The sequence below is a fragment of the Nicotiana tomentosiformis genome, chromosome 6 (genome assembly GCF_000390325.3).
Source record: "Nicotiana tomentosiformis chromosome 6, ASM39032v3, whole genome shotgun sequence".
NCBI classification, from domain to species: Eukaryota; Viridiplantae; Streptophyta; class Magnoliopsida; order Solanales; family Solanaceae; genus Nicotiana; species Nicotiana tomentosiformis.
This window is the reverse complement of record NC_090817.1, coordinates 65387175-65459263: the sequence shown is the minus strand read 5'-3', so window position 1 is coordinate 65459263 and position 72089 is coordinate 65387175. Positions and strand designations below refer to the sequence as shown.

Here is a 72089-nt window from a genome sequence, read left to right as displayed (position 1 = left end):
GTCAGGTGAGGTCACCATGTAGTTTTTGTTTTTTAGTTTTTTCTAGAACAGCGCAAGTTTGTAATATCATGATGACCATTCATTTCCTTTTCCCCCAATTCTCAGGGCGTCTCCAGAGCATTAGTTGAGAACTCACGAACCTTAAGATTGCCCATACATCTACATGAAAGACTGAGTTTGATCCGTAATGCAAAAATCAAGCTTAAAGAGAATGGAATAACTCCATCAATCGAGGTAAGTTCTGTCAAAATGAATTGATCAGCATCATATTCTGAATGTTGCTTACAAAGTTAATTGTAAAATATTACACTTTCTTCTAATTTGCTTGTGCTACTCCGGAACTATCAGAAAATAGCTGAGTGCCTTAACATGTCCCAGAAGAAAGTCAGGAATGCAACTGAGGTATGATTATCCTATAGTAGCTTTTAACATTTCCAGTTCATGTTGTATAAAATTGCTTCTAAAATGTTTCTTCTTCTAGGCAAGCAGCAAGGTGTTTTCACTTGATAGGGAAGCATTTCCCTCTTTAAATGGACTTCCTGGAGAAACACTTCACAGCGTAAGTTCAAACCCAAATCTTTGCGAAATGTCTAGATTTGAGTTTGACAGCTTCTGGATTTACTAAATAATCCAAGACTGCTGGCATCCCCAAATTGTACATATTAACTTTCTTACAGATATTTTGATTTGATAACTAAGGACATTGGCTATTACAAATTTAAGATTCAACTTCCATAGATTTAAGATAAACTATTACCGTAAAATTATTAGTTACTACTTAGCAGAGAGATATACAATGTTGACAACACTATAAGTATATTTTGTGGCATCACCCAGAGTAGGGGAAGACTTAAGTACTATCAATCTACTGGAAATATTTGAACCCAAACCCCCCCCCTCCCCCCCTCCCCCCAAAATCACGGGAGGTGAAAGCCTGGGTGGATGAATTTATGGGGAGAAAAAACCAATACCTTAAGGTTTTAGGCCTTTTTTTAGCCATTTCTTCATCACTGACTAATGTTTCATAGCTTTCTTTCTTCTGCAGTACATTGCTGATAATCGCCTGGAGAACATCCCGTGGCATGGAGTTGATGAATGGATGCTCAAGGTACATTTTATCATAACAATCCTCAGAATTTATTATTAAATATTGAATATATGAATGGTATTTAGTAAGATACTTGTGATCATAAATCTATGAATTTTAACAAAATCAAACTTCTGAGGTATTTGTTTCCTGTTATCCCCTCCCTCAAATTACGGATGAATTAGTATTGGTTGCGCCCTGGTAGATGCATGCCTGAAAGATTCGTAGTGGCAATTAGCTCTAGTATTGTAGCATTATCTCCCTGAGATGAGTCTTTCCTCCTTGAGTCAAAATAAGGTTCAATATCAATACATCAAGTCATAATGATGGTTAATTTCCGAATCATAATTTCGTGCAGGAAGTATGATCTTGGCACATATTCCTTGTACCTTTAGATCATTATATTTGATAGTGGCGCTACAATGAAATCTTGTTCTCTTGAAGTCCCTTCTTTCTGTGTTGCTGTGTTTTTTCTCTTCTAGAACAACTATAACTGTGGTTCAATCCCAAATTAGTTAGGGTCATGTTTATGAATTGTCGTTAACCCTATCACTTCATTTAGATCCATAGTAATCCAATATTTGAAGATTTCTCTACATTTAATCCATAGTAATCCAATGTAGCGCCAGAAGTTCTCTACATTTTCTGTTCTCATACAAATCTCTAACATGACTAATGGAATCCTAGTAAACTAAACCTGAATCACAACTAAACGTATAGTTTATAAGGATCTTTTTCTTCCATTGTGCATCGTTTTGTGCTAAGTTTGCATGATTCCAAGACAATGTAGGTCTTGCTAGACAACTTCCTTCCATGTTTTTTCCTGGTTTTTCTCTTCTCATCTCAGGGAAAGAAGGCTTGATATATTTTAATGCTCTATTAATTTCGCAAGGCATGTACATTACTACACAATGGTAGTAAGGATAACACACCAACTTATAGGTCAAATTTGGGTCAAAGGGTAAGATGATTCATGTGAGTCTCTATCGTGCTTTGACCTACCTACCTACCTATGCTTTCCATTGAATGGGCGTCCGCTGGTCTTACCTCTTTCTATGCTGCATTTTTTTCCTCTCTTATTATTTATCAAGATGTGAACTTGAAATGTCTCAGAGAGTAAACGGCTTAATGTGTCAGAGTTCTCTATGAGTTATGCAAAGCATGAGTGTAACTATGAATTAATGGCAATGAATATGTTTCGACTATGGTCAAAATTGTTCAGAGGACAAAATTGTACCTTTTGGAATATATTCATCATGTGCTTCTATATACTCATGTAAAAATGCAAGAGAACACTTCTGAGGTTCATTTGTGTATAACTTCTGGCTTCTTCTGAATTCATAGACAGCTGGTGAAGAAATCATTACTGATTTTATATGTTTTACAGGATGAAGTAAACAACCTCATCTCTTCAACTCTTAGAGAACGCGAGAGAGAGATTGTCCGACTGTATTATGGTCTAGACAACGAGTGTCTTACCTGGGAGGATATTAGTAGAAGGTAAGAGTCATAATAACATTGGTTGTTTACTACTTTCCAGTGGATATTACTTTTCACATCAAGACTATGGCCTCATACAGCAGGTTATGTTGATCGAGAACCTATTTTTGAACAGAGTTCTAGTTAACATGATTCTTTAGAATGCTTATCGCACATATTCTTAGTAGCTCGTTTTCATGGGGTATCTGTATTTTAGAAGTGTGTTGCTTCATTCTTCTTTTATCTCTTGGAAGATAAAAAAAGAATATCATCAGATTGGCATAATCAACCATGTTAATTCTGAGAATGAATTTAGTCAGTAGTTAGCTAAGGATAAAGAAAAAATGTACATGTCTAAATTTGTAAGAAGCATCAATTTAAACGTGATCTGAAAATTTTATAGCAGTGAAGTTTCTTATTATGTAGACATTTTGTCGACTGATATATCTATATGTTGAACAGTTGTTCTAAATGCTATTTTTCGTTCTTTACAGGATAGGTTTGTCCAGAGAAAGGGTCAGGCAGGTTGGATTAGTTGCACTTGAGAAATTAAAACATGCTGCCAGGAAAAGACGATTAGACGCAATGTTGGTTAAACATTGAGTACGCTTGCTTAAGACCAAACTACAAATGAAGTGTACATAAAATGAAAGGAAACTTGCATCTCCAATTATTTTCCTGATGACGAGAACAGATAAAGATCTAAGGGACCTTCTTCACCATCAGACGAGTCAGAAAGATGTAGTGAAGATTTTTGTGCATCATCCTTAATTAAAAAAAAAAAAAAATACTTTAGGATGTGTCTCTGTTTATTGAGATAGGAGATAGTGTAAAGCAGATACTGTATATATGTTCTTTGTATTGACTTCTTTCATACACTTGATGTGATAATGTCCATTGACTTCTTCTATGTTAATTTTACTTTGTACATTATATTAGTAAAAAAATTTGGTAGAGAATATTTTACATCAAAGTGAAAACGTGAAAAGTTAAATGAATTTGAAATCTTGAAAAAACATTAGTGAAATTGGGTCAACATTTTGAATATAAATGGGACAGAGCAGTTCCGAGTATGTTCCTATTTGCACAAAGTAGCATTTAGTATGCACGTGTTGCCACTTGATACAAAGATGTCTTCTATTCAGATCAAAACTTTGAGCTGTTGGCATGAGTTGCCACTTGATAAAATCCAGAGGGATAGCCGACTAATTTCCTCGGAGATATTGATTTGGGGTTTGCTGTAGATAATACTCCATTAAGCATTGCCCCTTGCAAAGGAAAGTTATTAGGATACTTTCAATTACTTTACCCTAACCAGTCCCAGATATAATTTAAAAAAGAAAAATAGAGTACCCTTCCAACAAGAGTAAAGAAGACGATCAAATCATTTCATTTGCATTCTTAAATTCTACAAATATCAAATTTATGTATTTCGTAACCATATTTCCCTCCAGCTTCATTCAAAGCTCTTCAAATTTGTTTCTCCTCTACGACCCATAGCTACACAAGCAACACTTGTATACATTTTAAAACCGTCCCGTTTATCTAATTTTACAAGCTACACAAGCAAAACCTGTATACATTTTAAGTTATCTGCCCCTAAAGGAAGTTACAGTTTATACTTTGCATTCTACAAGGTTCCGTGGCGTGGTGAAAATCTCAAAAAAAAAATATAGAGATCGTAGTCCTTATTCTTACAAACAAGTTGACTATAGTACATGGCAGAGATTACACATTGGCTCACAAGCAGTAATCTAGCTTGTAGCTCTAAAACAACATGATTAGGCATGTCCTAAATTAGGTTTAAAGGAAGAAAAGAAAAACTTGGTCAAATTCCTCTGGATGCCTATTGGCTGAAAGCAAACATTTGCTATTCAGTATCTTGGTAAACAGATTAGTAGTTAACTATGATGACTCCTTCATTCAATGTCATCAATCCAGTCACCATATATTTTACTAATCTTATCGGGGCCTTTCCATTTTTGAAAGAACCTTTGGCCAGGCCTCTCAACTATGCTACTCGGCCTTTGTACCTGAACACCCTGCCCTAGATGATAAACATCCGTGTGGAGCGCTGAAATGGTTGAGGGCACTGTACTTTCCGTTGTCTTAAATGAACTTCCTGCCTGCTTTAAATCTGGAGGAACAAAAAGAGAATCTTTGCCTTCTGTTTCAACAGGTCCTCCACCAAATCTGTTCAGTTCTGTCACAAAATAGCAAGAGTTAGTATTTTGCACACGATCAACGGAACATCCAACATAATTTTGTCGTCTAGTCCAATGAAACCCAACAGCTTTAGCTAAGGTAAAAGAAGACATCCAAATAATTAACTGAAAGATTGCCAAACAATTAGATATTTAAAAGCTAAGTTGCTCCGACTCGGCAGTTTAGGCGCCGCACCCGTGTCAACACGACACTAGTATGGGTGTGGGTATGAGATCCGTACCGGATTTGGTCAAACAATTTTGGGTACTTTGACCATGAGAAACGAAAAAATTCGAGACAAGATACAATTTAATTCCTGAAATCAGAACAAAAACTAGAATAAATTTGAAGAAAATAGCATATCTTATCTAGGAAAGCAATCATTTACTTATCTACAACTTGAGAATAAAAAAGAATTCACACTTCACAAGCTATGCGTAAGTATTCCACAAAATTTCTCATAATTTAGAGAGTTTTTTATTTTTTTATTTTTTTGAATTATTTTTAGCCGGATCCCCACACCTGTATCCGTACTAGGATCTGTATCCCCGAATCTTAGAATTTACATCACGATCGATCCGACCTCTATATCCGCACCCGTGTCAGACACCCGCACCCGTGTACGAGCAACTTAGTTTAAAAGCCCTAGCATATAGGTTTCAATTGTGCAGAATCCCTTTACCCTAAATCGCATTCATCACAAAAAAAAAAGGAATCCCTTAACCCTAAAACATAATATCTCATGCAGGTCTCTCCACTACAAAACCAAAGTCAGTTCTAATTTCTAATAGTACCGACTTTAAATCAGCATTCAACTGCTTCACTGACGCTTCGTATGGTTCTTTTAATAGTACAATCCAACCATGATTATGTCTGCATTTTAGCGAAATTTATGATGTTGATACCAAAAAGCTCTTCCTGTTACACAGTTGTCAGTACAAAAACATTGGCATTAAACATACACCATCAAGTTCCAGTACATTTCTGTTTTCTTCTTCCTTTTTTTGAGGAAAAAAAAATAATTGGTATTTAGTTCCTTCACCTGGAAAACAGTAATCTATAATGCTTAACTTGCTGTCCAGAATAATCTAATTTCTAAGATATTTCACAATTCCTGCTGAAGCTGCTAGATTCTTACACATCCAAGGTCTTATGACTCTTTGCAAACTTCCAATTAACCTTTCTGTCCAACTCCTTCTACTGACCTTATTCTTCAAAATCTTCATTTAGAAATTCATTCATGTCCTTGCAGCTGATCTACCAAATAACATGATTTAGAAATTCAATTTCATCCACTTTATCTTTCTTTTTTGGGGATATAATAAGCTCCACTCCCCAACCGAGGAGCACACAATGCCTTTTTCCCACTTTGCTCCCTAAACTCGTATCCAAAATCGTGGTTGGGTGTTGAGAACTCTTTCCACTAGGTTATCACTCCTTTTTATCAATTTCATCTAACTTATACAAAAGGAAGAAAAACTTGATTTCATTCTGAATTAACCTATATACAACAAAATGCATCAATGGAGAATAATGAATACCATACCATTTGGAGTTACTATTCCTTTCCCTTGTTTTTGGATAAGTACATGTTCAACCATCATTTCTCTTTTTTTCTTTGATAAACTAATATCTCATTGATGTTGTGGCGAAGCACCCCGTAAACAAGACGTATACCAAAAATTAGAAAAGCTACAAAATGATATGTTTCTCTAATCATTTAAACACATAGGGAACTCATGGGTGCACCGTAAATTAATAAATAATAAGAGGAATGCCCTAATCTGAGATAAGTTGTATATTATCCCTTTGACACAGGTATTTATTAAAGCCTTAGAGCCCGTTTGGCCAAGCTGCCAAAATCTGCTTATTTTGAAAAGTACTTTTTTTCAGAAGTACTTTTTTTAGTACTTTTGAAAAAAAAACTGTTTGTGTTTGGCCAAATTCATTTAAGAAGTATTTTTTGCAACATTTGGTAAACAAATTGTATTTGGCCAATCTTTTTAAAAAGTACTTTTGAGTGTCAAATTACCAAAAAGGATAGTACCAAGGTCTTATAATTCTTTTAAATAGAAAAATGAACTTACATATCTATCATAAGAGACTTTTATTATTATTTTATTTTATTTTATTAAAATATAAAATATAAAGTAAACAAACATATTACAGATTTAAATCAATTTTACATATATAGTTATACCAAAGCATATGATATTATCTAGTATAATTATTATTGTTATATAATGATTTGAATAATTAAAATACATCATTCAGTATAAATTAGAAGTCTATCCACAAATTACTATATATTGATAATCCATCATGAGATAATAAGTAAAGTCACTCACACATGATAATATTTCTCAACAATTTCATCTCTACTTCTATCACACAACGCCTCCATAGTAGTAGAAGACTTGCCTCGCATTTCTAAAGGAATATCAGAAGGCTCATCTCCTTCATCAATCTCTGCAGTAATTTCTTCATTAGCATAATAGTTGAATTCTTTATCGGTAGAAGAATGTCGTCGGATGAAATTATGTATAGCCATGGTAGTTGTAACTAGATAATTCTGAGTGTCAAACTTGAAAGATGGTATTGAGCATAAAATAGAAATAATTTTAAATATATAAAATAAATCATAAAATAAATAGTTAAGTATGTTTAAACTAATTCAAAAGGAGTAACTAATTATTAACAACACATAATGTATAATTTATTTATTTTTAAAATTTAAATTTAAAAAGAAACTAATTATTACCTAACCTTACTAACTTTGTCATAAATTGCCAATTGGCCTATTGTGAGGCTGTCACTTGACTTAATGTGGATACATTTTCTTCTTCTTTTAATAATATATAGATAGATTATGCAATGCAATTGTAAATTTATTACCTATTTGTAGGTCATTTTCACAAATTAGATTTGATAACTGTTTTAAAGATTCGGGAACTAATAGCATATAATAGAAGAAATTATAAATGATTATTTGTAGGAAGAGAATTGATAATCCAAAGAAGGATGTAGATAATTTGCTTTAGTGTGAAAAAAGAAGAAGATAATTTGGAAAGTTACAAGACATTACACAAAGAAAAAATCAAAAATAAGAAAAGTCAATATAGAATTTGGAAAGTTACAATATGATTCATATATATAATATCTTTAATTTTAATAGAATGGTAAAAACTAAAAACAAAAATAAAAAGAAAAAACTTAAATTAGTAAGGGATAATTTGAAAAATATAAATTTATGATAAGGATAGTTTTGTCATGAATAAATTAATTTTCTACTTCTGATTCTGCTTCTTGGAAGAAGCTAAAATTTTCTGCTTCTGCTACTGGCCAAAAGTACTTCTCTGTATTGGCCAAACAACTCAAATTTTTTAAAAAGTACTTTTTTGGGGAAAAAAAGTACTTTTGGCCTCCCAGAAACTTGACCAAACAGGCTCTTTAGTCTATGTAAAGTCGTACATGTTCACCCAATATTCTATCCACATCAATAAAAATGCAATGAGTTTGGTGGGAAGGCATTCAACAGATGGCCTCATCTATAGAAATATTGATAAAAGACAAAGACAAGTTTAGTTATTAACCAAACTAGTCGAGAGCAAGAAAATTCAGGTTATTTTGAGAAGTGCTTTTTTTTCAAAAGTACTTTTGGTGAGAAGCATTTTGTGTTTGGCTAATTCACTTGAAAAGCACTTCTAAGCAGCAATTAGCGTTTGGCCAAGCTTTTAAAAAATGCTTCTAAGTATATTTCTTTCAAAAGTGCTTTTCAAAAAAGCACTTTTGGAGAGAAACTACTTTTTTCTACTTCTCCAAAACTACTGCTGCTTCAACTCAAAAATACTTTTTTTTCTTCTAAAAGCTTGGCCAAACACTTCAACTTTTGAAAAAAGTTGCTTTTGGTTTTGGAGAAGCTTGGCCAAACAGGCTACTAGAATGGAACCCCCAACAATCATACCCATCAAATGACTAATCTTCTATCTATCCAACAACTGGATTGTAGAAAAGCGTGTTCCCTGATTTCCTTTTCCCACCAAATTTCACAACATTCTCTGATTATTGCTTCATAGGTTGTAAGACTCCCGTAGGTGTAGCAGAGAGGTTACAAGAGAGGTAAATGCTTCCCTTGTTGTCATCAAAGTTTAAAAGGGTTTGCTAGTTTGTGGCTTCAATAAAAGAGGAGACAGAGTTGCTGGGGAAGTGGTGGTGAGCATAACATAAGAGAAAAAGAGATTCTAAAGTTGTAGGAACTGATTGAAAGATAGATCAAATTAGAGCAACATTACTATTGTGCTTTCACTTTTTTTTATTGATAACCGGAGAAATTGCAGAGGACTAGTGGCGCACAGTTTGAAATTCGATGGATAATGGGCTCACCCCTTACAATTCTCCACTTAAATACCAAGCTTTGTCTACAGCAAGGTTCAAAACCCGTGATGTGCGCCAAACCTACACATCAACATGTTGCACTCCTACCACTAAATTAAAACCCAAGGGACTACTACTACTACTGTGCTTTCACAAAAAATTCGTTGTTAAAGTTCCTCGCCAGATACTCAAGTTTGGATCATTTCACAGATAACTACAGAAGGGCAAATATAAAATTCCCATTTTCCATGAAAATGAACATAGAAATTGACAAAATCTTCTCAAAGTGAACATACTACAAATCTCTTCAGTATTGCACTCTTCTTCAAAGTTCTACCTTTTTATTTTATTTTATTTTTATATGAAGTACTCTTCTTGTAATCTTCTTTCAGGGTGCTGCCTTTGAGTTATTTCAAAATAAATTACTTCCAATATATTTTACACCACCTCATCATTTACACAAACCGAATGCTACACGAAAAAGCTAATAAGCATGTCACTTAAAGTTAGTTCTCCCTTTTATACAGGGGCAAAGGTCAAAGACTCTAGAGCCTTATCCCCAAATAAAAAAGGTCAGAGACTCGAGAAATTTGATCAATCTTCTCAGTTATACCAATCTTAATATGGATAGTTGTGTTATAACATGTGGCATCACAGAGTACTAAGAGACTGGTTTACCTGAACCAAACTGGTGGAAGTCTGGTCCCATCTACTAAAACGGTATATGAAATCCTTAAACTATTGATAAGTTCAGCTACTTCATAAGTATCGAAGTCATTCAATATTGAACACAGGAAATTCAGTCTCTTTGCTGAGTACTTACAGCTTGTTCGATTTTCAAATTCCCTTTTAGACTTTTAAGATAAGATGATAAGATAACTTGCTTTCCGCCATAGAAGATAAAGGGAACCTTAATACACTTATCAACTAGCATTTTCACCTAAATGAAATTTAACCAAGCAGATCAATATCCCAGCAAGCCAAAATCAATCATAAATCATCAATCTTCACCATTCTCACTGTAAACATTAAAATCACATCTCCCTATACTAGAAATAAGCAAAAACTAAGATCCATACCTGCCACACCATGAGCAAAATGACACTTGCTGCCAAATGGGCAATAACCAGTAGTCTCCCACTTATTACAAATTCTCGTCTTCCAGTTTGAAGGCTTTAGCGTTGTTCCAGTAGCATTATTACCAAATCCACCAACAGTAGGAGTCACACTTATAGCAACACTTTCTCTAGCTCGTGATTGTTCATCGTGAAGGAAAGTACAACTATCTCCATAAGGACATCCTTCTTCAGTGTAGAACTTCTTGCAATGCCTCCCTTTAGCGGACCTTTGAGACTCCCCGCGCAAATCAGGAGAAGTCAATATTGGTATCTGGTGTTCTTCTCTTGGTTCCACAGCCAGTACTCCTCCTGCTCCTCCTCCCCGCTCACTTTCATGTGCAGCTACTATGTCTTGCCAATTAGGAGGTGGTTTTCGAAGCTCCTCTATTCCATGAGCGAAGTTACAATTAGTAATGTAGGGGCAGACACCCGCACGGAACTTACAACACAATTTAGTTTTATAGAACATCTTTCCGATTGCTTTAGAGCTACTGGTAACAATATCGCGGGGATCTAAACCTTGCACATTCCTAGATTTCTTGTTGGGAGGCTCACTCCCAGACCGGTTCTGGGAATTGGAAGAAGTTTCATTACTGTTCCAGGCTCTATAATCATCCTCAGTAGCCCAAACCGCCTGGTCGGAAAAATTAGGACCCCAACTGCCAAAACCACCACTACTGGCAGCTGAATCTTGGATCATATTCCCTACAGCAAAACCAGCTTCACCCATAAAATCCATCAAAACAGCAGATCTGACCACCCAAGAGGTTCAATTCCCAAAACAGACAAAATGACATACAAAAACAAGAAAGCTCAAACTATGGCAAAGAAAATTTACACACTGACAATAGCTATACCTCTAAAACTATACTACCCAAAAGAATGAGAAAAAACGAACCTCAAGCCAACAAAAACATCACAGCCCACTTAGTGGCCAGGAAGGAAGAGAAAGAGGGGGGGAAAAAGTTACTAAATTTAGAAACTTTACTTATGAAAATAAGGGGTTGGAAGCTAAAAATCCTACCTTTTTCAATTGGTGAATAGCTACGGTAGTACAATGTAAGCTTTCGCCAAGCGACCATGCCTAATTCAAATTGCATAAAGAAAAAGTATAGTACAACAAGTAATTAAACAAGAAAAAAAGAAGATTAACTACCTCGTTCTAAAATACAATGTCAATTCAAAACCCTAAGTTTTAGTAAAAGAACACAAATTAGGGAATTGGAGTTAGTGTTATCCAAATGATTCTTGTAAAGGAAAGGAGCAGTTAATTGAAGTGACTTCAGATAAGGAAACAAAATCTGGAGACTAAAATTGCATTTTACAGAGATCAGATTACGGGTATCGTGTTTTGCTGGTCGAAAACGAGAGGAAAAGGAGGGATGGTGGTGGGTCCCCTCGTCATTGCCCCTTATCTCCTCAAAGACCGACGCAAGAGGAGCTTACCCAGTTACTCCATCCGTTTTAGAAATATTGGAAGGGATTCGAAGTACATAATTAAATCTTCTGATTTTTTATTTCAATTGAAATTTTGATTTAAAAAAAATACATAATATAAGATAAAAATTATGAATGGAAGTATCCCTTGAAACCCAAGAATGTTGTTTAGTAATCAACGATGAGAACCATGAAATCTCATGTTAAAATTCGGATGAAAATAAATATATTAAGTAATTTTTTTCGATTTGTACAAGCCTGAGATAAAATTACCCAATACTTTTACTGATGTGAGACAGTGGTGTTTACCCGTAAAACGGTACAGTTGAATTTGTTACGTGGTTTATATACAAGCGAACTGATTTGATCCAAAATGATAAATAAATTGGATTAAAAATAAGAATTAGCGTTAAAATCAAAGGAAATGGCAGGCTTGGCTCCAGCAGCAATACTTCCGACGACATAAATAAGAGCAATATAAAACAGAAAGTAAAGTTGTATTATTTAGTTTGAGAATAGAATGTAGCATAAGTTTTGCCAGAGATTTTGTGTCCTTACAATGGTTGTTGAAGCTATTATTTATAGTTATACATATGAAACAAGATCCTAGGATCAAGCATCTCTTAAATGACAATGAAGGGGGTCATTGATGAATATGTAATGGCAGGCTATGAATGCTAAAATTCTCTGCAACGACTGCCTATTTAATACTAGAGAATATTCTTCATTAAATGTCATATGGTGACAAACATTCAACTCGCTCACGTTGATCGTGTTTCTCTCGGGGTTTATCCGGTGTCAACTGCAGTTGTTGTTCCCGGTCTTGGTTCTCACTCGATTTGTCTTTCATCTATCTCTGATTCCATGTGTCACGCTATCATTCGATCATTTAATACGAACCAATTTTACCCTATACAGATAGTCCTCCTGCTTTCCAATGACATATCTTTGTGTCACCGAGAAGTTGGTGAAGATTCCTTTCTTAGTGGAAAATTTTTCTAAAGCCTTCTGAACACTCTCTGACGCTTGATAGGATGCACGTATACTCGCATTTAATACCCCGAACACATGTTGCCCCACGATTTAGCAATGTTTTTGCCGGTTCTCGAGGTAATCATGATCACAATTTTTGACGTTTATATCTATACTTATACTCATCATATTACCTCTTTTACTTCCAAAATTTTCATAAGTTTCTTGCCCTCTATGTACTTAACCTTCTTCTGCTTTCATCTCTTTTTGATTTTCTTCAAAACTTCGTCGCTTTCTTGTTATTATGGCTTCCTTTACTGAATCTTTTGAGAACTCTGGTCTTCTCTTCGGTGGATGCCCGAAGAGAAGCAATGATAAAGAGGTTGATGTTGATGTTGATCCTCCTACGGCGAGTACTATCATACCCAAACACTTGAGCACTATTAACGACTTCCAAGAGAAGTTCCCTTCTGCGAATCCTCGAACTTGGGCTGTTAGCAGTTATCCCTATTTTATTTTCCCTTCCAGTATTCCTACTGTGAAGGATGATTGTAACTGCCATGACCTAAACATCATTGCTCCTGACCACGTGGAGCGGGTTACCTTCACCAAGAAGGGTTTTACGTATGTCTATATATACCCCTTCACTTTGGATCCATTTTCTTTGAGCAGGGGACTTGACCCCGTGATTTTGGAATTATGCCACTGGTACCAGGTCTGCTTGGCACAAGTAGGCCCTTCTGCGTGGCGAACGTTGGCTTGTATGCGCCGATTGTACACGGAGATGGGGAAAACCATAACCCTGGCACATATGATGAACTTCTACTCCACCAAAATCTTCTGAGGTGGAGTAATAAATTTCAGCAAACGTGGCCACTATGCTCTGTTTACCAGCATGGATGATGACAATGACCGTGGGTGGATAGAGCAGTTTGTCATTATTGCTACTAGGGATATCATCCCAAATACAATTCTATCTTTTCCCGAATCATGGAGTCGTTCACGTATGTTCGTAATCTATCTCTTTCTCCATAAAAAGATTGTTCCTTGTCATTGCTAACCTTTTTGTTTAAGGATATTTCAGCTACTCGATGGACACCACCAAGGGTTGAAGGCCTGGACCAATAGGTTCAAAAGATTCTAGATATTACTATGCCAGAGACCCGTCGGTGGAAGGAGATGGCACCCAAATACGGGCGGAAGGTCAAGAACCACGGTAAACCTCTTCTTTCTACTTTTCACCTATGTATGCACATAAGAAAACTTGCTAACCATAACTTTTTGTTTGATTCAGGACTCCCGCAGGGTTCTGTTACCTGCCCCGAAGTCGAGGTTTTGGCCGACCCTACGGAGGCTACGAGGTTATTGCAAGAGGCTCTCACTCGGGGTGGTGCCCTTGGGTCTTCTTTCGGTGGGGGCACTTCCTCTCAAAGTCCCCGATCAGAAAAGAAAGCGACCAAAAGGCGGTGCTCTTCCTCGACTGGGGATAAAAATAAGAAAGTAAATAAGGCCACACCTGAGCTAGTCATGACCGCAGTGGTCATTGAAGATGATGGGGAAGCTAGTGATGAGGAGGTGCCCCTTCACGATCGTCATCAGTTCAATCGAATGCTCAACCGGGAGAGCTTTTTGAACTGACCAATGAAGAGGTCCAAGCACTGTGGGGTGAGTTGGATCTGGTAGAAAATGCCAACTCCCGCTGTCCTATCCCCGTTGCTGTTCTTAGTCCAAGGAGTTCGGGAACTGCGCCTCTTTCGCCTTTGGTTAGTGAGCAACCAATAATTAGCACTGCTCCTGTTGCAGCTGCTTCTCAACCTACAACACCAACAACTTCACGCCCTTCTACACCAGCTGTTCCTACGCCACTAGTATGTGATGCATCTTCTCTGTCGGCCACAAATGCCCGAGAAGAGGGTACTTCTCCTACCCAGTCCCCTGACACGGGAATTTGGGGCACAATTACTCACCCCATTCCCCAGATCCCTGAGGGAGGAGGAGTGTCACTCTCTCGGTCTCGAAGGAGTGCCATTTACTGTCCAAGCCAGTGGGAACTTGCCAATTATCTGAAGTCGCTAGCTTCAAAGCAGGATAAGAAGAAAATACACTCCATTTCAGGGGAGTGTATGTTGAATTACGCCATGCATAACAAGGCAACGGTATTATATTTGCTCTCTTACTGCTTGTGTTTTTACTCATCTACTGTGACAAAATTTCTAACTTCAATAAACCTTTTTATAGGCCAACTTCCTTGCTTCCGAAGGCCTTCAGAGATTGATACTTGATAAAGAAGGACTTATGTCCGAGCGAGATCAGTTGTTGGCTGAGAGGAATCAACTTGCTGCGCGCCTCCCGGTGCTAGAGGCAAAGGCTGCTGAAGCGACCGAGCTTGAGGCCCGATTGCAATAGATTGAGCATGAGGTGATGGCCCACAGTCAAAAATCCACTCAGCTACATGTACAACTTCAAGATATTAAGGCTAGGTGGGCTGATTCTTAAGATGCTGCTCTTGCTGCTACCGAGTGCGAGTCTGCCTCCGTTGAGTGAGTAAATAACATGGAGGCAGCCCTGAACTCCAAAATCGAAGAGGCTACTTCCACCGAGGAGAAGCGGGCCTGGATGGAGGAGAGGTTTAAGAAGATCATGGAGTAAAACTGTGTTCACATATCTACAATCTGTGATCTCGATCTTAGCCTTGGCGCCACAAGATTCGAGCGGGATGGCCTTTTGGCCGAGGCCGACAGACTTAAGGCAAAGCTCCAACACCAAGGGGATTCCCTCGACTTTGAAAAGACATACTCTATGTATCATATGAGGAGGAAAACCTTGGAGGAGGCCAAAGCAGGCATCATTGATATTGATGATGAAATCACCAAGGTCCGAGCGCCGGAGTTAACTGCTCGAGAACGTCTCTTGGCTCAGCCTGACGCAACTGACTCTTCTAGTATCGGTTCTGAGAATTCGGGAACCAAGGAGAAACTTGAAGAGAATACTGATGAAGGCTAAGATCCTGCACCGGCGACAGATCCGCCCACTTCTCCCGGGAGGGAGGGGGTGTAGATGCCTCTCTCCCCCAAGTTCCGGTGGCGATGAGGTTTAGATTTTTCCTCTTTTCTTTGTTATTTTCCTTTGTTCTTTTGTACTTATGTTGTTTGGCATGTTGATTAATAAAGAAGACTTTTGTTTAAGTATTGTGCAAGGTTTATTCTTTTTGCGTCGAATTAGATAAGGCTTCGGGTATATTTTCATCCGATAGCCTTTGGGTTCCGGGCATAAATTCTTCCGAAACCAATCCTTTACTATTGAGGGTTTCATAAGAGAGGGCCCTCTTATGTTTACGGTGCTCTTGAAGAGGACGTCTCTTGTTCATTCTAACACAAGTATTTGAAATTTTTTGTTAACTTTCAAATGATAAAATTAACTCATTGTTTGGACAAGAAACAAGATAAAAATAAAAGGACTTTATTTTATTCCTTCCATCTTTAGAAGTACATAAGCATTCGATTGCTAAAACAAAAAATTGCTAATACATGTGGCTAACTTGTACAACTTGTTTCTACAAGGCTACTCGTGCAGTCCCCAATCATGATGAGACATTATTGTTCTGGGGTCTGGTAGTTTCGATTTTGATGGCAATCATGTTGCCGTATTCTCATATTATTCCCCCCAGTGTTCGAATGCGAAGTATGCGAATTGGAACACTGGAAGTCTTGGTCTACTAGGTAAAGCACTTGTGAACGGTTGAATAGCCTTTGGCCCGATGTCAAGCTTTACTTCCCATTAGGAATTTGCCATCGAGCCAAATACTATTTAACCATCCCGCAGTGGTTTGTTGTTTCAATACCTTAATATTTAAAAGGTCTTAACTTTTCCGATGACGCTCCTTTCATAATATGTTTTCCATTGTTTCCTCATTAAAAACCTTGCCAGGAAAATCCGATTGGGACAAAAACTAGTCGAAGGGAAAAAGAGTGCAGCACATACTTTCAGCATAGGTAGGATCCATCAGCAGTAATAACTTTTGAGGTGAGTCACGTCCCAGTTGCTTGGAAATTTGACTCCATCTTGATTCTCCAGCTCATAGGATCCTTTACCGATGACAGCTAAAACCCAGTAGAGGCCTTCCCACGTTGGACCCAGCTTTCTAGCGTTGATTTTCCGAGCGTTCTGAGTCACTTTTCTCAAAACCATGTCTCCTACTTTAAAGTAGCGGAGATTGGCCCTCTGGGTATAGTATCTTTCCATACTTTGTTTCTGAGCCACCATCCCCGCCTATGCCAAGTCCCTGCACTCATCGAGCAGTTCCAGCTTTACCAGCAATGCCTCATTATTTGCTTCTTCGTCTATTCGAAAGAACCGTAAGGTTGGTTCTCCTACTTCCACCGGGATCAGAGCTTCTGCGCCGTGTATAAGAGAGAAAGGTGTCTCTCTCGTGCTTGATTTTGCAGTCATCCGGTATACCCATAGCACACCCGGTAACTCTTCAGGCCACTTGCCTTTAGCTACTTCCAACCTCTTTTTGAGGTTTTGAATAATCACCTTATTGGTTGATTTCGCCTGCCCATTAGCGCTCGGATGGTATGGTAAGGAGTACTCCTTTTGATTTTTAGGTCTTCAAGAAAATTTGTGACTGTGGAGCCTATGAATTGTGGTCCGTTATCATAGGCAATCTCTTTCGGTATTCTGAACCGGCAATTATGTTTTTCCCATAGGAAGTCGATCACTTCGCGCTCACCGATCTTTTGGTAAGGACCTGCGTCAACCCATTTAGTGAAGTAATCAGCTAAAATTAGAAGGAATCTTACCTTTCCGGGATCCGGTGGCAACGACCCAACTATATACATCCCCTATTTCATGAATGGCCATGGGGACAGTACCGAATGTAAGAGCTCCACCGGTTGGTGTACCAATTATGCATGGCGCTGACACTTATTTCATTTCTGAACGAATGCCTTTGTGTCTTGCTCCATCCGGAGCCAATAATATCCTGCCCTAATCAACTTTAGCACCAACGAATCTGCGGCGGAATGGTTCTCGCAAATCCATTTGTGGACCTCTCTCATTACGTAGTCCGCCTTCGAGGCTCCTAAACATCGGGCCAACGGGCCTTGGAAAGATCTTCTAAATAATTGTCCACCCAAGAAGCTGTAGAGAGCCGCTTTGGTGCGTAGTGCCCGGGACGCCTTTAGATCTTCGGGAAACTTACCATGCCAAAGATTTGAACTCATTCCTCCAATCCCAGACTAGGCTGGTTGTATTTACTTAACAATAGATGTCAACATTACCGAATGCATAAGTTGAACGACAGTACCAGAATCATATCCTTTCATCTCCGTGGACGACCCCAAATTGGCCAATGCATCTGTTTCTACATTCTCTTCTCTTGGGATGTGTGTGGTCGACCACTCCATGAATCATGCAAGTAAAGTTTGAACCTTAATCACATATTGTTGCATGCGTTCCTCATTTATGTCGAAAATCCCATATACTTGGTTTACTACCAGCTGAGAATCACACTTGATATCTATGACCTTGGACCCAAGTCCCCGGTCCAGTTTGAGTCCTATAATCAAAGCCTCATACTCGGCTCCATTGTTAGTCAGCAGAACAGTTTTTATGGCCTGCCTTAGGGTTTCCCTAGAAGGCGTGATTAGGACCACCCCGAGTTTGGACCCTTTCACATTGGAAGCTCCATCCCTGAACAAGGTCCAAACTCCTGATGTCGTTTCTGACACCATCACCGCTTCTTTAGCCAACCCCAAACGCGTATTTTTCTGGGTTGAGTTTCATGTTGTGCTTCCTCAGGATATCTAAGGTTTCCTGGAGGTGTTTTAAATGATCACCTGCATTCAAAGACTTGACCAACATGTCATCTATGTATACTTCCATTGTTTTACCTTTTTGTTTCTCGAACATCTTGTTCACGAGCCTCTGATAGGTGGCTCCGGCTTTTTGAAGCCCTAAGGGCATCACATTATAACAATATATGCCAAAGTTTGTTATGAACAAAGTTTTTTCCTGATCCTCCGGGTTCATCTTAATTTGATTGTACCCGGAATAGGCATCGAGAAAACTCATTAACTCGTACCTGGCCGTTGCATCAATCATTTGATCAATGTTTGGCAGTGGGAACGAGTCTCTAGGGCACGCCTTATTCAAATCTTTATAATCTACACACATTTGAAACTTGCTATTATTTTTCGGAACTACAACTACATTAGCTAGCCATTTGGGATACTTTACCTCTCGGATTAAACCAATGTTAACTAATCGAGTTACCTCTTCCTTAACAAACTTGTTTCTGACCTTGGCTATCAGACATTTCTTTTGCCTTACCGGAGGGACGCTTGGGTCCAGGCTTAGCTTGTGCACGGCCACCTCTAGTGGGATACCTATCATATCCGAGTGCAACCATGCGAAACAATCGACGTTAGTTTTAAGGAAATTAATAAATCCTGACATGAGCTCGGGATTGAGTCCTGTTCCCAAGTGAAATTTTCTCTCCAAGAATTCCTCAAACAAAGCCACTTGTTCGAGTTGTTTTGCCATGGATTTGGTCACGTCTGTCTCTTCCGGTACCTAAAAGTATCTCGGTACCTGGTGGGATTCTGACGACTCCTCGCCTTTATCATCTTCACTTGGCTCAAGAGCAGGCGTCGGTTCCTGTAAGTGCTATTTGCTGGGTTCCTTCCCTTTACTGCTGGAAATTGACATTGCGTTCATTTCTCTTGATGCCGGTTGATCTCCTCTTATTTGCTTGATTTCCTCTAGGGTCAGGAATTTCAGCAGTTAGTGATATATTGATGGTACGACCTTCATCTCATGTAACCATGATCTACTGAGAATTATGTTGTAGCCCATGTTTCCGTCTACCACTTCAAATAAGGTGGTCTTTGTAACCTCTTCGGCGTTTGTGGGCAGCATGATCTCCCTTCGGGTTGTCACACTTTCCAAGTTGAACCCGACGAGGAGCTTTGTTACTGGAATGATACTTCCGGTTAATTTTTCTCGTTCCAATACTCTCCATTGAATGATGTTGGTTGAACTTCCTAGGGCAACCAAAACACGTTTAATCTTGAAATTTAGAATATTAAGAGAAATTACCAGGGTGTCATTATGTGGCAGAAGAAGTCCGTCGGCGTCTTCCCCCGTGAAGGTGATGTCGTCTTCGGCGACTTCCCGGAGTCTCTTGCTGTGAGTCACCGATACTTTTGTCTTCTTGGCCGCCGAGAAGGTTACACCATTGATTTCATTCCCTTCGAAAGTCATGTTGATAGTCAGTCGAAGAGGGTCTTCCCCTATCTTCGAGGGTTCTGCGTTGTCCCGGCTGCGACCATAATTGTTCTTGGATAGGTCGCTCAAGAACTCCCTGAGATGACCGTTCTTCAACAGCGTTGCCACATCCTCGCACAGATGTCAGAAGTCCCCGATTCTTTGACCTTGAGTTCCATCATATTCACACCATAAGTTGGTATCCCTCTGGCTGGGATCAGATTTGATTGGCTTCGGGAATCCTGCTTATTTGATATTCCTCATTGCCGATACCAATTCCACTACGCTGATATTGAAATTGTAATCTTATAACCTGGAATATGTGGGATCCCGGGTCCCTTGCACTTCTTTCTCTTGCAATGATCTGTTATTCCGGCCACGGTCAGTTCTTCTTTCGGGAGCAAACCTATTCGAGGACTGGAACCCTTTACTGCCACACCCGTCGGCTCTCTCATAAGGAAAAAAATGGCCCTTAGAACATCATCGGTCTGCATCAAAATTATCCTTGAACTTATCCCGGTTCTTCTCTCGGTCCCGTCCTTTAGTTGATGTCGGGAATCCAAGCTGATCATCTTCTATCCTTATCTTCGATTCATAGCGGTTATGGACGTCTGCCCATGTGGTCGCTTGGAATTCGAGCAGGCTTTCCTTCAACTTTCGGGAGGCATCGGAGCTCCTTGGGTTCAAACCCTTAGTGAATGCCTCAGCTGCCCATTCGTTCGGTACGACCGGTAATAGCATCCTTTTTTTCTGGAATCTAATCACGAACTCCCGCAGCAATTCAGACTTACCCTATGCGATCCTGAATATGTTTGCCTTCCGGTCTTGGAACTTTCTAGCCCCGACATGGGACTTTATGAATGAATCTGCGAGCATTTCAAAAGAATCAATTGAATATTCGGGTAAAAGCGAATACCATGTCAAGGCCCCTTTCATGAGTGTTTCTCCAAATTTTTTCAGCAGAACCGACTCAATCTCATGTTGAGCCAAGTCGTTTCCTTTCACCGCCGTTATGTAAGTTATGATGTGCTCCTAAGGATCTAAAGTCCCATCGTACTTTGGTATGTCCTGCATCTTGAACCATTTTGGAATCAATTTTGGTAATGCGCTCGGCTTAAATGATAATTAGGTGTACTTCTTCGAATTTGGGCCCTTCAAAACTGGTGGTGCGTCCAGAATTTGATCCATTCGGGCATGAAAATCCTTCGTGTTCCGATCCATCCTCTCGTTCATTTCCCTCATGAATCTCATGAGTTCGATTTTGAAGGGATCATTATCGTTGTCATTATCGGATTCACTACCGGTCCCCTCGGCTCCGTCGAAGCCGACCTCACCCCTCGGGGTGTTATTATCAACTCTTCGAGCCGTTTGATTTGTAAGAGCGCCGGGAGGAACTGGGAATCTTCCGTTTGCGTTGTTGGAAGCACCTGATAATGCCTGCTTTAGTTCCGTCATGACCTGGTCCTGCCTTGAGGGATGGTCCATGATGGCTTTTTGCTGCTCTCTCAAGATCCTTACCGTTTCCGCAATGTGTTCGTCCTCTGCATCATCGGGAGTTGGTTCCTGCACATGTCGGGGATATTGTCCGCCATGAACTGTAGTTGACATGTCCCTCTTGTTGCGGGTGTCACTGGTCGAATCCTCATATTGAGGCCGATTTTCATGCGCCTCAACGTTGTGTGCGATGTTGACATCGTTAGCTTCCATTTTTCGATTTTTTTTATATGAAACAAAAAATAAAACGAGTTAGTAATAGATTCAAGGATCAACTCAATTACGCAACTGTCTAAGCCCCACGGTGGGCGCCAAACTGTTTACTCGTGAAACAGTACCGTTGAATTTGTTATGTAGTTTATAGACAAATAAACTAATTTGATCCAAAATGATAAATAAATTAGATTAAAAATAAGACTTAGCATTAAAATCAAAGGAAATGGCAGGCTTGGCTCCGGGAGCGATGCTTTCGAGGACAGAAATAAGAGAAATATAAAACAGAAAGTAAAGTTATATTATTTAGTTTGAGAATAGAATGTAACATACGTTTTGCCAGAGATTTCGTATCCTTACAATGATTGTTGAAACTGCTATTTATAGCTATACCTAGGAAACAAGATCCTAGGATCAAGCCCCTCTTAAATGACAATAAAGGGGGTCATTGATGAATATTTAACGACGGGCTATGAATACCAAAATTCTGTTCAACAACTGCCTATTTAATAACTAGGGAATATTCTTCATTAAATGTCATCTGGTGACAAACATTCAACCCGATCACATTGATCGTGTTTCCCTCGGGGTTTATCCGGTGCCAACTGCAGCTGTTGTTCCCGGTCTTGGTTCTCACTCGATTTGTCTTCCATCTGTCTCCGCTTCCACGTATCACGCTATCATTCGATCATTTAATACGAACCAATTTTATCCTCTACAAGTGGATATATCGAGAAATTAATCGAAGTGACATATATATACACACATCCAAATTCAGCATTTCTATTGTTTACAACTTTACATAAAGTTCAATTAACAAGGATTGATAAATTATAAATATTGATAAATTAGTACTCCCTCCGGTCCACAATAAGTAATTTTTTGGTTGTTTTCACACAGATTAAGAAATTTACTTTTTAACATTAATTAGCAATGAAATTGACCATATTAACCTTTACTATCTCTTCACATAAATACTCCTAACACATGCTCCAACACTATTTACTCCAAGGGCAGTGTAGGAAAAAAATAATTAATTCATTCTTAAAATCTGAAAAAATCACTTATTTTAGACTTAAAAAAAGGGTTAAAAATTCACTTATTATGAACCGGATGGAGTATTAATGTCCAAAAGGACATCTCTGTCTAAGTTGATGTCAGAAAATTAAATGTTTAACTTCTCAATGTTTAACTTCTCACTTTGGTGATTATTCAGTTGATGGAAGACGATTAGTTGATAATATTAATAACTTTTACACTGCGTTGAGATGAGTAGGGTATTTCTTCTTTATGAAGACTAGATTACATGTTTTGGACAGTCAAATATATGATAAAGTTTATTTACAGAGAATATTTATATCTGATCAATAAACAAATGACACATCATTTTATTTAACTATAATTATAAGTACTTAATTATGACAGATTATCATATTTTGTACACATTATCTTAATTAATAATGTTTACCTGAAAAACGGATAGAGTTGAATTTATACGTAGTTCTAAGGGTACGTAGTATAGCTTGACACAAATTAGAAAAGTAAGTAGAAATATATCGAAAATCGACCGTAAAGAATGAAATACGAACCAAATTGAATAGAAAGTGATTTTATGAACAAGCAAGATGAATCAATGTATAAAGCTCACAAGAGAATAATCTCTGCTGTATTTCTCTATGAATAATAATATCTGAATATGAGAGTGTATGAATGCCTTAATATTGGATCCCCTTACACTTACTGAAATAATAGTCATCCCTCTTATAGTGGAGGGATCCTACTTTGAATATAATTAAAAATACATAGTGAGAAATCTATGATAGATTAGTTTTTCCTAATTCCCGCAGAGATTCTGTCCCTTAGTGCGGCTGTAACGGCTCTTGTCTCTTGGCTCGATCTTGATCGGACTTGGTATTGGTCGATTTTTAGATTTAGAGCTCGATATTGACTCGGGGCCCGTTATTGACTTTGGGCTCGGTATTAGTCGGTCTCTGGCTCTCAAGCTCGATAACGCCGCTTCGCATCATAGTTCGATTTGGATTCGAACTCGGTAATGACTTCGAGCTCGGTATTTGATCGATCCCAGAAATTTGAGCTCGGTAACCTGGCTTTAGATCTCATCCCGATATTATGAAGATGACCTTCGGTCCATTATGTTCCAATCTTGACTAATCATATCAAAGGTCGAAATCGATTTTGACCCTATACAAATAATATAAAAATACTTAATAGTCGTGGTATTCTCTGGTTATCTTCTAGACGGTAACGTCAAGTAAATTGATATTTTTTGAGCCATGACTAACCACATTTGAAATGCCGTAACTGATCATTACGAACTATTATTAGAAAAAGAAATTACTTCCGCTGTAACTATCGTTAGCAGTATAAAATACTTGCCATTGTATACTTTTTTCTTTTGTCATTGTTTAATCTGGATATAAGCTATTTGCACTTTACATAAATTTCTTAGCTATTTACACTTTACATAAATTTCTTTACTTTAAGTGAAAAATTAGATTAATCCCCATTGCGGAAACCATGTCCCTAGCATGTTTGACGTGGAATTAGACAACGATAACATATCTGGTGTATTTTCACATGTGAGGTATGAGTAAGGTAGTCTCTAGCTGTTTTCGATATACTTTCAGCTCAAGAAAAGCATTTCAAAACAGATTTGAAAACAGTAGTGAAGAAGCCATGCTGAAATAACTTGAAATTAGAAAGTAATGAAAAATATTTAGATCAAAGTTAACTGAAAATTCCTATGCCGTCAATGCTTCAAACTATATACTGGTTCTAAATAAACAATGTAACATATGCAGAATGCATAGGCTGACATCCAATTGTACCTCCCCTTATAAGCTAGAACGCTAGAAGAAGAAGAAGAACGAAGGAATTAAAGAAACACGGATTGAAGAAAGACTAACACAAAGCTTGGGCGTAAGCTAGAACTACGAACTGAGGGCAACCCTAAAAACATTTTAACTTACGTTACTGACTGTATCTTTTTTTTAAAATTTTTTTTATGTACTGATCAGTAGGACTCTAATAGAGCTTAGTTTGTCTTTTATGGTTAACATAGCTTAGTATGTATTTTACACCCAATGCGAGTAGGTTTTTATCCTACAGCCAGCATCATTTCATACAATATGAGTCTTCTTTTTGAAATTACGTAATACACGTTCCTAAGTTAACATAAGAAGAACAAAAAATTAGATGTTATACTAGACTTTATAACTTAGTTGCTGTAACAGTCTGTCTTCGTATGATATAAGATTGGATAAAGCAGAATCATGTGGCCTTCTTCTTCGCGAACGTGTGACCTTCTTTGCGAACGCAAAAAACAAATCTCACCTGCCTCCCAGGTACCCTTCGCGAACGCGAGACCTCTCTCGTGAGTGCGATGAAGGAAACCAGACATCAAAAAATTCAGCAGCTTCAACAATCCTTCAATGACCCGAAATGCGCCGAACATGGTCCGAATCACACCCGAGGCCCATGGGACCTCAACCAAGCATACAAACAAGTCCTAAAACATTAAACGAACACGCTCGAAGCGTCAAATCACATCAAACAACACTAGAATCATGAATCATGCATCGGTTCAAGCCTAAGAACTTATGAACTTCCAAATTCTGAAACCAACGCCAATCCATACCAAAACAACTCCGACTAACGCCAAATTTTGTACACAAGTCATAAATGACAATACAGACCTAATAAAACTTCTGGAATCAAAATTCGACCCCGATATCAAAATGTCCACCCCGATCACACTTTCCAAAAATCTTCCAACTTTTCAACTTTCGCTAATTTACGCCGAAACGACCTACGGACCTCCAAATCGACATCCGGGCACACTCCAAAGACCAAAATTCTCCTACGGAGCTATGAGAACTATCAAAACTCTATTCCGTAGTCGTCTTCACACAAGTCAAACTACGGTCAACTCCTACGACTTAAACTTCCAATTTAGGGACTATGTGTCCCATATCACTCCGTAACTCTCCCGACCCGACACCAAGCGCCCTGGCAAGTCACGTAACCGCAATATAACATAGAGAAAGCATAAATTAGGGGATCGGGTACTCAAAATGACCGGGCGGATCGTTACATCCTTCCCCTCTTAAAATACACGTTTGTCTTCGAACGAGTATAGAGACATACCTGAAGTGGTAAAAAGATGAGGATAACGACTATGCATATCATGCTCGGTCTCCCAAGGAGCCTCCTCGACTGGCTGACCCCTCCACTGAACATTCACTGAAGCAATGTTCTTCGACCTCAACTTTCGAACCTGCCTGTCCAAAATGGTCACCGACTCCTCAACATAAGACAGATTCTTGTCCAACTGGACTGAGCTGAAATCCAACACATGAGACGGATCACCGTGATACTTCTGGAGTATAGAAACATGGAATACTAGATGAACTGCAGCTAGACTGGGTGGTAGTGCAAGTATGTAAGCCACCTCTCCAACCCTATCAAGAATCTCAAAAGGTCCGATATACCTAGGGCTCAGCTTGCCCTTCTTCCCGAATCTCATAACACCCTTCATGGGCGAAACCCGGAGCAAGACCTGCTCCCCAACCATGAATGCACCGTCGCAAACCTTCCGATCCGCATAACTCTTCTGTCTAGATTGGGCTGTACGAAGTCGATCCTGAATCAATTTAACCTTTTCCAAAGCATCCTGAACCAAGTATGTACCCAATAGCCTAGCCTCACCAGGCTCAAACTAACCCACTGGAGACCGGCACCACCTACCATACAAAGCCTTATACGGGTCCATCTGAATGCTCGATTGGTAGCTGTTGTTGTAGGCAAACTCTACAAGTGGCGAGAACTGATCCCAAGAACCCCCAAACTCCATCACACACGCACGAAGCATATCTTTCAATATCTGAATAGTGCGCTCGGACTGTCCGTCCATCTAAGGGTGAAATATTGTACTCAACTCCACCCTCGTGCCCAACTCATGTTGCACTGCATTCCAGAACTGCGATGTAAACTGCGTACCCCGGTGAGAGATGATAGATACCGGAACGCCATGAAGCTTGACAATCTCGCAAATATAAACTTCAGCCAGTTGCTCTGAAGAGTAAGTAGTCACCACTGGAATGAAATGAGCTGACTTGGTCAATCTATCTACAATAACCCAAACTGCATCGAACTTCCTCTGAGCCCGTGGGAGCCCAACAACAAAATCTATATTAATCCGCTCCTATTTCCACTCTGGGATATCTAACCTCTAAAGAAATCCACCAGGCCGCTGATGCTCATACTTCACTTGCTGACAGTTTAGGCACCGAGCTACATATTCCACTATGTCCTTTTCCATCTGCCTCCACCAATAGTGCTGCCTCAAGTTCTGATACATCTTCGCGGCACCCGGGTGAATGGAGTACCGTGAACTGTGAGCTTCCTAGAGAATCAACTCACGCAAGCCATCTACATTTGGCACACATAGCTTGTCCTACATCTGCAATACACCGTCATCTCCAATCGTGACCTCCTTGGCATCGTCGTGCTGAACCGTGTCTTTGAGGACAAGCAGATGGCGGTTGTCATACTGACGCTCTCTGATACAATCATAAAGAAAAGACTGAGAAACCACACAAGCCAAAACTCAGCTCGGCTTAGAAACATCCAATCTAACAAACTGGCTGGATAAGGCCTGAACATCCAAGTCTAATGGCCTCTCTGTTACCAGTAGATATGCTAAGCTGCCCAAGCTCTCTGCCTTGCGACTCAAGGCATTGGCCACCACATTGGCCTTCCCGGGATGATATAGAATGGTGATATCATAGTCCTTAAGAAACTCTAACCACCTCCGCTGCCGCAAGTTAAGATCCTTCTGTTTGAACATATGCTGTAGACTCTGGTGGTCAGTGTAGACCTCATAAGGGACACCGTATAAATAGTACCGCCAGATCTTCAAGGCATGAACAATAGCTGCTAACTCGAGGTCATAGATAGGATAGTTCTTCTCATGCACCTTCAGCCGTCTAGAAGCGTAGGCAATCACCCTACCGTCCTGCATCAACACCGTGCCAAGACCAATATGCGACGCATCACAGTACACAATATAAGACCCCGAACCCGAAGGCAACACCAATACTAGGGTTGTGGTCAAAGCTGTCTTGAGCTTTTGAAAGCTCTCCTCACACTCCTCGGTCCACCTGAATGGAGCACCCTTCTTGATTAATCTGGTCATAGGTGCCGTAATAGACGAGAAACCCTCTACAAATCGACGGTAATACCTTGCCAAACCAAGAAAACTCCAAATCTCCGTAGCTGAAGATGGTCTGAGCCAACTCTGCACTGCTTCAATCTTCTTTGGATCCACCTTGATCCCCTCACTCGACACTACATGACCCAAAAATGCCACTGAATCAAGCCAAAATTCACACTTTGAAAATTTTGCATATAACTTCTTTTCTCTCATGGTCTGAAGTACGGTCCTCAAGTGCTGGTCATGATCCTCCCAGCTCCGAGAGTACACCAGAATGTCGTCAATAAACACAATGATGAATGAGTCAAGATAGAGCTAAAATACACTGTTCATCAAGTGCATGAATATTGCTGGGACGTTGGTCAGCCCAAAAGACATCAGAAGGAACTTGTAATGACCATATCGAGTCCTGAAGGCAATCTTCGGGATATCTAGCTCCTTAATCTTCAACTGATGATAGCTTAAACGCAAGTCAATCTTGGAGAACACTCTAGCACCCTGTAGCTGATCAAATAGGTCATTAATATGTGGTAATGGATACCTGTTCTTCACTGTAACCTTGTTCAACTGGTGATAATCAATACACATACGCATAGAACCATCCTTCTTCTTTACAAATAATACTGGAGCACCGCAAGGCAACACACTGGGCCGAATGAAGCCCTTATCAAACAACTCTTGCAACTGTTCCTTTAACTCTTTCAACTCTACTGGGGCCATACGATAGGGTGAAATAGAAATGGGCTGAGTGCTAGATAACAAATCAATGCCAAAACCGACATCTCTATCAGGTGGCATGCCCGCAAGATCCGCCAAAAATATATCTGGATAATCCCTAACTACTGGAAGTGACTCCATGGTAAGAGTATCAACACTGACATCCCTCACGAAAGCTAGATAGCATTACACCCCTTCTCAACCATACGCCGAGCCTTTAGAAATAAGATAACCCTGCTAGGAACATAGTTTAAAGCACCATTCCACTCTATCTGTGGTGATCCTAGCATAGCCAACGTCACGGTCTTGGAGTGATAATCGAGAATAGCATGATAGGGTGACAACCAGTCTATGCCTAAAATAATATCAAAATCTACCATACTGAGCAATAATAGATCGGCTCTGGTCTCAAAACCACCAAGACCAACTAAACACGACCGATACACATGGTCAACAATAATAGAATCTCCCACAGGTGTGGACACATAGACAGAAGAACTCAAAGAATTACGAGATACACCCAAATATGGAAAAAATAAGACGACACATAGGAATAAGTGGAGCCTGGATTAAATAAGACTGATGCATCTCTATGACAGACCAGAACAATACTTGTGATGACTGAGTTGGATGCAACTGCCTTCGTCCTAGTAGGAAGAGCATAATATTTGGCCTGGCCTCCCCCTCTAGGGCGACCTCTACCTGCTCGACCTTCACCTCTAACCGTCTATGCAGGTGGAGTGGCAACTGGTGTGGCGACCATGGACTGGGAAGCCTGAGGACTCAGTGGAATACGTGAAGCCTGAGTAGTCGGTGGAGGTGCACCCCTCCTGAGTTTAGGGCAATCCTTCACCATATGACGAGTGTCACCACACTCAAAATAAGCTCTCGAAGGACGTGGCTGTTATGGCTGGCTCGGGCATGATCAGCTAGACTGACCACTAAAAGCACCTCATGCAGAAGGTGCACTGGACAATGGTGGTGCATAATAGGGAGCCCGAGGCCTAGGAGTGGATAGAATACCGCTGGAGGCTGGAAGTGCTGAATGAATAGGGCAACTCACATAGCCCTTACCATGACGATCTTCAACTGGGGCACAAGTACCACTATATGTGGTAGAATCTCGAGGCCTCTTGGCCTCCCTCTCCTCTCTCTCCCGAGTCAACATACCCTCCAATTGCCTAGCAATCCACACTACCTGCTGGTATGCGATGTCTATCTCCAACTCCCGGGCCATGCTAAATCTGATACCGGGGTTGAGCCCCTCAATAAATCAACGGACTCGCTCTCTAACAGTAGCAACCAAGGTTGGTGCATGCCTAGCCAAATCATTGATTCGGACCGCATACTCCAACACGGTCATAGAACTCTGGCGCAACTGCTCAAACTCTGCACGCCATGCATCTCTGAGACTCTAGGGAACAAAAATCCCTCAAGAACATATCCGAGAACTGAGTCCAAGTGAGTGAAGCTGCCTCAGCCGGACTACCCAACTCATATGCTCACCACCATTGATAAGCCGCTCCCTTAAGCTGGAACGTAGTGAAAGCAACCCCACCAGACTCCAAAATACCCATAGTACGGAGGATACGGTGGCACTCCTCAAGAAAACCCTGGGCATCATTTGATGCCAACTCGCTGAAAGTAGGAGGGTGGTACTTCTTGTACCTCTCGAGCCTGAGCTTCTCCCCCTCAGAAACAGCTGCCCTAACCTCAAGTTGAACTAGTGCGACCGGCTGCACTGGTATGACCTCTGGAACCTGGTCAACCTGGACCCGCTACTCTGGGGTACGGGCGGCGGGAGTCTGTGCTCCTCCCCCGACCTGAGATGTGGTAGGAGCAACTAGGATCAACCCTGCCTGAGCTAAAGTGCCGAACATGCTAAAAAACTAGGCGAGAGTCTCTTGGAGTGTTGGGGTAGTAACATGCATCTCAGGTGCATGCCCTCCAACTAGAGCTACTGGTGGCTCCTCTGTAGCAGCTCGTGCAGGTGCTCTGGTTGCACCCGTGTGGACGTCCCCAGCCTCTACCCCGATCACGGCCTCTCGCGGCTCTAGTTGGGGGCACAGGTGTCTGGTCATCTGATCCGGCTGTACGTGTCCTCTCCCATGAGAGAATAGAAAGACAGAAATTTAAAATTTCGAAATAAACAATTTCGCACGATAAGGAATCAAAGAAGTGAAGCTTTTTCCTAACAGTTCCATAGCCTCCCGAAGATAAGTACAGGCGTTTTCGTACCGATCCACGAGACTCTACTAAACCTGCTTGTGACTCATAACACCTATGAACCTAGAGTTCTGATACCAACTTATCACGACTCCAATTTTCCTCCGTAGGATGTCATGACGACACCTAGTCTCTAAGATTAGGTCAACCTAAACAACATGCGGAAATAGTAAATAAAAGCTTAGAATTTCAAAACTCCAACAATATCGTAAATAAACTGTAAACCTAATACGTTCAATTCCCAAAACCTGGTGAGATATAAGTCAAAAGCTCTAGATATAGTATCGAACAATCCTATACATCACTGTCTATAAAAATGTAAAGAAACAAGGAAGAATAGGGTAGAAGGGGACACCGAGGCCTGCAGACGCGGGAAGGTGTACCTTGAAGTCTCCAAACGAAGCAACTCAACGCGCTAATACCGGGACTGATAAGATGTACCTGTATCTGCACAAAAATATGTGCAGAAGTGTAGTATGAGTACACCATAATTGTACCTAGTAAATGCCAAGCCTAACCTCGGTAGAGTAGTGACAAGATCAGATCAATGCCCTACTGGAGATAATAAGAAACAAGACAGAAGATATAATGATATAATGGTAATTACAAAGAAGTGAAATAATAAAGAAGTTATGGAAAGGTAACAACACAGAATCAAGGCAGCTAATACAACACTAAGGGAAAACAAGGATTTTACATGTTAAGGAAAACAACAACCAAACAAAATTCAGCAAATAGAGAAAGATCAATAAGGGCACTCCCGAGGTACCACCTCGTAGTCCCAAATCATACAAATAAATCACAGTCTTTCCTTATATCACCGCGGGGGCCTTTACATATAATTTTGAAAATCATTTTTCCCTAAATAGCACCCCGCATTTTAGCCTACCTTATCACACCGCATGGCTTCTACTAGTTCCACTGCTCACCATGCGTATAAAGCCCACCTTATCTCACCGCATGCGTTTCAACACCCAGACCTTATACCACCGCATGCGTATCAATAGTAACAATGGCACGATAGAAACTTCGTGCAACTAGTAACAACAACACGGCAGAAATCTCTTGCAAACAACCAAACTCAACAACAAGATATTTCAAGGATAGCAAATTTCAAGTAAAGAATCCCACATTTAAATAATGAATACAAAATTAAGAAAGCAAGTAATTCAACTAACCAGGTAGTACAAGTTGCAAATAAGAGATAAGACAAGTAGACATATGAAATTAGACTAAACATGGTGACTATAACATGATAAAGTAACTCAATTAAAGCAAGAAAGGGAAACTACATAGCTAAAACCAGAATCTCAACATTTAGCCTGTGTATGCACTTCACCTTACGTACACGGCATCCACATATCACAATTAGCACAACAATACCAAATCCTAAGGGGAATTTATCCCACACAAGGTTGGACAAGTCACTTACCTCAAACCACGCTAAATCAATCAACTAGAAGGCCTTTCTCTCGATTTTCCAACTTCGAATGGCTCGAATCTAGCCAAAACAATTTCATACTATGAATATAACTATAGGAAACTAATTTAAATAATGAAATTATGATCTTAGCAAAGAATTGAAAAATCTCCCCAAAAAGTCGACCAGGGCCCACATCTCAGAACCCGACCAAAATTATAAAATTCGAACCCCATTCGATATCGAGTCTAACCATACATAAATTATTCAAATCCGACCTCATTTCGCCTTTCAAAACTCAAAACTTTAGTCTAAGAACTTGTACACTTTCCCCCCAATTTTTTCCACCCCAAATCCCTAATTACATGATACAATCAATGATAGATTAGTGGAATTTAATCAAAATCGAGTTAAGCACTCTTATCCAAATGATCCCTCTGAAAATTCCTCGAAATTTCGCGTCAAACTGAGCTCTCTAAGTCCAAATTGTGAAATATAAAATAAACCCTTGATTTTGAACTTAAGTCTGCTGCCCAACGATTCCTTCTTCGCAAACGCAGAAATTGCCTCGCGTTCGCGAAGCACAAAATGCTACTGCCCTGTTTTTCTCTTACGCGAACGCGAGGACCCACTCGCGAACGCGATGACCAAAAGAACCCAGGCTTCGCGAACGCGTAGACCAACATGTAAGGTCCCCCCAGCCTGCTTCTCTTCTTCGTGAACGCGAAGAACAAATCTCACCCACCTCCCAGATACCCTTCGCGAACGCGAGACCTCTCTCGCAAACGCGATGAAGGAAACCAAACATCAGAAAATTCAGCAGCTTCAGCAATCCTTCAATGACCCGAAATATGCCGAACATTGTCTGAATCATACCCGAGGCCCCCAGGGACCTCAACCAAGCATACCAACAAGTCCTAAAACATCATACGAACACGCTTGAAGCGTCAAATCACATCAAACAATACTAGAATCACGAATCGCGCATCGATTCAAGCCTAGGAACTTATAAACTTCCGAATTCCGAAACCAACGCTGATTCATACCAAAACAACTCCGATTGACGCTAAATTTTGCACACAAGTCATAAATGACATTACAAACCAAATCCAACTTCTGGAATCGGAATTCGACCCCGATATCAAAAAGTCCACCCACGGGGAAACTTTTCAAAAATCTTCCAACTTTCCAACTTTCGTCAATTTACGCCGAAACGACCTATGGACCTCCAAATCGATATCCGGAGACACTCCTAAGACCAAAATCCCCTACGGAGTTATGAGAACCATCAAAAATCCATTCTGGAGTTGTCTTCATACAAGTCAAACTACGGTCAACTTATACGACTTAAACTTCTAACTTTGGGACTACGTGTCCCATATCACTCAAAAACTCTCCCGACCCGACACCAAGCACCTCGGCAAGTCACATAACCACAATATAACATAGAGGAAGCATAAATTTAGGGATCATGGATAATATACTTAAAATGACCGGCCGGGTCGTTACAGTGTGTGGCTACTCTTGGATTTATTCTTCAATTTTCAAGACTCAACTTAAGGTGGTAAGATGAATTCTTCGAATCTAGATCACTTCTAGGTATTCAAGAAAGGTGATAGGTTTAGGCTTATTGTTGTTCTTGTTATTCTAAAGGGTCGGGTTTCACAATCTATCTCTTGATTTTAATTCTCTATCAAAGATGATTAGTTCTTCGTTAGCTAATTATTGTTGTTAGGATTCAACTTCAAGAATAGACTTCATGAATTCAAGAAACTCTTTCTTGAATTAAATCTATCTTTAATTTATGTCCTTTTTTTTGTTTCCCTATTTTCTTTTAGCTTCCGCACGTTTCTTGATTTTTCTTATTTTTCTTTAGTAATTCTTGAATCCCCTATCGTGTTGTTATCAAGTGGTATCAGAGCATAGGCTAATCAAGATTCCAATCTTGGTAATCTTGGGAGGTTCTTGAGCAAAAATAAATTAAAAAAATTAAAAACGAAAATCAGCCCAAAAAAAGAGAAAGTGTCATTGCTCATTATTATTTTCAATTTTAGGTATTATTTAGTTTTCAAGTCAAGAATGAAAACAAGAAGAGGGGATCCTAGTTCTTGAAGATTAAGGTAAATTTTTTTCTTATTCTTGTGGGTTTGGCGTTTCTCAAATTCTTTCCTTTTTTTCCTAATAACCAATTCCTATTCTTCCTAGGTTTGGTCTTTCACTTTCCTTTTCTTTTTCTAACTCCATATTTTTATCATCAAGGGTTGTAACTAGTAAGGTTTATTGATAAATTTAAAGATTAATGACCAAGAGTTGCTTTGAGTGAAAAAAGGAAAGAGAAGTGAGAGCATTATAGGGAAAAAGCCAAATTTGAGAGATACACATTTATTCTAATCTTTGTTCAAGATATCTCAAATAGGTAGTTATGAAGAAAGGAGGCGATCTATGACTCAACAACTTGAAAAGTCAAACTTTCAGTATGCCGAATGGAAGGAAGATGATAGTAAAGTTATTTTTCAAACTAGAGCGAAAGTGATATCTTCGATTTGTACCCTTAGAATTGACAAAGAGTTTGGCTATAACTCCATTAGCACTTATACTGTTGAGAAATTTAACTTGCCTTGTGTTGAGCCTATTGAACGCTATATGTTGAGAGGAGTAAAGGTAGATAAAAGAGTATTATTACTATTTTGAAGAGTAAAGAAAGGCTGCTATTTTATTAATCAATCATCTTTTTGACTTGATTTTGGTTGGTACCAACTATTAGTTTTGTGCATAAGAATTCTACCATATACTTTCCGACAAACCGAGATTAGCTTATGGGTAATTCCTATAGCTTCGAGTGGTATCTCAGGCATACCTAAGTATCGACACGATTTGTTCGTCTTGCTTTAGTCAATGGTTTTGAATTCTGCCTAACTCATGTTTCAAGTGCCTTCACCACAAGGAAGTCCTAATTTGCACACATATCTGAAGTATTTTTGTGTTTTAACTTTAGGATATTTCGCCAAACACACTCACACTCAGAATGACATTCAATGCATGCGATTGAGATACCACATGCTTGACCTTTATGTGAGTATTCACTAATGTGAGAACACTTGGAATAGGATCATGTAGGGCTTTGTTATTGGCTTGTAATGTAGGCTTGGGAACGGGTAGGATATTCATTTGGGATAAAAGTGACTAAATCCTCCATGAGCACTACACTCCGTCCGTGTTTCCGGCGTTCAAACTATGCTTCGGCGCTTGATCTTGTTTGGCTCGATGTCCCTTTCTTTTGTTTGACTTCTTTTGAACTTTTTAGGAGGTTCTTCTTCCTTTTCCAGAGATCTTTTCTCTTTTGTTTTCTTTTTTGAAGTTTTCCCTGCTTTGCAGGAGTTTTCCCTTATTTTTGTTGGGGTTTCTCCTTTTTGAATCTGTGGAGTTTTCTCCCTTTTGTTGGATTTTTCTCGATTTGGCGGAAGTTCCTCCTTTTGTTGGATCCTCATTTTGAACTTGTGGAGTTTCGATTTTGTTTTTTCTAAAGTCATGTCTTTGATTGCCCTAGATTTTGTGTCTTTTTCCTTTTCATGCTTATCGCCTCCACTTTGGTCTTCGTCCGAAGTTTACACATTTTTAGTGCGCTCGAGGAGGTTGGGCCAAGAGAGGGGTAGTGCTCGTGAGTACAAAAAAAGGTATAGTCTAAGATGTATTTGTCCAAAGAAAAGGCTTAAGGCTCAAAGGGGGGGGGGGGGAATGTTAGGGATTGATGTCATTTGGTAGGCTTGAAAGGTTCAATCGGGTCAAAGAAGGCCTACGATCCTTTCCTAAACCAAGAATTACTCAGGATTTCGCCTCAACAGATATTCAAGCCAAGTTCTAGATCTACAATGCAATGCAATGAATTTTTGTCTAAAGCACACCACAAATATACATGAAACGATGAGACTTAATTAATTTTTTTTTGTGTTTTTTGAAAAAATGAGACCGAACCTGAAGGTTGCCTACGTATCTCGTTGAAATGAGAATCATGTCAAGCGTAGTTCAAGAAGGGTAGAAAGAAAATATTTTTAGATTTTCATTTCATTTTAATTTTTTTTTGAATTAATCAATTTTTATGATTTTTGATAGGGAGAACTGAATGTAAAACATGCTTTGTGTTTACCGTTATGAAGCGCTATCTGAAATCCCTTCATCATGTGAGACTCTAATTTTTCCCCAAAACTCAAAACTGCCTCTCATCTCTCACATTCATCTTCCCTCACACAAGACGAACATGTATCATTTTTAGTTCACTCTTCTACTCCTCTCTTCTACTTTTATTTTCTTATTCTTCTTCTTCTTCTTCTTCATGGAAGAATTCCCACAACCCCATTTCCTTCTAATTAGTATTAATATTAGGGGTGAGGACATTGGTTGAGAGTGTGTTTGTGTGTGCTGTTGATGATGAAAAAAAATTTTGGGAAGTCTGAGTACCAAATTAAATTGAAGAAGTATAACATTCTCAGTGCTCACTAAATGTTCGACAAATTTTCCAAATTTTTTGTTGTTGCTAAGTACCTTAAAATCATGTTTAATCAAGTCATGAAAACTTGTAGAGCACAAATTTAGAAGTCTTGAGTATAAATTTTGTGCCAAAAATGCGATTTAAATTGGAATGAAATCGATAGTTGTTGGGCTTTTGAACCCTCTGATGAACACCGCAGATGCACAAAAAGGGCCGCACATGCGGCTCGCACCTGCGATGCCTGTTCCGTAGGTGCGATTTCTATTCAGAAGTGGAAGTTCATAGAAGCGAAACACCTTTCGCAGACACGCACCCGCACCTGCGACAAACCATCCACAGGTGCAATGACTGGCAGAAATTTACAATTCCAGTAGTTTTGCAACTGGAGCTTCCGGAGTCCGTTTGGCTCGGTTCTTTGGACTAGTTTATGTGCTTTTAATTGCTTAAGATAAATCTAATGCCCGACTAACTTTATTTTGAATTTTTAAGGTACTTGGAGCTTAAAATGGAACCGAACATGAACAAAAATGCGGCGGTTGATCTTGAAATTGAAAAAGTGGCTGAGGATTTGAACTATGATGCCAACAGATTCATGTGTTCCGATTGTCAAAACCGGTATTATGATGATCTCCTCATAAAGAAACTCAAACTTGAGAAAGGAATTACCGATGGCAAAGTGACCGAGCTCCTTCCGAATTTCCATGGCCGGCTAGTTTCAAGCGGCTGGACCTGCTTCATCCCCACTCCATGCAAGGCCAATGAGGAATAGGTTAGAGAATTTTACGCCAACTTAAAGCATACACATTTCCAAAACCATGAACTTACAATAAGGGGCAAAATTATAAAATTTGGAGTTGAAGAGATAAATGATGTCTATGGGCTTCAAAATCATCTGCTCGAGCCAATGCGAGAAAGAGATACATGCGACAATGGTGATTGGCTAGTCTCAAAGCTTTGTCCTACAGGTCAAACAGTGACTTGGGCTAAAAAGAAAAATGGTATTAAATGTGGTGATTTCACAGCTTAACCAAATATATGGTTGTATATCATTGCGAGCAGAGTGTCTCCTTGTGGGAATGTGTCTGATGTCACATATACTAGGGCCCTGATAATTACTTGCATCCTTGATGGCATTTCAGTGAATGTTGGTAATTACATCGTTTAGGAGCTGAAGGAGTGTGTGCTTCAAGGTGGCTCGACATTGATATTTCCATCATTGATTACAGAGTTGTGCAGGTGTGCGCAGGTTGAGGAATGGAATGGAGATCATTTGATACCGGCGAACAAGCCCTTTCACCCATTGAGAGTGATAGGAGAAGGTAGTGTGGTAAAAAGGAAGAAGAGGAAAATGGAGATTGCTGTAGGTGAGGGGTCCTCCTCACAAGCTAATCAAGCCGAGGGACTATTTGGGATGCTAAATTCCCAGCTTGCCTCCATTCGTGACTAAGTGTCACAGCTCCCTAGTAGGCCCTCACACTCTCAGCCTATGCCCAAGTATTTTACCAGGGAAGAAATGAAGACCTACCTGGAGAACCAGAAAAAGCAACCAGAGTCGCATGAGAAGTTGGCAGCTTCTGTTAGCAGGCTCGAGGCAGCCTATGGCAACATGGCCAAGGCACATGTATATCTTCAGGTAGACTTCAACAAGGAGAAAGAGAGAAATAAGAAGAAGGGAAAGTTCATGATAAAGATGTGGAGAGGCATCAACGCCATCTTTAAATGGGGGCAGCCGAACAGGAAGATACCGGTCGAGGATAAAGACGATATTGAAGAGTATTCATTCTGGTCAAATGCTGCTGATGTTGATATTGATGATACCAATGATGATGAGGCAGAGAGCTCTACACGGCAGTGATTAGCCTTTTCCCACAGTCTGCTAGTCTGATACAGACCTCAGGTAGACCCTCAAACTACTCTTATTTTATCTTGATATTGTGCAATGAGGACACTGCAGTGTTTTTAGTTGGGGGTGGCTTTAGGGAATATACTTTATTTGTACATTGATGCTTAACTTGTGCCCTTGCCAAGCTTATGCTTTTGTATGAATATTATGTGCCCTTGCCGGGCTTGTTCTACTATTGTTTATTATGTGCCTTTGCCGGACGTAGTTTGTGATTGGTGATATAATATTGGGTGATATAATATTGGATTAGTCGCTTTTGTTATTCTATTTTATTTTTCTTTATTTATTTTCTAAGTAGTTTTTAGTTTATGTTATTTTTATTCCTTTAGTATTAGTTGCTTTTGTTATTTTATTTTCTTTAGTAGTTTTTAATTATTTTATTTTTATTCCTTTTAGTGTTAATTTTATTTTATTTTGTAGTTTTTAGTTTATATTATTTTTATCTCTTTCGTAGTAATACACTTTTCAACAAATTTTCTTGGGTTTTCTTTATGCTACGATTCTTGGGAAGAATAATTTGTGATAGTTTTTTGGCTCATTTTGTGACTCTTTGCCCACTAGTTGACATGATATTGCACAAATTATTCTTATTAAGAAGTGAAATTGATCCGTCTTGATTAGTTCATGTGCCATATGTGTTATGTTTTGTTAAAAATAATTCTTGTGTTTACTTTTATCATCTATAACTTGCCCGGTTGGTCTTTCAATGCTAATGTTAATTATGTTTGGTTGGAGGAATGACCTTAGGCATTCTTTTGATCTTTGAAAAAGCCTCTTTAGCCTTTCGAGCCTATCATGGCATAAATATTATTACTAGTTAACCCCATTTGAGCCTTTAACCTTTTCTTTGGCTACATCATTACAAACCTTTACCCTTTTTGTCAAATAATTCTCTCTTTTGAACCCGTCCCTCCTTGAATGTTAAGAATGAGGCTAAAAGCCTAAGTTGGGGGTGTTGGTATTAATTGGGAAATGGTGAAGATGTACATTGTATGTAGAAGCAAATACCTCAAAGTTGTGTTAGATGAAGATACTCAAGCTCCAATATAAAAGCAAAAGAATATATATATAAAAGAGAGAAAACAAAATGGAGTCTTGAGAAATTAGAGAGGTACTTTAAGGTGGTTCTATGTTGGTAACTAGATGTCAATAAGGACTATGTGGTTTAAAAAGAAGTAAAGTGCAAAAAGAAAGATAAATGTGAGTAGTGTTCAAGGAGGGTGTAGTCACTTGTATCCCAAATGCTTATCCTACCCTTCCCTAAGCCTACATTACAAGCTTAAAAGTCCTTATGGGATCTTCAACCGAATGTTCTTGAATAGGCGGCGAATTAAAATAAGGGCAAGCATATGGTATGATATTTTGTAACGCTTGAAATTCTTTATTGAGAGTGAGTATCTTTGTACATTTGTCCCTTGTGCTGTTATTGTAAATATGGTAATTTTAGGACTTTCTTTCTTGTGAGGGAGCATGGATTATGATGGATTGGTGACATTGTTTTATTTCGAATTGAGTAAATTGAGCATATATAGTAGACTAGTGCTTTTGAGACACTTCTTGAGGCTTGGTTGTTGTCACTTGATTATTTTGAAACTCCATTGCATTCTTGAGATTGTTTTAAATGAGGGAGTTATTTGGTTTAAGTTCACATGCTTGAGCCTAATTATTAGTACTAACCAAAACCATTAGTGTTGTGCTTAATTGGTGAATGTGATTTGAAGATGATAGCGATGCTAATTGAGCTTTAAATGTTAGAGCCTCATTGAGTATTTGGTTTTGATTTGCTTGAGGACAAGCAAAAGCTTTAAGTTGGGGGTGTTGATGAGTGGTGATTTTACCATTTATTCTAGTCTCTTTTCTTTAGTTTTTGTGTCCTTTAATTATAAAATGAGGTGATTTATTGTGTGCATTGCTAGATTTTCAAGGATAATGAGTCTTGAAGAGAATTAAAGTCAATTGAGCAAAAAAAGAGGGAAAGAAGTGCATTCTTCAGTGAAACCGCATTTGCGGAAGGGTGCCCGCTTTTGCGGACCCGCATCTGCGAGAAAAGGCCGCGTCTGCGGAATAAGAGAAATTACACTGGAAGCGCACCTGCGACCGCGAATCCGCTTCTGTAGGGTAGCTTTTGAGGAGTTGAAGAAGAGGTTGGTGATGACACCCATTATAGTGCACATGACTGGGAGCAACCATTTGAGCTAATGTGTGATGCAAGCGACTATGCTATGGGAGCAGTTCTTGGGCAGCGAAAATATAAAGTCATGCATCCAATCTACTATGCAAGTGCAACCTTGAGTGGTGCCCAACTCAACAACACTGTGACCGAGAAGGAGATGCTAGCAGTGGTGTTTGCATCTGACAAATTCAAGTCATACCTGATAGGCTCAAAGGTAATTATTTATACTGACCATGCTGCTCTCAGGTACCTAATTGAGAAGTAGGAGTCAAAGTCGCGCTTGATTCGATGGGTGCTACTACTACAAGAATTTGACCTAGAAATCCGTGACCAAAAGGAAACAGAGAACAAAGTTACCGATCACTTGTCCATGCTGGAAGGAGAAGAGAAGAAGGTTGAGGTGGAAAATATCGTGGAGACTTTCCCAGATGAACAACTATTTTCCACAAGCCTTGAGGTAGCGCCATGGTATGCAGACATTGCAAACTACCTGGCGACCGATATTGTCCCCTATGGCCTTTCCTCTGTACAAAAGAAAAAGTTCTTTTGTGATTGTCGCATGTAGTTTTGGGATGAGCCTTATCTGTTCAGGATTTGTGTTGATAACATGTTTCAGAAATGTATTCCCGAGATAGACCAATCTTCTATTTTGCAGGCTTGTCGCGTATCCCCATATAGTGGCCATTTTGGGAGAGTGAAGACAACTGCGAAAGTGTTGGAGTCGGGCTTCTACTGGCCGACATAATTCAAAGATGCACACTTCTGGGTGAAGGGTTATGATGAATGGCAACGGACCAGGAATATTTCCCTCCAGCATGAGATGCCCATGAACCCAATTCAGAAGGTGGAAGTGTTTGATGTATGTGGAATCAATTTCATGGGGCTTTTTGTCAACTCATATGTGTAATGCCCCGTAAAATATATCTAATGATTTAAGATTTTAAAGTGCGCCAATGATATTTAGGAATAATGTATTTGAGTATAAAAGGAGACCTATGGGATAGATCCACATCATGTTGAATTGATAATGTATGTTTAAGGTGTGTTGGAACATACTAAGGAGTTTTGGAATTGACAAGAACTTGTGTGGAACAAGTTGGACACATTAAGTGAAAAGGATGTTTCAATTAGCACAAGACCGGACTTCAAAAGTATATAAATCTCTTAATATAATGACTTAGGTGGTGATCTACCTATCAAATTGAAGTCCTTTGAGTCTAGTTTCTAACTCATTAAACCGTTTGTCATTTGGATATTTCAACAGAAAGTTATAGTTATTTTACTGGACCTGTGTCATATGCACACCCAGATGCGAGCCGCGCATATTTGAGAGTTTCTGCCTCAGGTGCGCGGCCAGGTGCGTGGCCGCGCATGTAGGAACCCATTAAATACCCCCAAGGCCGGGTAAAGAGATAGATAAGTCATTTCTTTGAGCTAGGGCTTGTATATCAAGGGGAATCCGCCCAACACTTTCCCCCATGAACCAAGGTAATATATTTGGAGTAATTTTGAGTTGATTACTACTCCTAAATACTTGTATTAATAATGATTAATCTTGAAGATCCATAGATTTCCATTTAAATCCCCAAATTGGTCAAGAACACTACAAGTTGGGATTTTCATGAGTCTCACTACAAGAGGTATGTCTACCATCTCTAACTAATATATGGGGATTATTTATGTATGAAATATGTGTTATAACTTAGGGTATGGTGATTGGAAGCCATAAGTTCCCAATTTAAATATATAACCATTGTAGAGATGGAAAGGTGATTATTTGATGGAATTTTATTGGTTGGGTGTGGATGGATGGTCATGTATGTGATGTTGGAAGTTAAGAATTGTTTAAGAATGATGGTGGGATAAATTGTTGATAAATGGTAGTATTTGGATGAACTAATTCTATGGTTAAGAGATGTATAGATTCATGCACTCTAGGTGTTTGATAAAATGCTAAAATGACCAAAAACCTGGAAATATTTACTAATATTGGTCCAATTGAATAATGTTGATGTAGATTGAAGTTGTAAGAGTAATTGGTGGTTTTAATATCGCTAAAGAGCTCCATCAAGGTATGTTGGCTAAACTTTCTCCTTGGAATTGAATTCCATAATGTTCCCATAAGTTTCAAAGTATGGGTTGCGTGTTAAAATGTTATGGCTTTGAGTAGTGTTTTAATGAAAGCTAGTATGCCAAAATGTGTGAGAAAATCTCAATATTCTTAAGACTCTCAATTGCTCATATGTGTACCTAAAGTCTTGATTGGAAATGTCTTATTGTTGATAACCTATAAAGGTGGTTGGAAATGAAATAATTGAATTGGGGATATAGAGTATGGCCAACATGCCAAGAATTTAAGTTATGACTGTGGCTAGTAGTGCAAATGATTTGAAAGAATGTGATAAAGAATATGAAATGATCCTCGACTCAACGGTGTTAAAAGTGATTTGGAAAATAGAATTTGCCTAAGAACTTTTGTACTCAATTCATGCCCATTAGTGGTTGCTTTAACTAATGTTTTGCTTTATAAATATATCCAGTGTGATTCGAGTTCTATATACTCATGTGTTGAAATTGTACATTGTCATTTCTGGGGTAGAGTATTGTAAGAGTAAATTGTGTATTGATTGTTTATGATTTTTCATGTGTGTTTCTACTATTGGTTCGTATGCCTCATTCTTTGGGAAGAAACCATTTGTATTTGAAGTTCCCATTTCAAATGGATTTGAAGTATATGATTTCTAAAGTATTCTATATGTTGATATTGGATAGTAATCTTTGAAATTGAAAGAGGTGAAAGTGTGGAATATGAAATACAACCATCGTGCCAGGAATAAAGAATCTTGTTAATTGCCAAATGAGCCAAGGGAATATTGTCGTTGTGAATGACTGGAAATAATAATGAGAACTTATACAATGTGAAAGATGTTGAGGTGAGTACAATTATATTTATGTTACCTCTATGTGCAAATCAAATAAAAAAATGTTTTTGGAAGTATCATTAGCAAAACTGAGGAAAGGTGGGTCATAAGGCCCACGACTGAAACTACATGTGCCGGTGTAGGGGTGGATTGTGCTTACTCCCCTTATTTGGGATGAAATTATTATATTATTCCCCTTAATTGGGATGAACCGGTAATAATTGTGTAATGGAAAAGTAAACCCACACGGCATATGTGGGAAGACAGCCTACCTGATCGGGTGGAGATTGGACTCTATGTTGCGCACATGGTGGTACTACTCTTGGTAACAACTTTCTTTCGCATCACCTGTCAAACCACATTGTTCGTGGGGAGATGGCCTAGCCGATCGGGTGTGATCGGACTCCGTGCTAACAAAGACGGTGGAATATCGGTGCTAATGATCTCCCAACCAAAAATTGTATATGAAGTTCATATTTTTAAAATTTTTATGTTTTAACTGGACATTTGGATATTGTTGATTGTGAATTGCTATCTCTATGTGTTGCCTTTTCTTATATGGGCATTCTGTTTTGAAAGAGGGCTTTTAGCTATACATATAGTGCTATTTGACGGTACTAATGTCCCTTTTGCCGGGGGCGCTACATCTTTAATGGATGCAGGTGGTTCTACATCATGCGATATTGATCAGTGATAGCAATACAGTCTTTTCAGCTGATTTGGTGAGCCCTACTTCATTTCGGGATCATGTATCTTTAGTTTCTCATGTACTATGTTTTGAGGTATAGCCGGGGCCTTGTTTCCGACATTTCCATATTACTCTTCTATAGTACTTAGAGACTCCGTAGACATGTTGTGGGTTGTGGTTGATGTTGGGGAATTGAAATAGAAATGTTGGTATTTTAAAATCATGTTTTTCATTAATTCTATAAACTCGTAATATTTTGGAAATTATGAATGAAGCTGCTAATGGGAATGAAAAGGAAGTTGTTAATAAAATCTTTTCAGTGTTTGATTAATGGAATACGTCTCCTCTTTATTCATGGATGAGTTTGGGTAGAAGAAAATCTAACAGGCTTGCTCGGCCAGGTTCTCTCGGTTGAGCGCCGGTCGCGCTCCCCGAGTTTGGGGCGTGACAAACTCGGTATCTGATCCTAAGGTTTTAAAGTGTCCTAGGATGTCTCAGAGCCCTGTCTAGTAGAGTCCTTCTTATCGGTGTGTTTTCGACCACATTTATAATAAAGAGGCTACTTGGGCATTTAGGAATTTCACACTTCTTTGGTACTCCATATCGTGTGATAGAGCTTAAGATAGGATGCTAAATTCCTCATCATGTCTCATTTTTCATATGAGTAAACTACGAGTTTGAGGCTTCGAGGAGGAAATGAAAGAACCAATTGCTCGGGGTAATGTTTAATGTCACCACGCCACCAGATTATGTGGTGAGAGCACCTAAGAAATGAAAGAGGATTATTGGTATCAATGAGCCAGAATATTTGATATGAAAGAAGAGCCACTCGGGTTTATGTTGGGTCACTCTTGAAATATGTTATGGTTGTGGAAAGAGGGGGGCACAAGAAGAACAAATGCCCTAAGTTGGGTACACCCATCCCGGTCTACCCGATGTGCGGGAAGGAACATCTGGCGTCGTGTGGCGAGTACACTCAGAAGTGTATTAGTGGTGGTAGATTTGGACAATTCCAAAAGTCCATACAACGAGCTGTTGCAGAGATTGTTAATCCCATCACGTGGTCCTGGAGGAAGGATAGGAGGAATGTTTATAATGTTTGCAAAAAAGGTAAAAGTCTGGTTAGTGGGGTGAGTCATTTTAACGGGCCTCATCCTCGTTGTGTGAAGTATAAGCAATGTCATTCGGGGGTATGTAACTATGGTACCAATGTATGTTATGGATGTAGAGTGGAGGGGCATCAATTAAGGTACTGCCTTGTCAGTCTAAAATCTCCAAGTAAGTCACTCCTTGCTATACCGTTATGAACACCGCATTATTTTTCCTTGTTGTATATGTGCATCCATATTGAAGAGCCTTATAAATATGGTCGTAACCAAAATGTTGAATCACAAAATATTGCATGTACCTACTCTTTGAACGAGACGCATTATTCGTGAATCCACTCTATCACAAATTCTCTTATTTACAACCTCTTGTGGAATTGAGCTATATAATTATGTCCTTGAATTGAGTTATAACTCTAGGAGTAATACTTCCCACTTGATTTCCTAAATACTCAACAAGAGACAATATCTGATGAATTTCGTACAAAACCTTTTGATTCAAATGGATAACATCTGCTCACTTGTGCTTATGCATACACAGTCATAAAGTTTATCTATGTGGTATCAAATCTAATGTATAGCGGCCTAGTGTTGAGATCCTTCTTGAGCCACTCTTTTTCTCTCTTGTGTATGTGGCTCCTATGATTGGAACAGTCACTTTACTCATTTATGAATAGTATCATGAGTCTTTTTCATTGTCTTGTAACATGAGAGTATATCTCAGCACCTATCATATGTGTACCTGTCAATTGAAAGGGGTCACTTGTCTGCATAAAGTTTTTGGAAATTTGAGATTTTCACAAATTCGTCATAAGAAGATCTTATGGTTCGCCCATCTCAGTATGACTTTCAGGTCCACCTAGATCATGCCTTAGCGAGTAACTCACATTGTTCCTAGCATTGTAGTTGCCCATGAAGTGGCCTAGTATTGCATCTTGAGAGTTGTTATGGCAAAAACATGTCTAGATCACAGCAAAGTATTCATTCTCTCTAACCAATACATGATTTCATCGCAATATTAAGATGTCCTAGCTACATGATTTCACTTATGTGAGGTTGAAAGTTAAGCAGTCTTATGATGAACATATTGAATTGAAAGACAAATTTGTCATATCTCTAGTCCTCTCATATAGGATCAACTATTGGCAAAGGTTAAGTTGTGAGAATGATAATAATCTCACAAGTGTTCAACTTGTTTTTCATCCCCATGGGCTTGTGACATAGATTCCTTATGTCAGTTAATGTTAAGACCATAATGCAATTTCATGCATTTTGAAACCCATATCACATTCGGGTTGCCAAAATATTCTCATTTCGAGTTGAACTAATTTTCCCTACATTCCAAGAGGCGACTAGTGTCACGTACTTGGCTATTTCTCTTTGAGGCCTACTATTGCCAAACAAGGCACATATGGAATGAAACAATTATTGTTGTCCTTTTCATGACTCATAGTCTTCCAAGAATAACTGACTACCTCTAATATGTCACATATCTAAATAACTCATTTCTTTTAATTCTCAGAATCATGTACATGGTCCCTACATTATCAATGCCTACTAGGCAACTCTATGCCTCATTTGTCGAATCAATGATGTCATCAAAATAATTAACCATGTCAGCACTATTGGTAGTAACCTTCATGTCTCTTAGGATATAACCTCCTAAAATGCCCTGCTCAGCACATTGATGGATTCTTGAAAAATTCCAGCCCAATCTCGGGTTTCATTGTTCCTATTTATAGTAACCTATGGGGGTTGAAGGTTCAAACATGTCAAAGAAGAAGCGTTATCCAGTGAAGAAACATATTGGATAGGAAGTTTTATGGTAATATTAAAGCTAGCACATCTTAGAGTAATTGTTGGAGGTCGCCAAAGGGTTTAGTTTGGGTGTTCGGCGTAGTGATTTAGAGTTGAAGAAAGTGAACAGGTTATTCTCAAGATTTTCTCTATGAATATATTGGGTGAATTATTAAGGAAGGTAAAGTATGTGTAGTTACATTAGGCCTTATGGAATATTGAAGGAAATAGGTCAAACTATGAGTATGATATTTTTCCATTTTTGTCCTCCATGCACCCGATGCATCATGTATCTAGGTTCCAGAAGGTTGTTGGAAATCCTTTGCCTATCGTTCCGGTGGAAACTATTGAAGGTGAATTTAATAGGTAATTTGCTTATAAAAGGTACCTAGTTGTCATCCCTGTTAGATAAGTTCTGAAATTGAGATCTGCCTCTGTCAAAATAAAGGAAGTATTCTCACATGCTTGTATAACCAAATGGTTATGATTCAAAAGGGTACTTGTTATATATTATGATTTAAATATGTGCAACTCATGTCTAGATACCACTTCTGTTAATGTAATGCCCTTAATGTTGAGATTAGTGTTGTTGAAATATACTTTGATGCTTTGTTGAGTTATGGATATGCTGTTAGGGTGGTTTTGGTGATTCTCTAGCAGGTGGTTAGGCCCAATTACAGGGGATACTCTGCCAAAATTTCTAAAAAGTTTTGGAGTTAGTCAAATTTGGGGGATTGAAATGTTTGAAAGAAGAGTCGAGTTATGTTAAGTGTTTGGGGCCGGAATCTACTCCTTATTCGAGGACGAATGATCTTAAGTGGGGGAGAATGTAAGGCCCCATAATTGTTTTTTAATGATTTAAGATTTTAAAGTGCACCAACGGTATTTGGAAATAACGTATTTGAGTATTAAAGGATACCTATGGGATAGAGACACATCATGTTGAATTAATAATGTATGTTTAAGGTGTGTTGAAACATACTAAGGAGTTTTGGAATTGGCAAGAACTTGTGTGGAACAAGTTGGACACATTAAGTGAAAAGGATGTTTTAATTGGCATAAGACCCTATTTCAAAAGCATATAACTACCTCAATATAATAACTTAGGTAGTGATCTACCTATCAAATGAAAGCCCTTTGAGTCTAGTTTCCAACTCATTAAACCGTTCAATATTTGGATATTTCTACAGAAAGTTATGGCCATTTTATTGGACCTGTGTCATATGCACGCCCAGATGCACAGCCGCGCATATTTGAGAGTTTCTGCCTCAGGTGCGGGGCCAGGTGTGCGGCCGTGTACGTAGGAACCCATTAAATACCCCCAAGGCCGGGTAGAGAGATAGATAAGTCATTTCTTTGAAGTAGGGCTTGTATATTACGGGGAATCCACCCAACACCTCCCTCATATGAACCAAGGTAATATTTTTGGAGTAATTTTGAGTTGATTACTAGTCCTAAACACTTATATTAACAAGGATTAATCTTGAAGATCCATAGATTTCCATTTAAATCCCCAAATTGGTCAAGAACACTACAAGTTGGGATTTTTATGAGTCTCACTACAAGAGGTATGCCTACTATCTCTAACTAATATATGGGAATTATTTATGTATGGAATATGTGTTATAACTTAGGTTATGGTGATTGAAAGCCATAAGTTCCCAATTTAAATACATAACCATTGTAGAGATGGAAAGGTGATTATTTCATGGAATTTTATTGGTTGGGTGTGGATGGATGGTCATGTATGTGATGTTGGAAGTTAAGAATTGTTTAAGAATGATGGTAGGATAAATTATTGGTAAATGGTAGTATTTGGATGAACTAATTCTATGGTTAAGAGATATATAGATTCATGCACTCTAGGTGTTTGATAAAATGCCAAAATGACCAAAAACCTGGAAATATTTACTAATATTGGTCCAATTGAATTATGTTGATGTAGATTGAAGTTGTTAGAGTAGCTGGTGGTTTTAATATCGCTAAAGAGCTCCATCAAGGTATGTTGGCTAAACTTTCTCTCTTGGAATTGAATTCCATAATGTTCCCGTAAGTTTCAAAGTATGGGTTGCGTATTAAAATGTTACGGCTTTGAGTCGTGTTTCAATGAAATCTAGTATGCCAAATTGTGTGAGAAAATCTCAATATTCTTAAGATTCTAAATTGCTCATATGTGTACCTAAAGTCTTGATTGGAAATATTTTATTATTGTTAACCTATAAAGGTGGTTGGAAATGAAATAATTGAATTGGGGATATAGTGTGTCCAACGTGCCAAGAATTTAAGTTATGACTGTGGCTAGTAGTGCAAATGATTTGAAAGAATGCGATAAAGAATATGAAATGATCCTCGACTCAATGATGTTAAAAGTGATTTGGAAAATAGAATTTGCCTAAGAACTTTTGTACTCAATTCATGCCCATTAGTGGTTGCTTTAACTAATGTTTTGCTTTATAAATATATCCAGTGTGATTCGAGTTCTATATACTCATGTGTTGAAATTGCACATTGTCATATCTGGGGTAGAGTATTGCAAGAGTAAATTATGTATTGATTGTTTATGATTTTTCATGTGTGTTTCTACTGTTGGTTGGTATGCCTCATTCTTTGGGAAGAAACCATTTGTGTTTGAAGTTCCCATTTCAAATGGATTTGAAATATATGATTTGTGAAATATTCTATATGTTGATATTTGATGGTGATCTTTGAAATTGAAAGAGGTGAAAGTGTGGAATATGAAATACAGCCATCGTGCCAGGAATAAAGAATCTTGTGAATGGCAAAATGAGCCAAGGGAATATTGTCGTTGTGAATGACTGTAAATACTAATGAGAACCTATACAATGTGAAAGATGTTGAGGTGAGTACAATTGTATTTATGTTACCTCTGTGTGCAAATCAAATAAAAAAAATATTTTTGGAAGCATCATTAGCAAAACCGAGGAAGGGTGGGTCATAAGGCCCACACCTGAAACTACACGTGCTGATGTAGGGGTGAATTGTGGTTATTCCCCTTATTTGGGATGAAATTGTGATATTATTCCCCTTAATTGGGATGAACTGGTAATAATTGTGGAATGGAAAAGTCAACCCACACGGCATATGTAGGAAGACGGCCTAGCTGATCGGGTGGAGATCGGACTCCATGTTGCGCACATGGTGGTACTACTCTTGGTAACAACTTTCTTTCGCATCAGTTGTCAAACAACATTGTCTGTGGGGAGATAGCCTAGCTGATCGGGCATGATCGGACTCCGTGCTAACAAAGACGGTGGAATATCGGTGCTAATAATCTCCCAACCAAAATTGTATCTGAAGTTCGTATTTTTAAATTTTTTATGTTTTAACTGGACATTTGGATATTGTTGATTGTGACTTGCTATCTCTATGTGTTTCCTTTTCTTATATGGTCATTCTATTTTGAAAGAGGACTTTTAGCTATACATATTAGTGCTATTCGATGGTACTAATGTCCCTTTTGTCGGAGGGGGGGGGTGCTGCATCTTTAATGGATGCATGTGTTTCTACAACATGCGACATTGATCAATGATAGCAGTTCATTCTTTTCAGCTGATTTGGTGACCCTAACTTCATTTCGGGGTCATGTATCTTTTATTTCTCTTGTACTGTGTTTTGAGGTATAGTCGGGACCTTGTTGCCGACATTTCCATATTACTCTTCTATTGTACTTAGAGGCTCCGTAGACAGGTTGTTGGTTGTGGTTGATGTTGTGGAATTGAACTAGAAATGTTGGTATTTGGAAATCATATTTTTCATTAATTCTATAAACTCGTAATATTTTGGAAATTATGAATGAAGCTGCTAATAGGAATGAAAAGGAAGTTGTTAATAAAATCTTTTCAGTGTTTGATTAATGGAATACATCTCCTCTTTATTCATGGATGAGTTTGGGTAGAAGGAAATCTAACAGGCTTGCTCGGCCGGGTTCTCTCGGTTGAGTGCCGGTCGCGCTCCCCGATTTTGGGGCATGACAATATGGCAACAAGTACATATTTGTAGTGGTGGATTATGCTTCAAAATGGGTGGAAGTTGTGGCACTCCCTATAAATGATGCAAAGGGGGCCATTGGTTTTTTGAGAAAGAATATATTCACCCGGTTTAGCACTCCAAGGGCAATAATCAGTGATGGAGGCACTCACTTCTGCAATCGAGCCTTCGCAAAGTTGTTAGAAAAATATGGTGTTCGCCACAAGGTTGCCACCTCATATCACCCACAAACAAGTGGGCATGTGGAGGTTTCGAACAGAGATATTAAGAGTGTTTTGACAAAGACTATGAATGCTATGTTAGATGATGCACTCTGGGCCTATTGTACCGCTTTCAAAACTCCAATTGGCATGTCGTCGTATAAATTGGTGTTTGGGAATGAGTGTCACTTACCTGTGAAGTTGGAGCATAGAGCTTTGTGGGCATTGAGGCAACTAAATCTCGATATGGAAGCTGCGGATATAAGTAGAGTCACAGAGTTACACGAGCTTGATGAGTTCTGTTACCATGCTTTTGAGAGCACAAGGCTATATAAGGAGAGAATAAAGATGATGCATGACAAAAATATTCTTGAGCAAAATTTTAAACCTGGAGACGTGGTATTTCTATACAATTTGAGATTGAAGTTGTTTTCGGAAAAGTTGACTTCAAGATGGTCAGGACCATTTCATATGATAGAGATGCATCTTGCTGGAGCCATAGAAATTGCATAAGAAGATGGCTCCCGCAAGTTCCACATTAACGGGCAAAGGCTAAGACATTATCAAGGCATGGTTGAGGAAGATAAAGTGATCTTGACCATGTACTTGAAATATCCTTGAGAAGAGATAGCACCGCGTCGTGCCGCGAAGTTAAATCAGGCACTTCTTGGGAGGCAGCCCAAGGTTTTGTTGTATTTCATCATGCCGCGACGTTTAATCAAGCGCTTGTTGGGAGGCAACACAATTTTCATATTTTTATTTGTTTTCCTTATTGGATTTGGAATTGGGAAAGTATTGACATGTTTATGAATGTTGCATGAATGCGATCGTGCGAATTGGAATGACTCGGGGTCAAGAAATCAAGTAAAAAGGCCAAAAGTGGCTAAAATCGAAAAGTTGAAAAAATGGTCAGTTGGCCGCGTCTGCGTCTGCGTCCACGCGCTGGTGGCCTTGCATCCATTTTTTGCGGGCAGTAAAGTCTGCCAAAGGCGCGGCAGACTTCGCAAAATTATTTTTGTTTTTTCTTTTTTTTTTTCGTTTTTTTTGTTTTCTTTCCTTTTCATTTTCTTGTTTATTTTCCTGAAATTAACCCTTTTCCCCTGTTATTCCCCCCTCTCTATTGCGATCAAACATCCCAACCCCACTCCTATGCCTCTGCCTTTCTTCCATCATTCCCCAACTGGTAAGACTCCCCTCCCCATTTTTTTCTTTTTTGTTCGCTTTCCACCCCCCTCCCTCTTCGTTTTCTTTTTGTTTCTCCCAATATCCACATAACAGTCCTCCTCCCGTTATGCTTTAGGTTAGTTCTTGTTTCTCTGTTTCTTTCTTGTTATTGGGTATTTTTGTAGAGTAGATGAATTTTGCGTTATGGTAGCATAGTTTGCTCTAGATTTTGTTGGTTGTTTTACGTAGTGAGGTGGTAAACTATAATTCCTACTACCTCACTCAAATTAGGAGGGCGAACCACATACCACTTGCATTGAAACACGAAAATATGCATATAAGGTGTTCGACAAAATGCCCGAATGAGAATTTTGATTGGTTTTGTGAAGTATGAGCAGCAAGACTAATTGTTTTGGCAATAGGAACATCTCTTGAGTGCGGGTAGCCGTTTAGGGGTCTTTGCACTTAAATTGTATTTATTTTAGAACGAATGTCAACCCGTGGTCAACTTAGGCACGATTCGTGCGTCGTCTTACCCACTTAATCTTCAATGATGCCAAGTAACCTTATAACAATGCAATTAAGTTGTAGTAGTCACTTGTACCTTGGTTGCATACTTATGCTTTCGGGCTAAGTGCGGGGTGCGATGTACACCGCTATGACTCAATGTCACACATTATACTAATATGTATTTTACATCTTTTGCAGGTGATATGGCCGTCTTTGAAAAACCAACTCAAAGACATGGAGCAGGTGGCAGTGGTAAGACACCCCAAAGAAACTACCAACTGACAAGAATGTTGCGGATAAGGGTTCTACAGAAGCACGAACAAAGGCGAGGCATGACAAGAAAAAGAGTGGAACTTCTGAGGTGGACACTGAGTCTACCAATCTGAGCACTGAGCAGCCCACACAAACACAGCAAAGGGCACGTCAATCATGATCGTCTAGGCCAAGAGAGGTTCCAATCCAAATCCGAGAGGGAGCTTCAAAGCCACCACCGGCTAAGAAGCAGAAATTAGCTGAGGTGAAGGGAAAGGGCAAGGAGAAAAAGGTTTTCGAGTCAGAGTCCAAACCTGACTCATCTGATGACGATGAGATAGATATTCCGTTGCCCGAAGGTGAAGAGGAACCGAGTGCTTCGATTGATAAGTTCGTGTGGAAGAACTTTGTGAGTGAAAGTGCGTGAAAAAAATGGAAGCATATAGAGATTAAGTAGATCAATCCAATACTGTTTGAAAGACCATTGAATTTTGGGTCCACCAAGTCAAGTTGCCCGAATATTTTGTGAGCAATGGAGAAGAATGAGTGGACACGCTTTGCTCAAGGGCTAAAGGGAGAGGCAAATTTGACTCTTGTGCTTAAGTTGTATGCAAACTGAGATCCTAACAGAGGCAATAACATTGTTTGGGTTCGTGGGACTGAGTTGACATCTCCATCATGGTAATAAATAGGTACTACCGCATAGCCTTGCAGTCTGAATTAGAATACTGGAGGAGAGAGCAAAGGCCGGATTTGGACCACATAGTTGCGGTCTTGTGTAGGGGATCGGGACAAGCCAATTGGACGGATAATGATGGGTTGGAAAGGACTTACATGAACAAAGAGGCTCAAGCATGGTTGAATTGGGTCTGCAATAGTTTCATACCAGCAACGCACAAGTCTATTGTGATTTGGGAGCGAGTGTTCTTGGTATATGCCCCGATGACAGGTATTGTGGTGAACATTGGTGCTATCTTGTGAAGACTAGAAAGAACATGCAGTGGACGCTCAACTTTTTGTATACTTTGACTGCGTTACTTGCTAAATACAAGTTGACTAAGAAGGAGGATGAGATATGTGGAGGCACAGAGTCGGCATTCCATGATATTTGCTCTATTCAGGACCCATCAGCAGTGACTATAAAGAAGAAGGGACATGGTGAGCACATCACTATTATATAGGGCACACTTTAGCAATTGCGAACAGATTTAGAGGCACGAGGCCGTGCTTTTATAGCACACACAGGAGACTAGGGATCAGTGGATGCGAGAGAAGTTTGCTGTGCTGCTCGAAATTGTTAGTGGACAGAGACATGTACGGCACATTAGAGTCTAGACAGACATCGAGGACCCGGGAGATGCAGAGTTGTCTGTTTTGAGTGCTATTGATGGCACTGCTACTGAGGAGCCAACTGGGATTTGACAGGACGCTGTTTGGGTCGCTGCTCTGACTAGGGAGGGTGAGATGATAGCAGCCATCGACACATCTGGTGTCGCATTGGAGGATCCATCAGCAATGAGGACTGAGGTTCGCGACAGGTCCTCCCCCCATCCTGAGATATGATGAGGAAGTTTTTGACATCCACTCTACTATTGATCATTTATTATATGTTTATGTGATATTATACAACTGGGGATAGTGCATTCTCTTAAGTTTTGGGTGGGGTGTCATAATTTGATTTTTGTGGCATGTGTTTAATTGCTAGTGATACATTTTATTATGATCACACTTAAGGCCATTGTAATTGTATAATCGTAGTTAGGTTTTTATTGGCCTAATCTCGGGTATTGTTTAAACCACGATTCTTTTCCGAGGATGCCATTTTCTTGAACCGGGTATTCTTAGGTAGTTTTATTTCTCAAACTTTGTAAAAATTATTGTGGACTTTGCTTGACGATGGATTTCCTAGACAGTTTTCTTGAGGGTTTAAAGTCTAAAGAAAAAAAATACAAAAAGATTTTTTCTTTTCCTTTATTTGTTTTGAATTGATATTGGAATGGGAAGAGCTTGAGTATTGTGCTTCGTGACATATTTTATATCGGGGATTAGACCTGGAGTATTTGTGCCAAGTACTTTCCTTGTAATTCTTATGATTATGTGCCTTGAGAATATATATGACTTTATTTTGACTCTTGGGCTCATCTTTTGACTCATGTTATGTACTTCCTATATGGTTTAATTATATGATGTTTGTGCTTAGTCACTTTAACTTGAGAGACAGGTCTGAGCTGTCTTGAGTGGGTCATGTGCATTGTGCGAGGTGAGAATTTTGAGTTGCACTCTGCGCCATCTCGGGCTAGTCTAGAACTTGTCCTGTGTGTGAGTCGAAGCGAAATAATTAAGTCTCGTAAGGCTAGGAGATGATATAGGCATTTCTTTGATTGACCATTGAGCCTCGTTTGCCTATTAGTGCTAATATTATCCATAATCAACCCTTTTGAGCATATAGACATTTTCCTTGGCACCCACATTACAAGCTAAATACCCTTTTGTTCTTAATCAAATTTTGTTCACCCTTTACCTACGAAAGCACTCAAGTCTCTATAAGAGTAAAGAGAGAGATCAGGTAGCTTTTGAGTGGAACCATAGGAAGACCGAAAAGGTTTGTTTTGTTTAAATGAATTACTAGCCGGAAACACCAAAATTGGGGGGGGGGGGGGGGATATTGAACAAAACACAAAAAAGAAGAATTTTTTTTGAAGTAAAACCTCCCATGTATTGATCCGAGCTAGAGAGCATCTATGTAATGATATGCTTAAAGAAGAAGGGCCTAATCGTGTATTGGTTAGTGGCTTGACATTGACTTGGTCATGATGAGAGAGTTTGAAAGTGAAGTGTAGTGTATTAAAGTGCTCAGGAGGGATAGTCATTATTTTTCTTCAAATATAAACTACCCTTTCCTTAGATTATATTACAACCTATGAAGTCTTAATCCGAGTCTGTGTGAACTTAAATTTGTCAAGTCTTACACTACAGACAAGCCTATGGTACAAACTTGGGTGGCATATGAGTTATTTTTGCGAGAGTTAACGAATTCGTTCGATTTGAGAGTCCTTAAAATATACTTAAACTTTTGTTTGTGTGTATGGACTATTTTCTCTCTTTAGTTTGTTGGTGAGGGCACATGATCTGCAAAGGATTGGTAAAGTCATTGGTTTTTGAGTTGGCACAAGAGGCGAGTCTTAGTTTGGAATGTATTGGAGTCAAATTTTGAGGCTAGGATGTTAGAGAGAGTCACACAATTATTTTAATTAGTCTTGGCATGATGGAAAGCTTGAGGAAAGGTATGAATAATGCTTATGCTAGGTTCTAAGTGTTGGTATAAACCATTGTCATTAGCGTAATGCTTTTAGTAAGTTTGAAAATTGGTTTCTTGCCGATGTGCTTACTTTATTCACTCGAGGACGAGCAAAAGTCTAAGTGTGGGGTGGTGATAAATGGCCAAAAGTGCATGAATTTGAGGGTATTTTCATCTCAGTTCTCCTGTGAGTTGACGGAGATTACATGATTTTTGAAGTGAATTATACTCATTACATGTTTCTTATGTGTAGGAGTGAGCTCGGATGATAATGGATCAAAAGATATCAAATTGTTGCAAAAATAAAAAAAATGGAAGAATTGGGAGGTCGTCTATTCTCATGTGTGGCACGAAAACGGACGCAAAAGGGGAAAAGTGAAGGCACAAAACAGTGAAGTGAAGGAAAGGCACGAATCGCTTAGCGAAATGAAAGAAATTCAAAAGCTGAATCCGCGTCCATGGGCGCGCGACCAGCGAAGACAGACGCGGATTCCAGCTTTTCCCATATGAGTTTGGATTGAATAGTTCCACCCCATATCAACCCTAAATGATATAAATACATCAAAGAATGGCTTTTTAAGGGTTACACTACATCTCTGAAGGTAAGAACAAGCAAGAAGCAAGGCGAAAGATTTGGAAACGAGTTTTTAACTTTCTTTTTTCTTTTTCTATTATTGGTGATGAATTCTAATATTATAGTTATGCAAACAATTATGAGTATCTAAACTCTTTATTCTGGGGTTTGATGGAACCTCTTGGAGGATGTTTCATTGCGTTTAATTTAAGTTTGCCATTGGTTTTTCTCTACTTGTTCAACTACGTGATTCTTGTTGTTAATTGAAAGGCCCTCAGTTGACTGTGCCTATTTAGTATGTATTTCTTGGAATAGGGAAAACATTTAGATATTTGTTGAACAACATCACTCCTAATGTCACGATCCAAAATCCACTAAAGGTCGCGATGGCACCTAACACCGCCGTCAGGCAAGCCAACGATGATTGATCACTTAATTACTCATTTTAGTATTTGAAATTATAATTTTCATTAATTAAATCGTATGAAATAGATTTTTACAGAGTTAGTGATAATATTTACACAGCTACAATAACGAACAACCCGTAGGAACCCCCAAAACCCAGTGTCACAAGCGCATGAGCATCAACTAGGAAATATAATAAAATGCAACATCTGTATGGAATACAAATTAGATAGGAGAATATAAATAATACCTGATGAAGACCCTACAGGCTATGGATCGTAACATGAAATGCTGCTCACTGTAAAGTCCCCGCAATAGTCGCGCCTCGGCGCTCAAAAGATCACCAGACATATATGTACCTGCACAAAAAGTATAGCAAGTGTATCATGAGTACGTAAATCAACGCGTACCTAGTAAGTATCTAGCCTAACCCCAGAAAAGTAGTGAGGAGAGGTCGACATCAACACTTACTAGTGGTCTAATAAGACAGATACAATAGAAGTAAACATATGTGAGTCAGGGGAACAAACGAAATAACAAGTATAAATACGTGGTAAAATTCTCCTCGCAGCAATAACTCAAACTCTCATCGAGTAATTACCTCCTCAATCGCAATATATGTATAACAGACCTCAACAGATAGGTCGCCACAGTTCAAATCAGGATAACTCGCAGATATACTGCCTTCTTATAAATTATTACGCATGATTTCATGATAGTAATTTATAGAAATGCTGAGGCGTACGACCCGATCCATCATGATATTTCCAAACCATAGATACATCTATTATATTGCCGAGGTGAATGGCCCGCTCCCATGATAGTATGGTGCAAAATCCTGCCAAGGCGTACAGCTCGATCCATCATTATGTGCGGACTGCCGAGGGTCGAACGGAACGAACCATAGATGTATCTATTCAGCCGAGGCGAACGTCCCGATCCCATTAGAATAAGAAGCTTAACGGGTCCTCGACCTCACTCATGAATAGTCGTGTGAGTTATAGATTTTTAAGGGAACTTTTTGATGAGAACGCATAATGCGGGAAAAATTTCGTACGGAGAGTACAATTAATCCGCGACTTATCATGAAGCACGTCAAATCTCTACAATAGCAAGTCTATCACTCTACGTAAGTCTAGTCTCAAGTCGTAATGTAAAATAAAGGAATTTAATAGGCAAGAGACAACTCAAATAGTACAGTTATAGCATGGCGGGAGCCTAAGTCTACCCGGACATAACATGAATCTAGCTACGTATGGACTCTGGTCACTTCGTGAGTACGTAGCCCCCTTAGCAAGTAGCACATAACAAACACTTCACCTAGGGGTAGTTTCCCCCTCACAGAGTTAGACAAGAGACTTACCTCGCTCCGAAGTTCAATCACCGGCGCCAAAGCCTCTCTAACACCTCCAACCAATGCCCGTCGATCCAAAACTATTCAAACAATGTGCAAACCAATCAAAAAATATTCTAATACCCATAATTAATCAATTTAAACAGTTCTCAACTCCGCTCAAAAAGTTGATAAAGTCAACCCTCGGGCCCACGTGCCCGGATTCCGAATTGTTTTGATGATACACTCAATTCCATGCCCAATTTTGTGGTCAAAATCCAAAAATACCAAATTCTAGGTTTTCTATCAAAATCCCAAATTTCTACTAATTCTCATGTTCTAATCCACATATAAATCATGTATTTAACTTGTAATAGATGGGAATCACTTATCTTGTGTTGCTTGATGAAAAACTCCCTTTGAAGCTCTCCAAAATCGTCCCAACCAAGTGAAAATGAGTGAAAAACAGGCCAAACCCCGTTCTTAAAAGAACACACTGCCCAGTGACCTCTCGCACCTGCGGCCACTTGACCACTTCTGCGGTTCCGCAGGTGCGGCCACAAATACCGCTTCTGCGGTCCCCCTTCAGAGCCCCCCGCCTTCGCATCTGCAGACTAGACTCTGCTTCCGTGGAGTCACAGCTGCAACCAAGAATCCACTTCTGCGGTCTCGTATGTTCAGCACAAGCCTCGCACCTGTGCCTCCAGCCTGCCTCATTCTCTTCTGCTTCTGCGACCACTGGGCTGCTTCTGCGGTCACGTAGGTGAGGGAATTCCTTCGCACCTGCGGCCTCTTCCCAGCTCCCTTCAAGCCGCTTCTGCGGGCTTGACCTCGCATCTACAACTGTCGCTTCTGCGACCAAGACATCGCAGAAGCGATCACACCAGCTACTGCCCAGCTTCAATATTTCTTAAGTCCAAAAATAAATTCGTTAACCATCAAGAATTCACCCGAGGCCCTCAGGATCTTATCCAAATATACCAACACGTCCCAAAATATAATACGAACTTAATCGAACCTTCAAATTACATTAAAAAAAATGCTAAAATCATGAATCGCACCCCAATTCAAGCTTAATGAACTTAAACATCAAACTTCTACATTCGACGCCGAAACCTATCAAATCAAGTCCGATTGACCTCAAATTTTGCACACAAGTCGTAATTGACATAACGAAGCTATTCCAAGGCTCAGAACCCCAAACGAACATCGATAACATCAAAATCCACTTCAAACTAAACTTATAAAATTCTTAGACCTTTAAAATGCCAACCTTCCATAATAAGCGCTGAAATGCTCCCGGGTGATCCGATACTCAACCCGAACATATGTCCAAGTCCAAAATCATCGTACGAACCTATTGGAACCTTCAAATCCAGTTTCTAAGGAAGTTTACTCAAAACCCAAACCTTAGTCAATTTTTCCAACTCAAAGCTTCCGAAATTAGAATTTTCTTTCCAAATCCCCTGAACTTCCTGAAATTCAATTCCGACCACACGTAAAAGTCAATATACCTGAAGTAAAGCTACTCAAAACCTCAAATCGCCGAACGACGCTCTAGAGCTCATAACGACCGGTAGGGTCGTTACATTCTCCCCTACTTAAACATATGTTCCTCCTCGAACGTGCTAAGGACTGCTCTATAGTTGTCCAAAATCACTGTTTAACACCTTCTGCACCTACCCGTTCCACCACCTTCCAGTTGAACATATTAGCTCGAGCCAGACTGAAAATCCTCCCTATAACCTTAGCTAACAAGCTTTAGAACTAAGCTCCAACTTCCAAATTTCTTTACAAGTCCCGATTCTAACACACGAGCACCGTATCAATCACCACACACTATACCAAAATATGATCATGCATCTAAGATGAAATCACACCATGCACCACATAAGTCGGTTGCCCATAAAGCATCATCCGACCACAATAGCTAAAATTTCACAAATCTGATGCCCGCAATACGCCTCATGATGCATATAAGTCTTGTTCCAACTCTCGAGATACTGCCATAATGGAGGAGATGCATAGAAACTAATATCCACCTGCTGAATCAACAAATCATGGAGTTTCTCTTCCTGATAAGAACCATTACCTCATTCTGAACTGAATAATGATATTTGCTCTTAAATATACCTTATATAAATCTGATTGCACTAATTTTAGGTCTAATATTCTCGTCTCACCCAGTACAATCTATTCAGGCAATAAGCCATCTCAGACAATGCCAAAAGTCTTATATGACGCCTACAATGCGCCAACAAGCTACAAACTCAAATATGACACATAAGGAGGAACGAACTCCGGAAAAGAATTACCCAGCCCGCGCAACGAATAAAATGGTCGAACATATGTTATGAACCCTTCTCAGAGAATGAGAAACAAAATACGCAGGAATAGATATAGGGAACCGTACTCACATAACACTGTTGCGGCGTGCAACCCGATCCAAGTAACGCACCCGTGGCGGCGTGCCACCTAATCCACTCATAACAATAAATAAGGACATACTCATCAAGCCATAATGCTTCTACCTACGGAATACCGAATATCGGCCATAAGCACACTAAGTGCAAAAATACAAATTTGGGTAGACGGATAGCGCAATATGCCACAAAACCCAAGCACGACTAAGATGCGATAAAATGATCTGCATCTCGAAAGCCATCCTGCTCATCTAATACCACAAGCTACACGTGACAACAACACATGTGTGAATAATCAAGCCGTCTCAATCTGGGACAAACTCCCATAGTTCACAACTAAAGGACTAGGGCGCCTTCCAGGCATAAACTCTTACATTAGCGACAATACCAGAATCTCCATACTTGGTTTCAATCTTTAACAATCAAGTGACTAATATGTCACACTTATGCAGATTTTCCTGTGGGATACTCTCCCACGACCTTTTGCACCAGGTAGCAAGTTTGCACATCCATACCACTAACCATTCTAATTCTGTAAAGCAAATCAAGAATTCACAAATCAATACACAATGCCCCTTCCGCAGAACATCATTCTCAGGTGACACTAAAGAAAATTCCAGCTACTCTGAACATCTGAATTCACCCCTTCTCATCCGAGCTTGTGATATTCTTGTCTACACCGAACTACAACCTTGATCCTCAACTTGCAAATTCCCATGCCACTCACTGCACCTATCATGCCACTACGTGAGAATACACAAATTCATCATAACCCCTAAACTACCAATAGAATAATACTTCATTGGCTAGAAACTTTTCACTTAGCTTATCTCCGAAGAGCCCTTGCAACATGTAACTGAATCCCCAAACCGCAGAAAATACAACCTCAAACTGTGATCTAAACCGTCATAACTCTTCCGGAATCTATTTAAACAACAAAGCCATTTGAATCAAATACCTCCCAAATCAATCAAGTTGTGGTAGCTGTCAAGCCCACACGTACAACCATAAACCACATGTATAACTTTACATAACGAAGGAACTTATCATTGCCACACCCATGCCGATTCAACCATTACTAACTGACCCAACTTCTTTCAATTTACTCTTGATCTGCCTTGGAAATAATAATAACTCCATTCACACCATAACGAATTCAATCCGCACTCATCCCGAGTGACCCAAATCGCGAGACCACGTCGTCGCAATATCCATGAATCATCTCATACCATTCTCAAGCGCAAAATAGCATCTCCAACTGGTACTCCCAGTTTGCAAGACCTTCTGCGAATCCGAAGCTATTTATTCATTTACTCTAATACTGCACCGTATACCCGATGATGACATAGAATATTCCATATTCCGTTTGCAATCCACTATAAAAACTCGGTCCTTAACTACACAGCGGACTCGAAATCCTTAGGCACTGCACTTTAATTCTTGAACCCACTAGGACCTTCGTTGAGAGTTACCCACTCTGACCTGATCCGGAACATAACCGAACTTCAACACTCTGCTAGCACATGAACACCCTAACAAAGAACCAACCGACTGAATTCGTTTCCTTGTACACTACATCCATAAGAAGCATAAACTCTAAGTCTTCCCAAATCCTGCACCTCAATCGATAAGGCGAAGTATAGAACACATTCATCGAGTTCCTTATTCAAATTACTCCTGACATTTCCTTTTCCCTAGTCATAATTAATCCTCCAACGCATCGATAACCAAAAACCGCACAAGCAGACAACCACGCGATCCAATCATAAATGGTGGGGCTCCCCTACTTAGCTTTAAGCTATCATTACCAAAACCTGGAACCCACGAGGATTCCTCCTTATCAGTTACCATGATCTCGCACCTCTAGCCCGCCAAATTTCTTGTAGTTTCTTATTAAACTTTTCATGAACATCCTGAATTATCAACCATAATAGTATACTCGACCTTCAGCTTCGTGGTACATAGAACTCTTCATAGAAACTTCACCAAATCAAACAACCGCTGACCTGTCCACATGAGATAGCCCACCAATGGTATTCTATGCCAACATCTCCCAACGACGCAACACTGGGTATAACTACCACGTAATCAGTAAATTTTCCTGAGCCCATGCTCGCCCACCAGCTGTATACGTCTGTTTCTTCCCCATTGACATCAACTGAAAGTTCAACAATACCTTCCAAACTCAAATTATGTTGCATCAGAAACAATAGTCAAATCATCACACCCCTCTTCATTTCAAGCAACTCCTTTCTGCCATATTCAATCTTTTTTTCGTACAGTAACCATCATTCCAAATAAAATCCGTAGACCAAATCACCTTCCATCACGACTCCCAAACTATTCTACACTTTCTCAAGGTACGTGGCTCTTTTACTACAGAATCCATATGCTACTCTGCCACTCCCACATTGGTCAAACCATCTTCTTTAAGCAACTTCCCGACCTCTGTTGTTCATACTTGACCTGCTAGTAATTCAACTACCGCGAGACACTTCCCGCCATGTCCCCCCTCATACTTTGTTACCCAACTACTGCCTTACACCAACTCCTTTTCTGTGGCACTAGAGCTAATGAATTGCCACTAACTCTAAACCTCCTAGAAGATCATCTTTCTCGACCCATAAACATTAGAAATACCAATTCGATTCTGAACCGCTACACACTGCTATCTCTGACAGCCGCTTCTCGGGCACTATTCCATAACACCCTGCCCAAAAGGCAAAACTCAAAGAAGACTATAACGCTGACGAACCTTAATAGGGATGACGACACCTTATCACAATTGAGAATTCTACCACGCTCGAAAATATCAAGTCTCATTACTTCATCAACCAAGGCCTGAACATCCATAGTCCGATTGCCTTTCCCTTACTGGAGTTAAATGCTGAACCCCTGAATCATGCACTATGAGATCCACCTTTCCAGTCATTCTCTGCCTTGACACGTAAACAAGCATCCTACTATTACACCAACACTATGAGAAAACAACTCATGAACATCAGAGCAATCTGCACGTAGCCTCGAAACTATCGAAAATATAGCTGCTGAGCTGAAATGACAGAACATCCTTCCGCAAGGCGACGATAATAGCATGCCCGAACACGCATGGAAAAATATCCTGCACCATGTCTGTAGTATCAATACCACTACTCGATGTCTAATTAATAACAGGCGCCTCACGTCGCATAAGATTGAGTAGGAAGGAAATAAAGGCACAAGCCTCAAAGGAATCAAATCGCACGATGAGGAATCAAGAAAGGAAGAGCGCCTAACAACCCTATAGCCTCTCGAAGATAAGTACAGATGTCTCCATACCGATCCGCAAGACTCTACTAGACTTGCTCATGACTCGTGAGACATAAGTGAACCTAACGCTCTGATACCAAGCTGTTACGACCCAAAATCCATTAAAGGTCGTGATGGCGCCTAACACCGCCGTCAGGCAAGCAAACGGTAATTGATCACTTAATTTCTCATTTTAGTATTTGAAATCATAATTTTCATTAATTAAATCACATGAAATAGATTTTTACAGAGTAAGTGATAATATTTACACAACTACAATAACGAACAACCCGTAGGAACCCCCAAAACCCGGTGTCACAAGTGCATGAGCATCAACTAGGAAATATAATAAAATACAACATCTGTCTGGAATACAAATTAGACAGGAGAATATAAATAATCCCTGATGAAGACCCTGCAGGCTATGGATCGTAACATGAAATGCAGCTCACTGTAATGTCCCCGCAATTGTCACGCCTCGGCGCCCATAAGACCACCAGACATATATGTACCTGCACAAAAAGTGTAGCATGAGTACGTAAATCAATGTGTACCCAGTAAGTATCTAGCTTAACCCCAGAGAAGTAGTGACGAGGGGTCGACATCAACACTTACTAGTAGTCTAATAAGACAGATACAATAGAAGTAAACATATGTGAGTCAGGGGAACAAACAAAATAACAAGTATAAATACGTGGTAAAATTCTCCTCTCAGCAATAACTCAAACTCTCAACTAGTAATTACCTCCTCAATCGGAGTATATATATAACGAACCTCACCAGATAGGTCGCCACAGTTCAAATCAGGATAACTCGCAGATATACCGCCTTCTTATCAATTATTACGCATGATTTCATGAGAGTATTTTATAGAAATGCCGAGGCGTAAAATCCGATCCATAATGATATTTTCGAACCATAGATACATCTATTATATTTTCGAGGCGAACAACCCGCTCCCATGAGAGTGTGGTACGAAATCCTGCCTAGGCGTACGCCCCGATCCATCATAATGTGCGCACTACCGATGGTCGAATGTCACGAACCATAGATGTATCTATCCTGCCGAGGCGAATGGCCCGATCCCATTAGAATAAGAATCTTGACGGGTCCTCGACACCACTCACAAATAGTCGTGTGAGTTATAGATTGTTAAGGGAACTTTTTGATGAGAACGCATAACGTAGGAAAAATTTTGTAAGGAGAGTACAATTAATCTGCGGCTTATCATGAAGCCCATCAAGTCTCTACAATAGCAAGTTTATCACTCTATGCAAGTCTAGTCTCAAGTCGTAATGTAAAATAAAGAAATTTAATAGGCAAGAGACAGCTCGAATAGTACAGTTATAGCATGGCGGGAACCTAAGTCAACCAGGACATAACATAAATCTAGCTACGTACGGACTCTCGTCACTTTGTGCATATGTAGCCCCTGCAACAAGTAGCACATAACAAACACATCACTTAGGGATAGTTTCCCCCTCATAGAGTTAGACAAGAGACTTACCTCTCTCCAAAGTTCCATAATCAGCTCCAAAGCCTCTCTAACACCTCCAACCAATGCCCGTCGATCCAAAACTATTAAAACAATGTGCAAACAATCAAAATATATTCTAATACCCATAACTAATCAATTTAAACAATTCGGAACTCCGCTCGAAAAGTCGATAAAGTCAACCCTCGGGTCCACGTGCCCGGATTTCGAAATTGTATGATGATAAACCTTACCCATAACACCACGAACTCAAATATATAATTTATTCTCAATTCCATGTCCAATTTCGTGGTCAAAATCCAAAAAATACCAAATTTTAGATTTTCTACCAAAATCCCAAATTTCTACTAATTCCCATGTTCTAATCAACATATAAATCATATATTTAACTTGTAATAGGTGGGAATCACTTACCTTATGTTGATTGATGGAAATGAGTGAAAAACGGGCCAAACCCCATTCTTAAAAGAACACACTGCCCAATGACCTCTCGCACTTGCGGCCACTTGACCATTTCTGCAGTTCCGCAGGTGCGGACACTAATACCGCTTCTGTGGTCCCCCTTCAGCCCCCTACCTTCGTATCTGCGGACCAGACTCCGCTTTTGCGGAGTTGCACCTGCGACCAAGAATCCGCTTCTGCGGTCTCGCAGGTGCGGCACAAGCCTCGCACCTGCGCCTCTAGCTTGCCTCACTCCCTTCTGCTTCTGCGACCATTGGGTAGCTTGTGTGGTCATGCAGGTGAGGGAATTCCTTCGCACCTGCGGCCTCTTCCCAGCTCCCTTCAATCCACTTATGCGAGCTCGACCTCGCTTCTACGATGTCACTTATGCGACCAAGACATCGCAAAAGCGATCACACCAGTTGCTGTCTAGCTTCAGTATTTCTTAAGTCCAAAAATAAATTTGTTAACCATCTGAAATTCACTCGAGGCCCTCAGGACCATAACCAAATATACCAACACGTCCCAAAATATAATAAGAACTTAGTCGAGCCTTCAAATCACATCAAACATCGCTAAAATCACGAATCACACTCCAATTCAAGCTTAATGAACTTTAGAACTTCAAACTTTTACATTTGATGCCGAAACCTATCAAATCAAGTCTGATTGACCTAAAATTTTGCACACAAGTCATAATTGACATAACGAAGCTATTCCAAGGCTCAGAACCCCAAACGGACATCGATAACATCAAAATCCACTTCAAACCAAACTTATAAAATTCTTAGACCTTTAAAATGCCAACCTTCCATTATAAGCGCTGAAATACTCCCGGCTGATCTGATACTAAACCCGAAAATATGCCCCAGTCCAAAATCACCGTACAAGCCTATTGGAACCTTCAAATCCCGATTCTGAGGTCGTTTATTCAAAAGCCAAACCTTAGTCAATTTTTCCAACTTAAAGATTCCCAAATTAGAATTTTCTTTCTAATTCCATCCCGAACTTCCCGAAATTCAATTCTGACCACATGTACAAGTCAATATACCTGAAGTGAAGCTACTCAAAACCTCAAACCGCTGAACGACGCTCTAGAGCTTAAAACAATCGGTCGGGTCATTACACCTAACATATATAAGGAATCAATACGGAGGGTTTAACGGGGGGATTAGGAATAACAAAATCTTGGTGCAATCTCAATGAGTGGTGAACTAATTCCAACTAGCATAGTTCAGAAGAATACATCTATTAAATTGTTGTAGTTGCTCAAAAAAGAATTACGACTATTAAAGTGCTCACGATCGGTAGATATACTTAGGCGAATTTATAGGAGACATAGAGAGGAGGATTCTGACAAGAGAAAAAATCATAACCCTAGATCTTTCCAATCTGGTCTATAACATTTTCTTTCTTAGTAATAAAATTACAGCTTTTTAATTACTTTGCTTTTAGTTAGTAAACGCTCAACTCATTATTCAATATTTCTGGAAGTTTATTACTTGAATTCTTGCTAAACTAGTAGTTGTGATTAGTAGGTTAATTTTCTATGAGATTCGATTTTGGACTTGTAAACCAGATTATATTTGTAACGACCATTTAGTCCTTTTTATAAGGCATAGTTGGGCATGATCACGTATCTTTTGTAACCTTTTTGGGAACAAAAATTGAATTTTTTCTAGGTTAAGAGGCATCAATAACTCCTCCCATGACCCCTACAGCCAATTCCTTAGAGAATTAGAAAATAATATCATTAACGAGATTATAACAACATCCTCAAGATGGAGGAAGATTATTGGAAGTTGCGCTCTCGTATTAATTGCGTTAATGATAGAGACAATAACACCAAATTCTTCCACATTTTTGTTATCAATACGCATAGGAATAACCGTATATTGTTCTTTAAGGATGGTCATGACAATTGGATCACCAATCATGAAAAACTCCTTAGCAATACTCTGCACTATTTCCAAAGTATTTTCACCATTAATCATTACTCCTCCCCTCGATTGAATTTGAACACCCCTCCCACTGCCTTCAGTAACATTGACCTCTCATGCCTTGATAGTCTCCTTCATGATTACGAGGTTACTAAGACACTCTATTCATTCAAACCTTTCAAAGCCCTATGGCCTGATGGTTTTTATACATTATTTTACCAACGACACTAGAATGTGGTTGGAAGATCTATCATTGAATACTTCCATAAATACTTTGATTCTCTATCTATCACCAATCCCGTCAACAACAATTTCCTCTGTTTGGTGCCAAAATTCCATAATGCTAATAATCTAAATAACTTCCTCCCGATAGGTTTTTCCATCACTATTTACAAAGTGATCATTGGGGTCATGGTGAACTGTATTAAGCCCTTCCTTCATAAATTGTTCAGCCTTTGTCGACCTAGCTTCCTACAGAAGTAATGTAACAATGATAATGCCATCATTATCCAAGAAGTTATCAACCACCTTAACTCTACCGAAGGCGCTAAGGGCAAGTTAATCCTCAAATATGATTTGGAAAAGGCATTTGATAGGCTTGCATGGTCTTTTATACGTAGAGCTCTTACTTATTTTAAAATTTCCCCCAAAAACCACTAAACTCATGATGAGTTGTGTATCCAGCAGTGACATCGCTATCATTGTTAATGGTTCCCCCATAAAATTCTTCAAACCTACTAGGGGCATTCGTCAAGGAGATCATATGTCCCCATATATGTCTTATGTATAAAGCTGCTCCCAGTCTGTATAGACCATCAAGTATATTTTATGGCTTGGGATCCAATTTCCCTAATAAGAAAAGTCCTCAACTATCTCATCTATTCTTTGCCGATGAATTCACACTAATGGCTCATGCTAATATGAAATCAGCTGACACGATTAATAACTGTCTCAATGATTTTTGTTCCCTTTTGGGAAAAAATTAACACCTCTAAGTCTAGACTTATATTCTCCAAAAACTGCCCTCCTTTGATTAAATCCTCCACCTCCCAACTTCTTAATATCACCCCTACGAACTCTTTTGGTAAATACCTAGGTTTTTTAATCCTAAACCACAAGCCCAAGCCAACTGACTTTCAACACATAATTGATAATATGAGGAACAAACTCGCCAGTTGGAAAACCAACTTCCTCTCACTAGCAGGAAGAGCCACTCTTGCAGAAAGTACCCGCAATGCTATTCCTACCCATGCCATGCAATACATATATTTTCCCAAAAAATTCCATAAGACTATAGACAAAATCCAACATGACTTCATTTGGGGTTCAAATACAACTCGCAAAAAGTTTCACTACCTAAGCTGGGATAAGATTACTCTACCTAAAGACCATGGAGGTCTAGGTCTCTGCAAATCCATCCATAAGAATACTGCCTTCTGGCTAGCCTCACTTGGAGGCTATTTACCCACCCTTGTTCATTATGGACTACTTTTTAGGCAGTAGGGATAACTTTTCCAATTGTTCATTTATCTGGCAGAATATTGTCCGTGGTTGGAAAGTTTGCGCGCAAGGCTTGGGCTGGCATCTGGGTAATGGAAAACACATTAGCCTGTATCATTTCTCCTGGATTCCAAATACACCCCCCTTCGTTCCATCATACAATGTCCCTTTACGGAATCTGCCAAAAAACAAAAAGCGGCAGACCTTTGGTATATTGAAAACTGAGATTGCCAAAAATTGTCTCTTCACTTCCCAGAGGAAATTAGTCAACAAATCTCTAAACTTTCTATATACAATAATCAAAGCCAACCTGATATTCCCATATGGCTTCCCAGCCCAAATGGCATTTTCAACTCCAGATCTTATAACATTATTAATCCCCAACTACTGCCTACTTCCAATTTCCAATGGTTTTGTAAAATTCCTACCTTGAATAAAATATGATTCTTCATTTGCCAATGCTAACATGATTGTCTCCCTACTAGAAAATATCTTCATCACATAGGCATTAATGTCCCTCCCACATGGCCTATTTGCAATAACGCCAAGGAGTTTACTTATCATATCTTCATCCAATGCCCTATAGCAAAACAATTCTAGGAACAGGTGGGAATTGACAATTTCTGTAATGACCCGGCCGATCGTTTCGAGAGTTATAGCCCCGTTTTCCCCATTCCTGCTTTCTTTTTGTGCTTTTTAGCTATATTATGATTAGGGGTGTTCATGGTTCGGTTTGGGTCGGTTTTTCCCTAAAAAGAAATCAAACCAAGTAAGTCGGTTTTTCACATATTGGGACCAAACCAAACCAATTAAGTCGGTTTTTTATCGACTCGATTTTTGTCGGTTTTTTGGTTTTTTATCGGTTTTTTCTTAAATATGAGACATACACTACCAAACGCATATTCCGGAGAGTACATTTTCAGCGTAACGCTATCAAACCATTTTCTCTTTGAGAAATCTATCATTTACCAAGATATATTGATGATAATTGACTCAAATAGTGATGAATAACTTAAGTACTCAATTAAAAATTAATTATTTTTAACATGAAATAAATTCTTGTACTTAATAAAAGAAAACTACCAATCAAACTAGAAGGCAAAGAATTAGATTATTATAATAGCAAAGAACTAGACTAAAAATACAAATGACTAATATGTACCATAAAATTTTAGAAACTTTATATAAAAATATACATATATATAGGTGTAATAATAAATTTAAATAGCTACTTTTATAGTCGGTTTGGTTCGGTTTTTTTTTATTAAAACCAAAACCAAACCAAATTTGATCGGTTTTTAAAATTTAAAACCAAAACCAAACCAAACCTAAAAATATCGGTTTTTTTGGTCGGTTTGATTTGGTTTTCGGTTTGGTTCGATTTTTCGGATTTTTATGAACACCCCTAATTATGATATATCGGGTTATTCGGTTTGGGTCCGGAGTAGTTTTGGAGTGGATTGAGACACTTAGTCTCTAAAGTAGAAGCTTAAGTTGGAAAAGTCAACTTGGTGTTGACTTATGTGTAAACAATCTCGAAATTGAATTCTGATGGTTCCATTAGCTTCGTTAGGTGATTTTGGACTTAGGAGTGCGTCTGGAATGTGATTTGGAGGTCCGTAGTGGAATTAGGCTTGAATTGACAAAAGTTGAAAATTTGGCGATTTCGGTCGGCAGTGGAAAATTTGATATCGGGGTCAAAATGGATTTCTAGAAGTTGGAGTAGGTTCGTGGTGTCATTTGTGATGTGTGTATAAATTTTGAGGTCATTCGGACGTGGTTTTGTTGGTTTCGGTATCGGTTGTCGAATTTGAAAGTTTAGAAGTTCTTAGGCTTGATTCCGAGGGTAATTTTGTGTTTTGATGTTGTTTTGAGAATTTCGAAGGTTTGACTAAGTTTGTATGTTGATATATGAGTTGTTGGTATGTTTGTTTGAGG

At 39.3% G+C, this 72089-nt stretch overlaps 4 protein-coding genes across 4 annotated transcripts in view; 2 read left to right on the top strand and 2 right to left on the bottom strand.

The window, feature by feature from the left end:
• The window catches only part of LOC104119752 (RNA polymerase sigma factor sigA-like), a 6260-nt gene extending 2778 nt beyond the window's left edge, over window positions 1-3482 (top strand). The window contains exons 4-10 of the mRNA XM_009631330.4: window positions 1-5; window positions 106-234; window positions 349-402; window positions 482-559; window positions 1046-1108; window positions 2475-2587; window positions 3061-3482. The exon at window positions 1-5 is cut by the window's left edge and continues 88 nt beyond it. Coding sequence (XP_009629625.1) covers window positions 1-5; window positions 106-234; window positions 349-402; window positions 482-559; window positions 1046-1108; window positions 2475-2587; window positions 3061-3169 — 551 coding nt within the window. The 3' untranslated portion in view covers window positions 3170-3482. The remainder of the gene's footprint in view (window positions 6-105; window positions 235-348; window positions 403-481; window positions 560-1045; window positions 1109-2474; window positions 2588-3060) is intronic.
• A 643-nt stretch (window positions 3483-4125) lies between these two features.
• LOC104119750 (zinc finger CCCH domain-containing protein 12-like) lies at window positions 4126-11731 on the bottom strand. Its single transcript, XM_009631328.3, has 2 exons — window positions 10225-11731; window positions 4126-4769 (listed from the first exon to the last, which is right to left on the bottom strand). Exons 1-2 carry the CDS (start codon window positions 11000-11002, stop codon window positions 4486-4488), a joined length of 1062 nt encoding a protein of 353 aa, XP_009629623.1. The 5' UTR covers window positions 11003-11731; the 3' UTR covers window positions 4126-4485.
• Window positions 11732-19458: 7727 nt separating this feature from the next.
• On the bottom strand, window positions 19459-19938 carry LOC138894119 (uncharacterized). Its single transcript, XM_070178798.1, has one exon. It carries the CDS (start codon window positions 19936-19938, stop codon window positions 19459-19461), a length of 480 nt encoding a protein of 159 aa, XP_070034899.1.
• A 25414-nt stretch (window positions 19939-45352) lies between these two features.
• On the top strand, window positions 45353-52041 carry LOC138894118 (uncharacterized). The gene is made up of 3 exons (XM_070178797.1): window positions 45353-45538; window positions 49266-49320; window positions 51341-52041. Exons 1-3 carry the CDS (start codon window positions 45353-45355, stop codon window positions 52039-52041), a joined length of 942 nt encoding a protein of 313 aa, XP_070034898.1.
• Window positions 52042-72089: the final 20048 nt, after the last annotated feature.

Bases quoted from the DNA above. Each gene is read 5' to 3' on its own strand.
- LOC104119750 (XM_009631328.3), bottom strand. From the start codon at position 11,002: ATGGATTTTATGGGTGAAGCTGGTTTTGCTGTAGGGAATATGATCCAA. The intron at 4,770-10,224 runs GTATGGATCTTA...ATTTTGTGACAG, and splicing joins TTTTGCTCATGGTGTGGCAG to AACTGAACAGATTTGGTGGA.
- LOC138894118 (XM_070178797.1), top strand. From the start codon at position 45,353: ATGTGCGGGAAGGAACATCTGGCGTCGTGTGGCGAGTACACTCAGAAG. The intron at 45,539-49,265 runs GTTAGTGGGGTG...ATGTTGATGTAG, and splicing joins GCAAAAAAGGTAAAAGTCTG to ATTGAAGTTGTTAGAGTAGC. The intron at 49,321-51,340 runs GTATGTTGGCTA...ACATATTTGTAG, and splicing joins CGCTAAAGAGCTCCATCAAG to TGGTGGATTATGCTTCAAAA.
- LOC138894119 (XM_070178798.1), bottom strand. From the start codon at position 19,938: ATGACTTTCGAAGGGAATGAAATCAATGGTGTAACCTTCTCGGCGGCC.